This window comes from Dipodomys merriami, unplaced genomic scaffold, assembly GCF_024711535.1.
Source record: "Dipodomys merriami isolate MVZ:Mamm:240054 unplaced genomic scaffold, mDipMer1.0.p SCAF_5, whole genome shotgun sequence".
Lineage (NCBI taxonomy): Eukaryota > Metazoa > Chordata > Mammalia > Rodentia > Heteromyidae > Dipodomys > Dipodomys merriami.
In genome coordinates this window covers 12,468,158-12,540,246 of record NW_027206068.1, presented here as the reverse complement: position 1 = coordinate 12,540,246, position 72,089 = coordinate 12,468,158, and the positions used below count along the sequence as shown (strand labels likewise).

General features: G+C 37.9%; 2 protein-coding genes across 4 annotated transcripts in view; both read left to right on the top strand.

The window, feature by feature from the left end:
* Positions 1-9,441, top strand: part of Fam221a (family with sequence similarity 221 member A) — a 24,227-nt gene extending 14,786 nt beyond the window's left edge. For all 3 annotated transcript variants that reach the window (XM_069996085.1, XM_069996087.1, XM_069996086.1), the window contains exons 6-7: positions 1,377-1,456; positions 9,285-9,441. In XM_069996085.1, coding sequence (XP_069852186.1) covers positions 1,377-1,456; positions 9,285-9,353 — 149 coding nt within the window. In that variant the 3' untranslated portion in view covers positions 9,354-9,441. The remainder of the gene's footprint in view (positions 1-1,376; positions 1,457-9,284) is intronic.
* Positions 9,442-19,329: 9,888 nt separating this feature from the next.
* Stk31 (serine/threonine kinase 31) lies at positions 19,330-68,049 on the top strand. Its single transcript, XM_069996084.1, has 24 exons — positions 19,330-19,432; positions 23,457-23,503; positions 23,592-23,644; positions 25,738-25,836; positions 28,690-28,764; positions 30,654-30,812; positions 33,159-33,517; positions 33,685-33,859; positions 35,259-35,374; positions 40,485-40,638; positions 43,910-44,032; positions 45,476-45,655; positions 46,103-46,219; positions 48,371-48,490; positions 49,477-49,608; positions 50,888-50,989; positions 51,701-51,781; positions 53,298-53,423; positions 55,076-55,201; positions 55,630-55,716; positions 56,567-56,716; positions 58,715-58,837; positions 62,893-62,961; positions 67,625-68,049. Exons 1-24 carry the CDS (start codon positions 19,374-19,376, stop codon positions 67,850-67,852), a joined length of 3,060 nt encoding a protein of 1,019 aa, XP_069852185.1. The 5' UTR covers positions 19,330-19,373; the 3' UTR covers positions 67,853-68,049.
* Positions 68,050-72,089: the final 4,040 nt, after the last annotated feature.

The window sequence follows — 72,089 nt, the reverse complement described above, 5'->3', positions numbered from 1 at the left end:
AGCTCAAGGCTAGCGCTCTACCACTTGAGCCACAGCGCCACTTCCGGCTTTTTTTTTTTTTGCTTATGTGGTGCTGAGGAATCGAACCCAGGGCCTCATGCATGCAAGGCAAGCGCTCTGCCACTAAGCCACCTTCCCAGCCCCTAAGCAATATTTCTTAACAAGATTTTTTTTTAAAAGACAGTTAACAGTATGTTGTACTTTGTGGGCTGAGGGTGAGTTTGAATTTTTTTTGAAATTTTGAAATTTAAAAATCTTACAACAGATATTCAGACTGCTGTCCTGCTTTGGAAATGAAAGAATCCAAGGAAGACATTCACCTGTACCAATGATACTTTCTTTTTTTTTTTTTTTTTTTTGTTTGTCATGGGGCTTGAACTCTGGGCTTGGGCGCTGTTCCTCAGCTCTTCAGCTCAAGGAGAGAACGCTCTACCGCTTGAGCTACAATGCCACTTCTGGTTTTCTAGTGGTTTATTGGAGATAAGAGTCTTATGGACTTTCCTGCCCGGGCTGGCTTTGAACCATGATCCTCAGATCTCAGCCTCCTGAGTAGCTAGGATTACAGGCATGAGCCACCGGTGCCCGCAATAATTTCTTTTAACCTATGTAGAAAACTAAATTTTCCTTATTAACGCGAATTTAAACTTCTGCTAGCACATAAACTAGTACTCAATTAATTTTATGAAATAAATACTATGAAAGCTAGCTAAAATTATTTTAGATGAAATTTCAAAGCAAATAGTATTACTACTCTGGTTAGCTATACAAAGCCATATGTAGTAAAGCCTCAGTAACATATACTGCTACGCATTATCTCTTAAAGTACAACATGGATTTCTAGTTAGAAAATGTAATAAGTACTAGGAAAAAATGAAATACACTCTTATCTGGAGGTGTGTGGTATAATTTAATACAAGCCAGTGTACTTGGAGAATATTTGCCACTGAATTTGCCCTTTCTTTCAAGCAAGATAGATATGATATAAGGCCATTTGGGCCATTTCTTTGTTGTTGCTGTTGTTGGTCATGTGGCTTGAATTCAGGGCCTGGGTGTTGTTCCTGAGCTTTTCTGCTGAAGCCTAGCACTCTACCACTTTAAGCCACAGTTTCACTTCTGGTTTTCTGGTGGTTTATTGGAGATAAGACTCTCCCAGATTTTTCTACTTGGGCTGGCTTTGAAACATTATCTTCACAGCTCAGCCTCCTGAGTAGCTAGGATTACAGGTAAGAGACACCAAGGTTGGCAATTTAGGCCATTTCTGGTTAGAATAAAACATTTTCACCTGGCAGGGGAATCTTTTCTTTGTGTGTGTTTAATTTGGGGTGAATATGTAATGCTATAAATGTATGAATTGGATTTTTTTTCCATGTTAATAGGTAGAAGTAGTCAGATTTCTTCTTTAAGGAGACCTGGGGAGGATGATATGGCTTTCTTTGAAAGACGATACCAGGAAAGGGTAAGTTTTTGAGAAATCTACTTTCATTAAGCATTTATTTGAATCATAGACACAGTGGCAAGATTAAATATATATATATATGTATATTTATTTATTTTTATTTTTTGTATGTCATGGGGCTTGAACTCTAGGCTTGGGCGCTGTCCTTGCGCTCTTCAGCTCAAGGTGAGCGTTCTATTGCTTGAACCACAGGGCCACTTCCCGTTTTTTTAGTGCTTTATTGGAGATAAGAGTCTCATGGAGTTTCCTGCCCAGGCTGGCTTTGAACCGTGATCCTCAGCTCTCAGCCTCCTGAGTAGCTAGGATTACAGGCATGAGCCACCAGTGCCCGACCTTGCAAGATTATATTTGAATGTAGAACATCACTAGAAATAATTTGTAAAGGTTTTATTTATGTTAGTGTTAGGACTTGAGGTGTACTTTGGATAATTTAGACAAATAACAGAAGTAACGAAAATATAATATATAACAATACTGGTCAACTTATTAAAATCATAAACATTGAATATACAAATTAATCAGTAAGGAGCATCACCTATAAACATATTGGTAGCACCTTTTTTATTTTAAAATATGTAACTGTCAGCTGGGAGAGGGGCTGGAGAGAAGCTGGTTAATGACTACAGGGGTAGGTTGGATAAGAGGAATAACTACTTACATAAAGGTAACTATGGCTGATAAAATTACATATTTTATGGGCTAGGAAAGTGGCTCAGTGGTAGAGCACTTGCCTTGCATGCCTGAGGCCCTGGATTCGATTCCTCAGCACCACATAAGCAAAAAGAAAAAAGCCGGAAGTGGTGCTGTGGCTCAAGTGGTAGAGCATAGCCTTGAGCTGAAGAGCTGAGGGACAGCGCCCAGGCCCAGAGTTCAGACCAGACCCCACGAGCAAAAATAAATAAATAAATAAAAAATTACATATTTCAAATCATGTAGTAGGATTTTCAGTGTTCCTAATACAAAGAAATGATAAATGTTTGAGAAGATGGACATGCCAAATGATTTTCCCTGATATGATCATTACATATTATATACATGTTTGAAATGTCACACTCTTTCCCATTGATATATATTATATACTGATATATTTTTATTTTTAATGGACATATATTTATATATGGATCTATATTTACATATATGATATATACCTATATCTATGTGCATATGTGTAATTATATAAATATAAATTACATGCCAGTTTTAAAAATATATCCTAAAATCCACAAAAGATTGTCAGCTGAAGGTAGAATGTATTTTGGATTAACAATTTCTAGGGTTTTTTTTTTTTAGAGCTTAGGAATTTCTAGGGCTCATTACCTAGTCTTGACCTGTTCATAGCATTCAGTAATGGACAGTTTACAAGTTCTGTATCAGAATGTAAACACTTGGGGAAAAGCATAGGGTTTTATTTCTCTTTGTGTTTCCCCCAACACCTAGTATAATGCCTTTGTTATTAAAAATTTTCAGTAAATATATAAATATTTTAACATTGAAAAAATGAACACATTTGATATTTGCTTTCATAGATGTCAATGCCTTACAGTTTTAAACTAAAACTTTTAATATGGTTTGTGTAATGTTTCATAGAAATGATCATATTTTTATTTTTGCTTTTTTTGGGGGGTGGGGGCCAGTCCTGGGGCTTGAACTCAGGGCCTGGGCACTGTACCTGAGCTTCTTTTGCTCAAGGCTAGCACTCTACCACTTAAGCCACAGCACCACTTCTAACCTTTTCTGTTTATGTGATATTGAGGAATTGAACCCAGGGCTTTATGAATGCTAGGTAGGCACACTACCACTAAGCCACATTCCTAGCCCTATTTTTGCTTTTTTTGGGCTTTCATTTTTGCTTTTTTGCTAGATGAAACAATATTGGCATACACAAGTAGAGGAATGGATATTTTAGTCATTTTGCTGAAAGTGCTTTCTTTAGAGTTATTTATTTATTTGTGCATTTATTTTTTGTCAATTATAGGGTTGGAACTCAGGTCCTGGGTGCTGTCCCTGAACTTTTTGCTCAAGGATAGTGCTATTCCACTTTGAGCTACGGCTCCATTTTTTTTTAAGATGGCTAATTGGAGATAAGCTTAGACTTTCCTGTCCTTGCTGGCTTTGAACTGCAATCTTCAGATCTCAGCCTCCTGAGTAGCTAGGATTACAGGCATGAGCCACCAAGCACCCTGCTTTAGGGTCATTTTATAGTTGTGGGTATTATTGTCTCACCCCAACTTAGTAACAAACTTGTTTTGTTGAATCTGCTATCACTTCTTAGACAAGAGTTCACCAAGATATGGAAAAAGACATTAAATAAATTTACCATTTAAGACCAGAGAAAGGGCTGAGAATGTGGCTTAGTGGTAGAGTGCTTGCCTAGCATGCATGAAACCCTGGGTTCAATTCCTCAGTACTATATAAACAGAAAAGTCTGGAAGTGGCGCTGTGGCTCAAGTGGTGGAACGGTAGCCTTGAGCAAAAAGAAGCTCAGGTACAGTGTCCAGGCCGTGAGTTCAAGCCCCAGGACTGGCAAAAAAAAAAAAAAAGCAAAGAAAAACAGTTGAAGAAGCTGGGTAGTGGTGGTTCATGCCTGTAATCCTAGCTTTTCAGAATGCTGAGATCTGATGATCGTAGTTCAAAGCCAGCTGGGGTAAGAAAATCTGTGAGCCTCTTATCTCTGTTTAACTACCAAAAAGCTGGAAGTGGAACTGGGCTTTAGACAAAAGCTCAGGGACAATGCTTAGGCCCAGAATTCAAGAGCTAGGACTGGCATGCACACGCGTGCGCATGCGCACACACACACACACACACACACACACACACACACACACACACACACACACAGAATAAACAGTAGCTTGGCTTCCCAGATGAATTTTGAGAAGAGGGACAGTCCTAAACTGAAGGCTGAAGTAGACAGTAGAAGGTTGTGCAATGATAGAAACTTCCTGTATCTTTACTGTTATTTACCATATGCGGCTCGGTAGTCTAAATTTAAATAACATTAACATTTAAACTTTATTCTTTTTAGATATGATTCAAGGGTTCCATAACCACAGGTGGCTAGTAGCTTCCTTTTGGGACAGATACAAACTTTTTCATCGTTGCAGACAGTTCTTTTGGAAAGTTCTGACCTAAAAGTATCTTAGTTTGTAGAAATACTATAATCTGGGTGTCTTTTAATTTTCCCTGGTGGCTTTTTAACAACAGAAATTATTTCTTACAGTTTTGGGGGCTAAGAGGTCTTAATCAAGGTACCTGCAGATTTGATATCTGGTGAGGGCTGCCTCTGGCCCATAGATGATGCCTTTTTGTGTTCTCCCATGGTGGAAGAGGCAGGGCAGTTCTCTGAGAGGACACTGCTCACATTCATGAGGGCTTATTCTACATAGCCCAGTCACCGCCCAAAGTCCCAACCTCCTACTGTCATCCCATGGAGATGAAGTTCAGCAAGTTAACTTGAGGATCTAGAAAAGAGAAAGACAGAGTAGGAGGACCTCTGAGAGGAAGGTGAAATGGTTAGATGAAAACTAACGGTAGTTTTAGATACTAGTTTTAGTGTTCCTGGGTTTTGGGACTTCTCTGTCCCTTTCTCCAGGCATCTGAGCAGTGTTGACTATTGAAAACATGCAGTGGTATTTGCTTGTGAGAAGATCATGAGCAGAGTTCTTTATGAATGGTTTCAAGGATATATCTGGCTTGTTTGGTTTGCTTATAAGTAAACCTGGAATTTATAGATTTATGGGATATCATTTATAACTCCATCCTGTGTGATTTATGGACTTATGAGACAGCTTATAAACTCTACAGTCTGTGGGCGTAATGAAGTATAAAACTTAGAAGCTACAATATAAACCATTTCATTCAAGCTGACATGTTCCATGAATTTTGTTAGTACTTGTCTTACTCCAAAATCATTGAGGGAAAAGGGATGATTTAGAGTGTGTCTGATGGCTCAGGGCTTTTTTCAAGAGCAAAGCTATGTGGTTATCTGTTTTTTGTTTCTATGTTTTTGGCTAATCCTTGGTAACTTGGTGTGGGGAAGAATCTGATGATTAGTGTAAGTTGGCTTTGACAAGGGAGGCCTTTGTGGTATGGTTTACAAGCTATTTTTAGATGTTTTTGGAAAGTTACTTTTTTGTTGTCTTTTGATACAGGTTGTGTGTGTGTGTGAGAGAGAGAGAGAAAGAGAGAGAGAGAGAGAGAGAGAGAGAGAGAGAGAGAGAGAGAGAGAGAGAGAGAGAGAGAGAGAGAGAGAGAGTGTGTATGTTCCAGTCCTGGGGCTTGAAACTCAGGGACTAGGCTTCTTTTGCTCACAGCCTTCACTCTACCACACAGCTCTACTTCCAGTTTTCTGGTAGTTAATTGGAGATAAGAGTCTCACACTGAAAGAATCCTTCACGACCGTTGCAGGGGACCAAGCAGAGGCAGGCAGGCACAGAAGAAAGATGAAAGATTATTATGAGGTTTATTAGAGGGGCAGTATCTCCCTGGCAAAGGGAGCATATGGCTTCTACCCCTATCCAAGTGGCAAGGCAGGCCTGGGAGAGGAAGTGAGGACAGAAGTGAGGTAAGTGTGTGCAAGGTAGATCTGGGCTGAGAGAAGGATTGGCTCGCTGTGTGGTGGGAACTCTAGGTCACGGAGAAGCTCAGGTCTGGGTGGAGCTGAGGACCAGAGGTGGAGATTATACAAACACACACTTTCCTGCCCTGGCTGGCTTCTCCTGCCTGGGCTGGCTTTGGACCACAATCCTCAGATCTCAACCTTCTGAGTAGCTAGGATTACAAGCCTGAGTCACCAGTGCCTGGCTCAAAGTTACTTCTTTTTATCAGGTCAAATTATTTTCTTCTGCTATGAGGATGCTTGGTCTCTTTTCTCCAAGAAAGGAGAATTTTATTAAAGTGAGTATCAAAAGACTATTAGAGGCAAGGTATTTTGTTCATGCCAGGAAGTTAAAAAAAAAAAAAAAAAGGTAGGGGAGGGGAGAAAAAGGAAGAGAAGGGAACACTTTTGTCCTTAGAACTCTAGATGGTGGCTCACGCCTGTAATCCTACCTACTCAGGAGGCTGAGATCTGAGAATCATGGTTCAAAGCCAGTCTGGGCAGGAAAGTCCATGAGACTCTTATCTCCAATTAACTATCAGAAAACCAGAAGTGGCTCTGTGGCTGAAGTGGTAGAGCACTCGCCTTGAGTTGAGGAGCTCAGGGACAGCACCCAAGCCCAGAGTTCTAGCCCCACGACTGGAAAAAAAAAAAGTCTAGATGGATACATGGATGTATTTACTAGTTTCTGTCAACCATCTATGTATGTATGCATGCATGTAACTATCATCTACCTACCTACCATCTATTTTTGGAAACAAGATCTTACTATGTAATCCAGGCTGTGTTTGAACTCATAAGACTTCCTGCCTCATCTTCCCTAGTTCTGGGACTGCAGTGTTTAACACTGCCCAGCTTATGAAATACTACTTAACAAATGAGCAAATGCTGCTTTTGCTTATGTTTATTGTTTAGTAGGTTTGCAGTTACTCTAAATCTAATACTTGTCCTTAAATGAGAGAGAAAAAGGGACCAGCAGTTGTTGATCCTAGGCCCTTAGTAAGTGCTTAGATCTTTATACGGATTATTTATACCTTCAGAACAATCCTGAGAGGTAGCTATTGCTGTGGGGTTTTTTTGTTTTGTTTTGTTTTTGTTTTTTTTTGGGTCTGGTCGTGGGGCCTGAACTCTGGGCCTGGGCACTGTCCTTCGGCTCTTCAGCTCAAGGCTAGCGCTCTATCACTTGAGTCACAGCGCCACTTCCGGGTTTTTTCTTTTTGCTTATGTGGTGCTGAGGAATCAACCCAGGACTTCAGGCATGCAAGGCAAGCGCTCTACCACTGAGCCACCTTCCCAGCCCTTTTTTTTTTTTTTTTTTTTAAATAAATGAGAATGTTAAAAATGCTTGATAAGGGGCTGGGAAGGTGGCTCAGTGGTAGAGTGCTTGCCTTGAATGCCTGAGGCCCTGGGTTCGATTCCCCAGCACCACATAAGCAAAAAGAAAAAAGCCGGAAGTGGCGCTATGGCTCAAGTGGTAGAGCGCTAGTCTTGAGCTGAAGAGCTGAGGGACAGTGCCCAGGTCCAGAGTTCAGGCCCCATGACTGGACCCTCCCCCCCAAAAAATGCTTGATAAATGGAAGGGTATCATACTTTTTTTTTTTTTCTTTCTGTTTTTGGTTGGTTTATGGGGCTTGAAGTAGGGGCCTGGGTACTGTCCCTGAGTTCTTTTGCTCAAGGCTAGTGCTGTACCACTTTGAGCCACAGCACCAATTTTATGGTGGCTAATCAGAGATAAGAGTTTCACAGGCTTTCCTACCTAGGCTGGCTTTGAATTGTGGTCCTCATATCTCAGTCTCTTGAGTGGCTAGGATTACAGGCATGAGCCACCAGTGCCTGGCTTCAAATACTTTACTATTTGACTCTCAAACCTATCTTTGACTTAGAATTGGTTTTTCCATGGAAGTCCTTCAGATGACATGTGGACTGATACAGTGTTTCAGAGATGTGAGTGCATGGTTTGAATGAAGTTGCCAACCAAGTCTTAATATGAGAGGGCAAGAGACAGAGGTTTAGCTTAGTCTGATTTTATTACTGCAAATTTATCTCTGGCAATTTGATAAAAATGCTAAAAAATGATTGTACCAGGTCCCTTCTTGTTCTCTCCCCTCCTCTCCTTTCTTTTCCACTCTCCTCTCCTCTCTTCTTCCCTCTCCCCTCCTGTCCTTTCCTCTCCTGTCATCCCTCTCACCTCTTCTCTTTCCTCTCTTCTCCCCTCTCCCCCTTGCCCTCTCCCTCCTTCTCCCCCCTTTCCTTCTCCTCCTCCTTCTTAAAAAACAAACAAACAAAAAGCAAAACAACCAAACAACAACAAAAAAAACCCAAGCCAGGTGCTGGTGACTCCTGCCTGTAATACTAGTTACTCTGGAGTCTGAGATCTGAGAATCCCAGTTCAAAGCCAGCCCAGGCAGGAAAGTTGTGAGACTCTTATCTCCAGCAAACCACCAGAAAATCGGAAGTGGTGCTGTGGCTCAAGTGGTAGAGCTCTTGCCTTGAGCTGAAGAGCTCAGGGAAAGTGCCCAGGCCCAGAGTTCAAGCCCCACAACTGACAAAAAAAAAAAAAGTTTTTCTGCTTAGAGGCAGGTGTTGTACCACCTGACCCTCTACCTCCAAAAAGAAGAGGCCCTGTTGTCAGTTAGCATGACCTTCATTTTCTGTCTCCCAGTCTTGTGAGGCCAAGGCAGTGGTGTTGCCACAGGTACTCACACATGCAGGTACGTGTGAGTGGTGGAGCATAAGAAGCAGGTAGGCTTTGAGTCCCTTGGGAAAGGTTTATTTGCATCTACAAAGTTAGAAGACTGAAGTTAGGGTATGTACACTTCTTGTTTGTCTTAATTATAGTTGAGAACAAGATCTTTACAAAGAAAACTGTGAGAATATGGAAACCAGGATTAGAGTAAGACATCTTTAAAGCAGTCTATATTCCGGAGACAATCCATTTGCACTGAGTATGTTCTGTAGCTGTGTAGGGAACATGCATTAGCTGAACGAATGCCTAGTCTTTGAAGCATTTATAATTGTTTTTTAGTGAGAATTCTGTAGAGTTAAAATCAAGCCATTAAAATGCACCCGTGTCCCTTTAATGACCAGGTTTTTGACTTTAGCACTCAGCAGCTTAATAACTGTGACTTGGTTATGCTAAATAAGGGCATGAATGCAAACAAGGTATGTGGAAGCTTTTTTCTTTAGAATGCTGTACAAGTTATTATGTCAATAAATGTTTTAAATTTACAGATAAAAATGGAAAAGGCTGCTAAGAAGAAAGGAAAAGCTCCATTGCCATCAATTAAAAAACTTTCATGAAGCCTATTGGAAAAATGTAAACCATCATCCAGATATATCTTTTTCATGTTTATTCAAATGGAATAATAAAATTTATTTTCTCTCATTATTTAGCTTGTCTTACTGTGTGGAAATATATCTTGTTGAATGTTTTCTTCATTTATTGAAATAATATAAATTATCTTATTTTATCAAATTCATGGTTTACTACTTTACATGTACTTTTTTGGTTTTTTTTGGTGTTAGTCCTGAACTCAGGACCTAGTGCTCTTCCTGATCTTTTCTTTTCTTTCTTTCTTCTTCCTTCCTTCCTTCCTTTTTCTTTCTCTTTCTTTCTTTCTTTTCTTTCTTTCTTTCTTCCTTGTTCTTTTTCTTTCTTTCTTGTTCTCTTTCTTTTCTTTCTTTCCTTTCTTTCTTTCTTTCTTTCTTTCTTTCTTTCCTTTCTTTCTTTCTTTCTTTCTTTCTTTCTTTCTTTCTTCTTTCTTTCTTTCTTTCTTTCTTTCTTTCTTTGTCTTTCCTTTTCTTTTCTTAAGGCTAGAACTCTATCATTTGAATCATAGCTCCACTTCTGGCTTCTTGGGTGGTTAATTACGGATAAGAGTCATGTGGACTTTCCTGCGAAAGGCTGGTTTTGAACTGTAATCATCAGATCTCAGCCTCCTAAGTAGCTAAGATTACAGGCATAAGCCATAGGTGCCCAACCTTTACAGGTACTTAAAAAAATTTTTTTTGAGACAGTCATGCTTTATAGTCCTGGCTTTGAACAGAATATCCTTCCTTCCTCAGCTTTCTGAGTTTTTTTTTGTTTGTTTTTGTTTTTTTTTATACATTTTATTGTAAAAATACTGTACAGAGGGGTTATAGTTACATGAGCAAGGCAATGAGTACATTTCCTATGGAGCATTGTTGTCTCCTCTTTTGTTTTTCCCCTACCATCCCTTCCCTCCCACCTCCACAACTACTCCCTTCTCTCTCTCTCCCCACCCCCCAGTATTTTTTTTCATTCTTAAAAAATGAGATCTTCTCTCTCTTAGCAAGTAAGATTGTTTTTTATTAGTCAAACCCTGAAAGCACAACAAGTATTGTTAATCTATCATCATTTCACTTTTTAGGCTTTAAAAAAAATTAAAGATAAGCTGTGCATGTAAGTTGGGCTCCCGTGGCTAATGCCTGTAATCCTGGCTACTCAGGAGGCTGAGATTTGGGGATCACAGTTGGAAGCCAACCTGGGCAGAAAAGTCCCTGTGAAACTCCAGTTAACTACTCAAAAATTGGAAATGGTGCTGTGACTCAAGTAGTACAGCTCAGAGACAGCACCCAGGCCCTGAGTTCAAGCCCCACAACTGACATACATACATACATACATACATACATACATACATACATACATACATACATACATACATAAACATTATAAAGGTCTCTAAACAAATATATAAGGGCCACTTTTTCATTCAAAATAGTATGCTAAAATGATTAAGTTTTTACTTCCCAAGCTTTGGAATGTTGATTTATATAAATAAAAACCATTCTTTAAAATTATATATATATATATATATATTCTCTAACAGTATCTGGATTTTTTTTACCTTGTGTCATAAACTATCTATTGCTTATAATTGCCTTGGACACCTCTTGTGAGGCCCATAAATCCTCTGGGCCCCACTTTGCATTCCAGTACTGCTGTAAAACACTTCCAAGCAGGCTTCTGACAACTTCACATGGAAGCTCTTTGTCTTGGGGTTATGCCATGGCCTTTTCTCACAGATATTCTCTGACACTGTGGTTTGGGAGGCCCACTTTAATCCCTCTGCCTCATACATTGGCAGTCCAAAGATAAGGGGGCACTAATGATCCACCTTTGAGTAATTGGAGGAGGAAGTCAATTATAAATACTCCCTCTCCTGTTTAGGCAGTTCTGAGATGCATCTCATAAGCTTCCTCAGGAAATCCTGTGGGAATGAGCACCAGTCCCCAGACAAATGCTCCCCATTCCATCTCCTGTTTAGGCAGTTCTGAGATGCATCCCTAAGCCTCCTCAGGAAATCCTGTGGGAATGAGCACCATACATTTCCAACCCAATAATACATTCTTACCTTAGCATTCTTTCTTTCCTTTTCCATTCCTCCATCCCCCGTTTACATCTGGTCACCCCAGGTTCCTTTCCAAATAAATTATTTGCACGAGAATATTTGTCTTCGATTTTAATTTTGGGTGGAGGAATGTTTGGTGCTAGAAATGATTTTAGGAAGCAGACACTAAGGATAGCATTCTGAGTCAGTTATATGGCAGTGGGTATGGATGAAGTGTAAGTAAAAGCTGAAGTGTTTGGCCAGGCAACATCTGTGTCACTACAGTAGAATGAGACCAGTGAGAATCATGAAGACTGAAATGTTGGTTATCTAGTGTTAACTGCATTGGAAGGAAATGACAATAGATTTAGATTAACTACTTAACCCAAGGCATGCTGTGAGAGCCATAGTTGTTCCATAACCCTTTAAGGAAAATATCACCTTCTGCAGCTGCAGGGTTGACTGTGCTGATGATCAAGCTCAAATTGAGAGGATGACAAGGCTTCAAAGGAAGCTGAATACAAGTCAGCTTGCTGACAGGAAAAGAACAGAACTCCCCATCAGGGGCTTGGGAAAGCCTAACAATCTTGAATCCTCAGGTTTCTTTGAATCTCTGAGCTGGCAGAAGTACCCCTCAATTTGACAGAGGAGAGCAGCCTGCCCTTGCCTATCCTGCAAAGGCTTTATCTGTGGAAGCAGCATCAGCATGACACGTGTCTTCCGAAAGACCCACCCTTGCTAACACTCATTGACTCCAAATAAGTAGCTTTCAGCATATCTTATAGGGGAAATATAGTCCTGCTTCTGAATAGGTTGTACTCTGAATGAAATGCCCAGGAGTGGAGTTGGGGAAGAATCAAAGCTTCATAGGAGCTGGGTGCTGGTGGCTCATGCCTGTAATCCTAGCTACTCAGGAGGGCTGAGATCTGAGGATCACAGTTCAAAGCCAGCCCAGGCAGGAAAGTGAGATTCAGCTCCAATTAACCACCAGAAAATCAGAAGTGGTACTGTGGCTCCAATGGTAGAGTGCTTGCCTTGAGCTGAATAGCTCAGGGACAGTACCCAGGCCCAGAGCTCAAGCCCCATGACCAACACCACCACCACCACCAACAACAACAACAAAAGCTTCACAGGAGAATGCTAGGGGATTTCATGCATGATATAATGCTTGAACTGGGATATCTCGAGATGGTCTTAACAGATCACAAAGATGGCATAACACACAGGGGATAATGCTAGAAGTTATGTGGCATAAGAGTCAGAAAAACTTGGGATGTGAAAATATTAGTGTTAGGTTTTAAAAAGAGGCCGAGTAAGAACAGCACCACGCATGTGGTATTCAGGTAAGGGGTAGGTTTATTCAGTAAACCTGCTGGGACCAGGCCAGGTTGGCACTCCACATAGCCGGCAAAGAAGGTGTCTGGCCCTGGGCTAGGTCTTATTTAGGGTAGGGGCGGGGAAAGGTATGGCCAGGTGGGAGAAAGGTGTGGCCACATCAGATCCAGATGTGACCTCAGCGGATGCAGGGGTGACCTCTTCCAGGTGTCCCAGTTGCCTAGGTGACACAGGTACTGGGTGGGGTCTGCTCTCCATCCAGGAGTAGACCTTACATTCCAGCCTTTTAATAATCATGAAATGGGGCGCAGATTCTCTCTGGCTACTTCCTGCTGACAAGGGGGTGTCAACATTAAGGGTTAAAGGCCAGAATGTAGTCCCCTCCCAGGGAAGGCAGAGAGCAGCAGTTATCCCTTGGTAGGTGTGAATCCTTAGATGACGTCTGCAGAAAGCCAGTCTTTTGGAGGAAGCCTGGAGGAAGTCTTGTCAGGCAGGGGGCTAGACAAAGATGATAAGGAAAAATATTACTGAAAAGATTGGATGTACACGGCTTGGAGGTGACCTAAGGGATGAGGTAGTGAGGCATGTGGAGAGCAGAGCAGTTAGCTCAGTGTTACTCACCGGGATCTTCAGGGATTAAAGACAGCCTTACCTTGGTAGGCCCAAGGGGGCAACAGGTGTACCTCAAAGTCAGTGTTGGTCTAGACGGGGCAGGAGCAGGAGCTCTTTTTATTATTTCTTTTTTTTTTTTTTTTTTTGGTCAGTCGAGGGGCCTGAACTCTGGGCCTGGGCGCTGTCCCTCAGCTCTTCAGCTCAAGGCTAGCACTCTACCACTTGAGCCACAGAGCCACTTCTGCTTTTTCTGCTTATGTGGTGCTGAGGAATCGAACCCAGGGCCTCATACATGCAAGGCAAGCACTCTTACCAGAGCCACCTTCCTAGCCCCCCTTTTATTCTTGACAGATGAATCCACTGTGGCTGTCCCTTGAGCTTGACTGCTGTGGGGGTGGTCAGCAGAACCTATTAAATCCAAATTGTATGTAAAAATATGCCCATAGGGGCTCTGGTGGCTCACCACTGTAATTCTAGCTACTTCCAGGAGGCTGAGATCTGAGGATTGTGGTTTGAAGATAGCCTGGGTTTCACAACCAAATGGGCAAGGTTGGTTTAACTTGTAGAAGTTACTCAATGTAGCTCATGAACAAACTATTTTTAAAAATCCATACAATCATATCAATGAATATAAAATAAGTATTTGGAAAGATTCAATGCAAATGTATAATAAAAATCTTACAGCAAACTAGAATAGGTGGTTCCTTCAATTTGTTAAAAGGTTATTTCTGAAAACCTCACAGCTAATATATATAAAACAATGAAAGGAAAATGCTTTCTTCCTAAGTTAGGAACACAGCAAGTGTATCTGCTGTAAGCTCTTTGGGAAATGGAAGTTCTAGCTATGATACTAAGGCAAGATTTTTTTTTTTAAATTTTGTTTTATTTGAGAACATACTGTACAGAGGGGTTACAATTGTCTTATTCATTTTTTTTTGGGTCTAGGATTTTTTGAGATTTATTACATTTTTTTTATTGTAAAGATACTATACAGAGGGTTACAGTTACATGAGTGAGGTAATGAGTACACTTCCACTTCCTCTTGAACATTGTTACCCCCTCCATTGTTTTCCCCCTACCATCCCCTCCCTCCCTCCCTTCCCCAAGGTTCTTTTTTTTTTTTTTTTTTTGATCGTGATTAAGTGATTACTTAATTTCCGGAAATTCATAGTATTGTGGAATAATGATGCTCATTTAAAGTCACAAGTTCATTCTAACTTTCCTGGAGCAAATTGTCTATCACAGTCTGTAATATATAACGGTGCTCATATGTTATATACCATATATGTGATCAGCAGCATGGGGATATTTAGTAGTGGTTCAACCAGATGAGTGGGAGTTCTTTGTTTCTTAAGTCCTGTTAGTTTTGTCATATCACCTAACATTTTGGATTCATCATCCACTTATCAGGGAGACCATGTACTGTTTGTCTCTTCGTTCTTGGCTTACCTCGCTCAACATGATTCCTTCTAGCTCCATCCATTTCCCTGCAAATGCCATTATTTTGTCATTTCTAATGGCTGCATAGTATTCCATTGTGTATAGATACCACAATTTTTGGATCCATTCATCTGTGGTGGGGCATCTAGGTTGTTTCCATATCCTAGCTATTGCGAACAGTGCTGCAATAAACATGGAGGTGCACGTGTCCTTGTATATTGGTTCCTGTTGTTCAGGGTAGATGCCTAGAAGTGGTATGACTGGGTCGTAAGGGAGGTCAATCTTTAGCTTTCTAAGGACCCTCCAGACTGCTTTCCAAAGTGGTTGTATGAGTGTACATTCCCACCAGCAGTGTAATAGCGTTCCTCGTTCTCCACATCCCCTCCAGCATTTGTCGTTGGCTGATTTGTGGATGTGGGACATTCTGACTGGGGTAAGGTGGTATCTCAGGGTTGTCTTTATTTGCATTTCCTTCACCACCAGGGATGATGAACATTTCCTCATGTGTTTCTTTGCCATTTTTATTTCTTCATTTGAGAAGTCCCTCTTTAGTTCCCTTGCCCATTTAGTAATTGGTTTGTTGGGTTTGGGAGGGATTAGTTTCTTGAGTTCCCTGTATATACAGGATGTTAACCCCTTGTCTGATATATTGCTGGTAAATATTTTTTCCCAATTAGTTGGTTGTCTTTCTAGCTTGGTTGCGATAGCTTTATCTGTGCAGAAGCTTTTTATTTTAAGGTAGTCCCATTTGTCGAGTCTCTCTCCAATTTGTTGTGACCCTGGGACTCTGTTCAGGAAGTTCCTTCCTGTGCCTATTAGTTCAAGTGTCTCTCCTACTCTGTCCTGCAGTAGTTTCAGAGATTCAGGTTTAATGTTAAGGTCTTTAATCCATTTTGAGTTGATGTTGGTGCATGGTGATAGGCTGGGGTCCACTTTTAGTTTTCTGCATGTGGCTGCCCAGTTTTCCCAGCACCAGCGGTTGAAGAGGCTGTGTTTCTTCCATTGTATGTCTTTGGCTCCTTTGTCGAATATCAGCTGGCTGTAGGCCTGTGGGTTTATTTCTGGATCTTCTATTCTGTTCCATTGGTCTTCGGGTCTGTTTTTGTGCCAGTACCATGCTGTCTTTGTTATTATAGCTCTGTAGTAGAGTTTGAAGTTCGGCATGGATAGCCCTCCCATATTGTCTTTATCCCCTAGAATTGTTTTGGCTATTCTAGGTCTTTTGTTGTTCCATATGAATTTTTGGACTGTTTTCTGTATTTCAGTGATGTACGTCATTGGGATTTTAATAGGAATTGCGTTGAATTTGTATATTAGTTTTGGAAGTATTACCATCTTTACTATATTAAGTCGGCCTATCCAGGAGCATGGGAGGTCTTTCCATTTTTCTAGTGTCTTCTGCAATTTCTTTCTTTAACTTTTTATAGTTCTCATTAAATAGTTCTTTTACATCTTTGGTTAGGTTAATTCCTAAATATTTTATTTTTTGGGAGGTTATTGTGAATGGGGTTGCTCCCTTTATTTCCCTCTCTTCCTGTACATTATCAGTGTATAGGAAGGCAACTGATTTTTGTGGGTTTATTTTGTATCCTGCTATTTTGCCGAAGTGATTTATGATTTCTAAGAGTTTGGGGATGGAGTTTTTGGGATCGTGGAGGTATAGTATCATGTCATCTGCAAAAAGGGATAGTTTAACTTCTTCTTTCCCTATGCAGATCCCTTTAATGTCTTTTTCTTGCCTTATTGCCCTGGCTAAGGGTTCTAGGACTATATTGAAGAGGAGTGGAGACAGTGGGCATCCTTGCCTTGTTCCTGATTTTAGGAGAATTGGTTGCAGCTTTTCCCCATTAAGTATAATATTGGCTATTGGTCTGTCATAAATGGCTTTTATTGTTTTTAGAAATGTTCCTTCTATTCCTATTTTCTCCAGAGCTTTTAGCATGAATGAATGTTGAATTTTGTCAAAGGCCTTTTCTGCATCTGTAGCGATAATCATGTGATTCTTGACCTTGGCTCTGTTGATATGTTGGATTACATTTATTGACTTACGTATGTTAAACCATCCCTGTGTCTCTGGGATGAAGCCTACCTGGTCATAATGAATTATTTTTTTTATGTGTTTCTGGATTCTGTTAGCTAGAATCTTGTTAAGGATCTTTGCATCTGTGTTCATCAAGGAGATTGGCCTGTAATTCTCCTTTTTGGTTGGGTCTTTGCCTGGTTTGGGGATGAGTGTGATATTGGCTTCGTAGAATGAGTTTGGGATAGCTCCTTCCTTCTCTGTTTCTCTGAAGAGCTTGAGGAGTATGGGTATTAGTTCTTGTTTAAAGGTCTTATAGAATTCTGCTGTGAATCCATCTGGTCCTGGGCTTTTTTTTGTTGGAAGACTTTTGATAGCTTCCTGTATCTCATTATAGGATATTGGCTTATTTAATTGGTTAACTTCTTCTTTGCTCAGTTTGGGCAACTTGTATTTCTCTAAAAATGCATCCATTTCTGTAAGGCAAGATTTTTTTTAAAGGCACCTAAATTGGACAAGAGAAAGCAAAGTAATCATTATTTGCATATAATGTAATCATGTAGGCAAAGTTAAAGTCCCATAAAACATTCTATCACTAGAAATAATGAGTTTTACAAGGATGTAATAAGCATGATAAGCCTGCAATTGTAGAGCACATGGGCAGCAAAGATGGTGCTGAGAGGGAGTTGAGTGGGCAGAGCCCGATTTGCTTTATGTTCAGTGTGTAACCAGCCCGTGGAAGCTTAGGTGCATGATAGGGTGTGACCTTTACAGTGATTGGTTCCTCTTCCTCCCCTCCCATGCCACCTGCTCTTTTTTGCTTTAAAAAGGGCTTGCTCTGTGTTAATATACCAGTTTTCCTGTTTGACTTGACTCCCCCTGCCTCTGATTGTCTCCTGGGCTAAGGGAGGCTGGGGAACGGGCAAGCAGCTGCACTTACCTTTCCTTGCACTTACCTTTCCTCGACCCCGTCCATCTTTCGACAGACGAAGACCCGACATGCAATAATTGTCTTTGTAGTGCAGGAGGCATGGCTCAAGTGGTGGTAGAATGCTTGCCTAGCAAGCACAAGGCCCTGAGTTCAAGGTCTAATACCTCCAAAAATTGTATTTCTATATATTAGCAACAAATAGCCAGAAATTGAAATGAATAAGATTCCACTTACGGTAACATAAAAATGGAAAATCTCATGGATAAATCTGATAAATGACGTCTTTTTTTTTTATTACAGAAAGTATAAAACTGATTAGAATATAAGAAAAACAACAAACGGAGCTACAGATTGTGTTCATGTATTAGAAGATCAAATAGAGTCAAGGTGTGAATTCTGAAATGGATGTGAACATTCAGTATAATCCTCAGCAAAATCTCAACAGGATGTGTGTGTGTGTGTGTGTGTGTGTGTGTGTGTGTGTGTAAACACTGACAAATGATGGTAATTTGCCTGGAAATGTACAGCTAAAAATATTTGAAAAAGTTGTTTACAATACCTTTCTTCATGACTTAGAAACCCAGAGTAATCAGAACCATGTAAAGAAAGCGAAGAGATCAACTTAAAAGAACAGAAATAGACATACACATATATGGTCCATTGATCTTCCACAATATTGCAAAGACAATGTAGTAGAGAAGTGAAAGGGTTTTCAACAAATATGCATAGGCATGTAAGGTTACTGATCTGAAAAAAAAAGTGCGTTTTCATTTGTGAAAGCAAATTTCTTCTTTCCATCTGTATAAAAATTCTTTTTTCTTTTTTTTAATTGATCATGGGGCCTGAACTCTGGGCCTGGGCGCTGTCCCTCAGCTCTTCAGCTCAAGGCTAGCGCTCTACCGCTTGAGCCACAGCGCCACTTCTGGTTTTCTGGTGGTTAATAGGAGATAAAGAGTTTCACGGACTTTGCTGCCTGGGCTGGCTTTGAACCGCGATCCTCAGATCTCAGCCTCCTTAGTAGCTAGGATTTCACGCGTGAGCCACCTGCACCCTGCTAGATTATTCTTTAATGATTCTATGCCAGCCATGGGGCTTGAACTCTGGGCTAACGCTCTACCACTAGGGCCCAAACTCCACTTCCTGCTGAGTCTCACGGACTCCCATGCCCGGGCTGGCTTCTTGGCTTCGAACTGCGATCCTCCATCTCAGCCTGCCGAGTAGCGAGGTTTACAGTCGTGAGCCACAGACGCCTGGCTTCCTCCCATCTTTTGCAAAGAATATTGGGATCCATCCAGTTTGGGCATTGGGGTTTAAATCTGTGCGAATGACTTAGAAGAACTCATGTAATTCCACTGTCAAGACCAGGCGGGAAGCAAGCCGGCCCTTCGTGCGCAGTATGAGGTGCACCTACTGCGAAGATTGCCCGCCCGCAGCCACACTGTGCGTGCGACGTCCAGCGTGCAGTGGGCCCCGCAGCGAGTCAGACCTCGCGCGATAGCCATGTGACTAGCTTGCTGCTCTCGCGTGTTGCGAGAAGCGTCTTGTGCGCACGCGCAGTGCTGGACACGGAAGTCCGCGTGCCGGGCGGTGGGTGGAAGCCCGTCTCGGGGGTGAAGGCGGCCGGATCCAGCATGTGGGGCCAGGGGAAGTTTGCTGCTTCGAGTGCAGCTGCGGCAGAGGAGAGTGAGAGGTTGGTAAGGCTCCCGGGGGAGGGGTCGGGCGGCTGTCTCAGGAACCGCCTTTCCCTCGCCGTCTTGGGTGAGGGCTCCAACCGAGGACGAGGCCTGTTTCCGGGCCTCCGCGGCGCTCGTGGGCGGCTACCGCTGCGGTCCACCGACGCCGGGACTGCCGCAGGTGGCGCCCCTGGGGGTTCTGGGCTCCTCTCCCCGCACAGTCGGCGCCCCACGGTTTAAACTGTCCTTTAGAAAGCAGCTTCTGTACAGCTACTGGCGGCTGTACCGAAGTCAACACTGCTTTTTTTTTTTTTTTTTAATTCTCCCCCCCCCCCCCATGATCAGGGTTCAAAATGATCGACTTTCTCTTAACAGATTACAACTAGGTTTTCTATCTTCTCAGTCCCCTAAAAATGAACACTTTAAAAAAAAAAATCCTGGTTAATAGTAATCCTTGTTTACTACCACTTAGTGTGGTTGGAGAACACATCTCTGTTTGGGCCTGGGGCTCTTGAGCACTGACCCTGAGCTTCTGTTGCTCAAGGAAAGCACTCTACGGCTTGAGCCACAGCACCACTTCTGGCTTTTTTTTTTTTTTTTTTTTTTTTTTGAGTAGTTTATTGGAGATAAGAGTCTCATGAATTTTCCTGCCTGGGCTGGCTACAAATGGCCATCCTCAGATCTCAGTCTTCTTGAGTAGCTACGATTACAGGTGTGAGCCACGGGCACCTGGCTGGGAAAAAAAAAATCTTTTAAGATGAGCCAAAATTAGAATAAACTTTTTTTAAATTTTAATGGGTCAGTTGTGGGTTTTGAACTCACAGGGCTGAGGTTCAGTCCCTCAGTATTTCTCCCCAAGGCTAGCTCTCTACCATATGAGCCACATTTATACTTCTGGTTTTTTGGTAGTTAATTAGAGATGAAGAGTCTCTCTGATTTTTCCGCCTGAGCAGGCTTTGAACTTGCCATCCTCAGATCTCAGCTTCTTGAGCGTTACAGGATTATAGGCATGAACCATTTGCTCACAAATAAGAGTTTTGATCCCCCCCCCCTTTTTTTTCTTTTTGTCAGTGAGGTTTCCCAGTAGCTTCTGGCATACCTTCCTGTGTTCCCAGATTACTTGCTTCCTCTGCTGATGTTTGACTGCTTGGCCATGCCTTCAGCCAGGGTTTGGGCTGGTTAATGGGATGTTCTGCCCAGGCTGGCTTCCAGTTGAGGTCCCCAGATCTTAGCCTTCAAGTAGTTAGGATTATAGATGGGAGCCATTGGAGACAAGTTTTAATTAAATTTTTTTTTTTGGTTGGTCATGGGGCCTGAACTCTGGCCTGGGTGCTTAGCTCTTCAGCTCAAGGCTAGCGCTCTACCACTTGAGCTACAGTGCCACTTCTGGCTTTTTCTGCTTATGTGGTACTGAGCAATCGAACCCAGGGTCTCATGCATGCAAGGCAAGCACTCTACCACAGAGCCACCTTACTGGCCCAAGCTTTAATTTTTTTTTTTTTTTTGGGTCCAGTCGTGGGGCCTGAACTCTGGGCCTGGGCGCTGTCCCTCAGTTCTTCAGCTCAAGGCTAGCGCTGTACCACTTGAGCCACAGCAGCACTTCCAGCTTTTTTCTTTTTGCTTATGTGGTGCTGAGGAATCGAGCCCAGGGCCTCAGGCATGCAAGGCAAGTGCTCTACCACTGAGCCACCTTCCCAGCCCCTTGAATTTTTTAAATAATCACTTTTCGGTGAGAATTGATAACTTTTTCCTTTTCATAGTTGAGAGCATTTTAAACTTTGATATAGTGATGGTGTCAGATAACTTTTAAAACTCTTAAAAAATATGGCATGTATCAGGATGTCTTCCTTGAAGGTTGTTCTATAAAGACCTATTGTTCTTAATCCTTCATCCCAATTTTTCTCCTATCCTGTGCAGAGTATAGAATATTTGTTTTAAGATTCAAGGTCACAAAAACAGTATTGGAGATGAGGGAGAAAAAGTCATTCTAGCTAATCATATTCTCTGCTTGTCAGATTGTGGCTTATGCCTTTTGTAAATAAATTTTTTTTGAGAAGGAAGTAAAGATTAGTAGGGACTGAGCCGTGAAAATTTTTTTATTTTCCTTCAAGATTTTGAAAGGAAAGTAATATTCCATTACTTTGGAATACAATTATAAAACAAATTCTTTAAAAAGATTTTGTAGTTGGTAAACTGTAATATATAATAACATTTTTAAAGGAAAGAGCAAAATTCAGTGTGTTTTACCATCTTTAGTCTTTGTGCCTTTTAATTATTTTATTTGAAATTTGTTTGGTTGCTTGCTCAGTTGGCATGCTACCACTTGAGCCTTACCTCTGGTCTGGATCTGTGTGTGTGTGTGTTTTCTCTCAGGGCTTGGGTGCTATCCTTTAGCTTTTATGCACTTACTTTTTTAGCACTGTACCACTTGAGCCATAGTTCCACTTCTGGCATTTTGGTAGTTAATTGGGGATGAGTCAAGATTTTCCTTCTTGGGCTAGCTTCGAACCATATCCTTAAATCTCAGCCTCCCTGAATAGCTAATATTACAGGCATGAGCCATCAGCACCTGGCTTAGCTTAGCTTTTTGCCTGTTAATTAGAAATGGGTCTTGACCTTTTTCCCAGGCTACCTTTGAAGGGAATCTTCCAAGTCTCATCCTCCTGAGTATAAAAGATTACAAGCTTGAGCCACTGGCACCTAGCCCACTGTGCCTTTTAAATAAATTGGTTAACAGTCTCAAGCTATTGTAGTATTTCTTTGTTTACATTTACATTGGTTTGAGAGGACATTAATTAAAAAAAAAAAAAAAAGAATGTGCAGGACTCGGAATGTGGCTTAGTGGTAGAGTGCTTACCTAGTATGCATGAAGCCCTGGGTTCGATTCCTCTGTACCACATAAACAGAAAAAAGCTGGAAGTGGGTCTGTGGCTCAAGTGGTAGAGTACTAGCCTTGAGCAAAAGAAGCCCAGGGACAGTGCCCAGACCCTGAGTTCAAGCCCTAGGACTGGCCAAAACAAAACAAGAAAAAAAGAAAGTGCAGATTATTGCAAAGTATAGATTTATTAGTGATAGAAATATGAATGTTTTCTTCTTTGTAGATCTGTCAAAGTTTGGTAAAAGAATTTTCATAATAAAATTATGAAACAATACATTCAGTGTCTTAAAATTTTTTCTTTTGTCAGCCCTGAGCTTTTTTTCTTTTCTTTTTTTTGGTTGGTTGCAGGGCCTGAACTCTGGGCCTGGGCCTGGGTGCTGTCCCTCAGCTCTTCAGGTCAAGGCTAGCGCTCTACCACTTGAGCTACAGTGCCACTTCTAGCTTTTTCTGCTTATGTGGTACTGAGGAATCGAATCCAGGGCCTCATGCATGCAAGGCAAGCGCTCTATCACTGAGCTGCCTTCCCAGCTCCCCACCCTGGTTTTGAACTCAGGGCCTGGGCTCTGTCCCTGAGCCTTTCTCTGCTCATGGCTAGTGCTCTACCACTTGAGCCACGGCACCACTTTCAGCTTTTCTGAGTAGTTTGTTGGAGATGAGTGTCTCATGGACTTTCTTGCCTGGGCTGGCTTCCAACTATGAGCCTCCTGTCTCAGTCTCCTGAGTAGCTAGGGTTATAGGTGTGAGCCACTGGCACCTGGCTTCAGTATCTTTTTAATATAATTGGAATCTTGGTATCTTCATTAGGACAAAACACATTTTTTTTTTTTTTTGTCATTGGTCCTGGGGCTTGAATTTAGGGCCTAGGTGCTGTCTTTGAACTTGTTTTTCTGCTCAATGCTGGTATTCTACCACTTTGAGCCATGGTGCCACTTTTGGTTCTCTGGTGGTTAACTGGAGATGAGTCTCATGGACTTTCTGACTGGGCTGGGTTAGAACCATGATCCTTACATCTCTGCCTCCTGAGTAGCTAGGATTACAGACATGAGCCACTGACAACTGTCTAAAACACAATTTTAATAACTTAAATATTCAGTGGTTTAGTCTTTATTTGTTGTTAATAGATGGACTATTATAACCTAACCTAAAGTATTGAATTGTTTTAGTCTTTCAGGGATTGTCCAAGTGGATGAAGATACACATTGCAATAAAGGTAGTGACACTAAAAATTATTTGGGGGGTGTAAGAACTCAGTGATACTGAATAATTTTAAATTTTCTTTGCATTTTATTTGATTTTAGTTGAAGATGTGGTTGGAAGTCATGTAGAAGATGCAGTGACATTTTGGGCCCAGGTAAATAATAGCTTGATTGGCCTCTCCCTCCTTCCTTTTCCTTCCCAAACTGAAGTCTTCTTCAACAAAACAAAAACAAAAAAACCTAGGAAAATATGTATCATTTTTAACACCTGATTTTTGATTATGCTTTATAAAATATAATTAAAGATTTATGTTTAATTTGGCTACAATTGAAAACTACCTAGTAGCTTATAATACATCTGAGTTAAAAAAGAAAATAAGCAAAATTGACTTTACAATGAGCTTTTGAACTTATAGCTCCATCTAGGGGTCTTTTATAAGATTGTTTCTTAAAAATGTTAATCTCATTTTTTTTCTACTCAGTAAACCCTTTAGTTTTTTTTAATCTTTTTTTTTTCTACTCAGTAAAACCCTTTAGTTTTTAAAAATTGTTTTCTGACTCTGCTTTAGCCTTGAGTATGTTCACAATGATTTTCTATTCTGCTTGTAAGGAAGCCACTTTCATCTTGTCAGGGACATGTTAGTATACATAGACAATCTCCTAAGGGTTTTAGGTTTTTCAGCAGGAACCATTTGAAGTCTGCCTAGGCACATGCTACATGGAAAATTTTGGTGTTTGTCCAGCCCTCTTGATGTAAGGGTAAACAATTATATTCGCATGTGGTTGGGAAATTTCTTCTAAAGTTTCATTAGAACTATACTGGAGGAAAGCCCATGATGGCATGTCAACACTGGACCATTCTGAGTGCTCTTGTACTAGAGTTCACAGAACTGTCTTGAAAACTTCAGCTACTCAAATGTGGCCAGTTGTGAAGAGATTAAAGACAGAGGAAAAAACTACAATATCTGTAGATACTGTCCCAGGAAGAGCAAAAAGGAAATTCAGACTCTTTTTTTTAATATTTAATTTGAGATACAGTATTTTTCTTAGTGCAAAATTTAAACCACTAATAAAACAATATTCTTTGGTAGGCTGAAATTCAGATAAGTGCACTCAATTTTAAATACAAAGTTAAGCACCAAAAGTGCTGACTGACTTCTTATATAATGATTAACAAAATGGTCAAAGCTAGGAAATTAACCTTTGTATAATACTATTAACTAAATTATAGTCTTTATTCAAATCTTACTAGGTTTTTTTTCTGTTCTCATCTCTAAGATTCTAAGCTATACTTATTTGTATATCTTAGTTAATACTTTATTAAATTTTCCTTGTATTTTATGACTTTTGGCACTTTTGATGATTACTAGTAATTTTATAAAGTATTTCTTCATTTGAGTTTGATGATTTCTCATAAACTTACTAGTAAGAATACACAGAAGTAATGTTTGTCTTGAGTGCATCATATTGGGGATTTATGATATCACTATATTTTTGTCATTGAGTACTGTAGCCATGATCTACTTGGTTAAAATGATAGCTTCTGTTTTTTTTCTAACTATGATTAAATATTTTTGTTTTGTCACTAGCAATTTTTTGTCACTAGTAATAGATGTTTTGAGGACAGCTACCATAAGGACTGTATAATCTTGTTTCTGTTGAACTGTTAACCTACAAATTTTAGTATTTATTGCTATAGCACTTGACCGATAATTTTCAGTTCTTATTTCTGCTGCATTTACTGTTTTTCTGTAAGGAAGAGTTGCCTCTGTTTTGCCACTTGTATATTTGATCATTTATGTTAATATAGATTCAGATGCTTACTCCATTAGTTATAATATAATGCTACCATTATTTTTGTTTAAATTATTCACCTCTGGCTATTAAGACAAAAATTGGCCAAAGAACACAGATTGGCTACTTGTCATTTAAATATGTCTTTTTTTGAGCACTTTGCTTTCTGCTTTGATAAATTTTTAGCACAGAAATTTTCAAGGAACCTGCTTAATATGATTTAATAATGTTGGTATCTTGGTTGAATTCTAAGTATTTGAACTCATTGGGAAGTAAACTTTTTATAGTCTTATTTGATTTCTTACAAGAACTCATTTAAATTATGAAAAATACTGATAGAGTTAAATTTTTAATGTTCCAAAAATTTTAATACTCTAGTGAAATTCTTAATTATAGAACATTATAAAATGGTGTTTTGCTGAATCATATGCTTTTTCTTTTTCTTTATTCCTAGAATATCAATAGAAATAAGGATATTATAAAGATTGGTTCTTTACTGTCAGAAGTTTGTCCTCATGCCAATTCAGTTTTTGGGAATCTTGATTCAAAAAAGGTGAGCCATATTCTTTGACAAAGTCATTTCAACCCACTTGCTAGTTTTCCTACATCTTGATTTTTGCAGTTTTTGGAATTTGAATCCTATTTGAAAGGAAGAAACAGATACTTCATTTTTTTTTTTTTTTTTGGGTGCCAGTCCTGGTGCTTGAACTCAGGATCTGGGTTCTCTCCCTGAGCTTTTTTTTTTTTTTTGTCAGAACTCACCCTCCTGAATACTTAGGATTACAGGTATGAGCTATTGAAACCTGGATATACTTAGAATTTGTATTAGCAACACCACAGTGAATATAATAATTTAAAAGTATAGATAGATAGCTTAAGATGTGGCTCAAGTTGTAGAGTGCCTAACAAACACAAAGTTCTGAGTTCAGTACAGAAAAAAAAAGAATATCCTGATATTATTTGCCTTAAAAAGGAAGAAATTCTGACATAAATTATAACATTGAGGACATCATGCTAAGTAAAGTAAGATACAAAATTGTATGATTCCACTTACATGAGTATCATACTCACTGATTAATTCTCCTTACAGAGTAGTTAAAATCAGAGACAAAATAATTACCTGGGAGTGGAGGGAGAAAGTTGTAATGGAAAGGAGCTGTTTAATGAAGGCAGAATTTCAGTTGTACAGATTAAAAGTGAGGGAGGTAGATGGTGGTTATAGATACAATATATTACAAAATAGTCCTGAACAATATATTTAAAGGTGTACATATTTCATCTAACCACCTCACAAAACCTGTGGAAGATTTGCTAGGTACCAGATACTGTATTCGGCATTAAATGACATGAAATGATGAATAAACGGTTAGAATCCTTGTAGTTGAAATTCACAGGAAATCTGTAAGAAACCTGTGGAGAACAGTCTATTTTTCTCTCGTTCTTCTTTTTGTCAGTATATAACTCTTGGTAAAACGTTCATCTACTAAGATACTAAGTATATAGTTTGGTTGATTAAATTTTACATAGCTATGTATCCACATAACTAACCCCTCACATCAGTAGGGGCAATTATCTTAGAAATTTTGCCCAGGACACTTTTGCAGACAATTCTTAGCCAGATGTCTTCATAACAGTGGTAATCATTCTGGCTTTGTCATAAATTTATTTGCCAGTTAAAAAAAATTTTTTTGGTCGGTCATGGGGCTTGAACTCTGGGCTTGGGCACTGTCCCTCAGCTCTTCAGCTCAAGGTGAGGGCTCTACCGCTTGAGCCACAACACCACTTCCGGTTTTCTAGTGGCTCATTGGAGATAAGAGTCTCACAGACTTTCTTGCCCGGGCTGGCTTTGAACCGTGATCCTCAGATCTCAGCCTGCTGAGTAGCTAGGATTACAGGAGTGAGCCACCAGTGCCCGGCTGCCAGTTTAAAATTTTTGTAGTATGCACTTCATGGTATAAGACTAGTTTCGTTTGCCCAGTATAATTTCTGAGTTTCATTTATATTGTTGTGTATTGGTCATGCAGTATTTCAGTGTACAAATACACAAAATTTAGTTTTTCTTTTTTTTGGGTCCGGTCATGGGGCCTGAACTCTGGGGGCCCTGTCCCTCAGCTCTTCAGCTCAAGGCTAGTGCTCTACCACTTGGCCACAGTGCCACTTCCGGCTTTTTTCTTTTTGCTTATGTGGTGCTGAGGAATCGAACCCAGGGCCTCAGGCATGCAAGGCAAGCACTCTACCACTGAGCCACCTTCCCAGCCCCTACACAATTTAATTTTTTGTTCTCCTTGATCAGTTAGGTTATTTGCTGTGTATGATGAAGATTAAGACTAAAAAATGGTTTGAAATCCTTAAATCTACTGGACATGTTGACTCATTTGTTTTGTTTATATCTGTAAAAATAGAATGATAAAGTCATTGGCTATGCATGTTTTAGTTTAGTAACTTCTGTTTTGTAAGTGTTGAACAAGTTTATATCTTTACCATACATTGCATCTCATAGCAATATATAAGAATTCTAGTTCCCTCATGTCCTGACATGAGTATGGAGACTAAGTATGTTTTAATATTCTTATTAGACATATCCTCTTTATGACCTACCTATTCAATACTTAGTTTAAGGTATTTTATTATAGCAGCTCAGACAGACTCAGCCTCTGCACCGGAAAAGTAGTCCAGGCTCAGTGCTAGTGAGAGTCTGGTGCCAGCTTGTACTTCCATATAGCTCCAGATGGCAGAAGGGGCACATAAGCTGCTGGATCCCCTTTCATTTGGGACCTCATATAAGGATACGAATCTTCATTTATAAAGGTTCTACTTGGAGGTAACTGTAAAAAGCTTTTGATCCATGCCTCTAGTCCTTGTTACTTTTATTTTTTCATATAGGGATTTATGTTTTTTGCCTGGTCTGGCCTGGGCATAGATCCTTCTACTTAGGCCTCCTGGGTAGCTGGGGTGACAGGTGTGAATTGCCACCTTCAGCTTTCTTTGTTGACTTGAGATTTACTAACTTTTTTGCCTGAGCTGGCCTAGATGTACAGTCTTTCAAATTTCCATCTACTGAGTAGCTTGGGTTGCAGTGAGCTACTGCACTGACCTGTACTGGTTTTTGTACCTTACGTTTTTTTTTTTTTTTAAAGAGGCAGAGGGGCATAATAGATTTTGAAGTTAGAAGTTTGAATTTTGGTGTGGTTGTATATTAGTTTATAACTTTTAAGTATGTAGGTGTGTAGTGGTGAAAACCAAGTACAAAGTTACCTGCCCTTTTAGCTGTTAGAATTAAGTAAGTTATTATATTGAAAGCATTCATTTATACATATTAAGTGCTTAATATGTATTGATTTCTGTTGTGATCTCTTTAGTATGTTTTTTCATTCTGAAGTTAAATAATTTTTTCTTTTCCTCATAGATTTATGGAGGATTGTTTTCTGAAGATAAGTGTTGGTACAGATGCAAAGTACTGAAAGTCATCAACGATGAAAAGGCAGGAAATATATGTCTTTTATTTTCTCAAAGTAGTAATAGGGCTGGTTTAATGAATGTATAAGTTGATTAATACATTTTTAAAATTCATAACATGAAAAGTCAGTTGCTTGAAAACAGATTCAGGAATATTCTAAGTTTAAGTTGTTATATAATCACAGATCATCTAACAGTAGATGACATAATTTGTGGATTATTTTTGGATACCTAGTTCTTTGTTCCTCAGTTCTTACTCATTATGTTTGGTTTTCTATAATGAGAAACTTTAAAGTTTCATTTTATTAAGATTGATGAATAGGCTAAGTACATTTTATCCTGAACATAATGTACCCTTTACCTTAGTCATGGATATTGTCAATCATAAAAGACTGATTTGAGCTGGGCACTGTTGGCTCATGCCCATAATCCTAGCTACTCAGGAGGCTGAGATCTGATGATTGCTGTTCAGAGCCAGCCTAGGCAGAAAAGTCCCTGTGAGACTCTTACCTCCAGTTAACCACTCAAAAACTGGAAGTGGAGCTGTGGCTTAAAGTGGTAGAGTGCTAGCCTTGAGCAAAAGAGCTTAGGGCCAGGCCCTGAGTTCAAACCCTAAAAAAAGAGAGAGATTGATTTTCAGCTTTTGTTAATGTCTCAATTAAATGTGATAAATTTTCTCTCTCTGTGTGTGTGTGTGTGTGTGTGTGTGTGTGTGTGTGTGTGTGTGTGTGTGTGTGTGTGTGTGTGTGTGTGTGTGTGTGTGTGTGTGTGTGTGTGTGTGTGTGTGTGTGTGTGTGTGTGTGTGTGTGTGTGTGTGTGTTTTCCTCTTGGAACTGGGGTTTGAATGCAGAACATTTCACTTGATCTGCTTCCCTGGTATTCTATACTTGAGCTAAGCCTTCAGCGGGTTATTTTGGAGATGGAGTTTCCCAGACTTTTCTTTCCTAGCTGGCTTTGAACCTTGATCCTCTGGATCTCAGCCTCCTAAGTAGGTGTGAACCATGGTGCCTGTGTGTATTTTATTTTTTTACATGGAGAGCTTGTGGAAGATTTTAAGGGGATTTTGGGGGAATGAGATTCTGAGTAGCTGTCTGGTGGCAATTGAACATTGTAAGTTGTGTGAAAACATCTCTGTAGATTTTCCTTGAGTAGTTTTTCTGTTATCTGCTTTCTGCACTTAAAAATATAAATTTTATAATGTATGTGTTTTATGAATATATTTTCTTGATGTAATAAAGTGATAAGATGAAACACTTTAATGTTCTAATTAGTTTGTTTTAAACAATCTTGTTATTTAGTATTATCACACATAATGGTTTATTTTGATTTCATCCACCTACTACCACTTTTTCCTATAATTTGACAATGGGAGAATATATTTCACATTTGATTTTGGATTGGCTTTAAGTTTTTAAATTAGGGATAAGATGATATTTGGCTTAATAATAAACTTTTCTTAAAAATTTTAAAACAGATGAGTTGGGGTAAAGGTGAATTTGGTAATAAGTTCAAAGTCTATCTAGCAAGATGGTTTTAATTTTATTAGAGGAAGTTATCAAATTTCATTTGTGGATCTTATTTTTATTTATTTTTTATTTTCCTGACGATTATCTTACTTTACTATATATTTTATTGTTATTGTAAAGTTGAGGTACAGAGGGTTACAGTTACATAAGGCAGGTAATGGGTACTTGTCTTTTGAACAATGTCACTCCTTCCCTTGCTCTTTCCCCATTTTTCCCTTCTGTCCTCACCCACAAGTTGTAAGATTTTATTGTTTCTAACTTGAACTTCCAAATGTTGATTGATTTTTACACTAGGAGAAATAACAGTGTCAAAAGTGTAATAGACTTTTGTTTGTGCTTTTCTTGTAGATGTTTAATCTGGGCTCAGTATTTGTCTCCTTTTTTCTAGTGTCTGGTGAGGTACATTGACTATGGAAATACTGAAATTCTGAACAGATCTGATATTGTAGAAATTTCTTCAGAACTACAGTTTTCTAGTGTTGCCAAAAAGTATAGACTGTGGGGACTACAGATTCCTTCTGGCCAAGAAGTTACCCAGTTTGATCAGGTAAGTCACATATTTTTGACACTTTTGTTAATGAAAGTAAATCTATATGCCTAAAAATTTTAAATTTCATTAAATATGTTTAATATAAAAGCTTATCTAGGGTTGGGACTTTAGATCAGTAGAGGAGGCCCACCGTTTGGACATTAGTTCTGATTTTTTTTTGAGGCGGGGTCTTACAATGTTGTGATCATCTTGTATAAATCTCCAGTGTGCTGAGAATACAAGCATGTGCCACTAATTCTTGATTGTGTTTCTAAATTGTTTTTGTTTGTACCTAGGGCTTGAATTCAGAGCTTGGGCACTGTCTCTTAAGTTTTTTTGCTCAAGGCTGGCACTTTACCATTTGAGCCACAGCTCTACTTCTGGCTTTTTGCTGGTTAATTGGAGATGAGAGTCTCAGACTTTTCTGTATTGGCTGGCTTTGAACCATGATCACAGCCTTCTGAGTAGCTAGGATTACAGATATTAGCCACTACAGCACTCAGCTAATGTACTTCTAAATTTTATGCTTTGAAAATTTTACTACATCTATATTTTTGTTAACTTAGATATTTTGTTGTTTTGTGGGTTAGAACACCCCCCTTCTTATTTAATATAGTGATGATTGGTTGGTGATTCTTGAGTATGTACAGTTTGGAGTCTCCCTGCCTCTCTGGTTGTATTCTTTCAGGCCCAAGGGCTCTTTGGGTATTGTTAGAACTGAGATCATTTCTTTGTATAATGCGATGTATTTACTACATTGAAAAACATTCCAAGAGAGTACAGATATTTCACCAAATTGATGAGAGCCCATATCACAAAAATAGTTAAGGACTCCTACCTACATAGATCTAATTCCTACTGTCTATACTATTATACATTTAAAAAAGTAAATATATTTAGTCCTTACTATTACTTGACTTTACTGAAACTTGAACTCAGGGCTTTGTACTCTTACTTATCTTTATTTGCTCTCTACTACTTGAGCTCTGCTTCCATTCTAGCACCAATATTATTTACTTTCTTGGATCTTGGAATGCTTTTCTATTTCTTTCTTTTTTTTTTTTTGGTCTGGTCGTGGGGCCTGAACTCTGGGCCTGGGCCCTGCCCCTCAGCTCTTCAGCTCAAGGCTAGTGCTCTACCACTTGAGCCACAGCGCCACTTCTGGCTTTTTTCTTTTTGCTTATGTGGTGCTGAGGAATCGAACCCAGGGCCTCAGGCATGCAAGGCAAGCGCTCTACCACTGAGCCACCTTCCCAGCCCTCTGTTTATTTCTTGTGCTAGTGTTAAGGCTTAAACTTAGGGCCTGGGCCCTGACCGTGAGCTTTTGTGATTAAGGCGAGTACTCCACCACTTGAGCCACAGTTCTCCATTTGGATTTTTGCTGGTTAATTGGAGAGAAGAGTTTAACAGACATGCATGAATGGTATGACTCTGAACTGTGATCCTCAGAGTTCAGCCTCATGAGTAGCTAGGATTACAAGTGTAAGCCACTGGTGCCAGTTCATATTTATTTATTTTTAAATAAGTTATTTTCTTCAAGTGGTTGGACAATGTATTCATGTTCATTTTATTTTTGTGCTTTGAGTTTCTTATTCATTGCTTCCACTCTTGTCTTCACTAAAATGTGTACCTACTTGTATTGTTAAAACTAAAAGTTTTGTTGAAACCTTTCATCCTAGAAATTCATTTTTATTAACTAGTAAGTCCTCAGATCATCATTTTATTTAATTGACACAATCTCCAAGGTTATCAAAATTATTTTAGGATGTGAGGAGGAAATTGTAGGATGGCTGGCCTTGGCCATATAAAGACTTGTAAGACTCTTATCTCCTCTACCTCAGCCAATAGCTTGGTATGATTGTGTGCCCCTATTAGCTGAAACTATTGAGGAGACATGATGGAGAGGTACAGTGTGTATACCTGTCATCCTTGTGGCATAGGGAAACAAATAGGATCACAGTCCTGGTCAGCCTAGGTATAAAAGAAGAACCTACTTTAAAAATAAACATTGTGAAAGGGGTTGGAGGAGTGGCTCAATCAAGGTAGAGCACCTAGCTTGCAAATACAAAGTCCTAAATTCAGATTTCAGTACTGTTAGAAAAATTATTGTAGGATATTAATTAATATACATTAAAATACATGAATATGGCAGCGTATTCAGGTGTTAGCTAGAAAGGAAGATTTTAGCAACGTGCAATTGAAATACATTCATACATATGCAGAAGTGTATTTGCATATAGCCAACAAAATAAGATCATTTGTATAGAGATTTTAGAATGAAGAAATACAATGCTTTTTAAAAATGTGTAGAAACAAAATAAGAAATGTTGACATTGCTGGTTTATATCTTCTTTACTCTTTCAGGGCAGAACCTTTTTGGGGAGTTTGATTTTTGAAAAGCAAATAAAAATGAAAATTAAAGCAACCTATCAAGATGGAACAGTCATTGCTCAGGCTGAATATGGTGGTGTGGATATTGGAGAAGAAGTGGCTAAAAAAGGATTTGCAGAAAAATGCAAACTTACTTCCAGCTCCCAAGTCTGTGAAGAAAAGAAATCGGACCCTAGTCATCTTACCCTCAGGAATCTCAAGAATACAATTCCCTTGTGGGGGCACCGATCCAACCAATCAAATTTCAGCAGGCCAAAAGGGCGTTTAAATGGGAGGCTTCCTCTTGACTTGCAGGATGAGAGTAGGTCAAGAAGTCAAGTGACATTTCCAAAGTAAGTATGCTGGGGTTTTTAGTTTTATTTAATTTCAAATTTATCTTAAGTACCCTTTTAGAAATTCTTAAGGTTTTTTTTCTTCGAGTGCTCATTTCTACTTTTAGCAGGAATATTTTCATTAAATCCATCATATATTTTTCAAAAAGTGAATTTGTTTTTAACAGGGAAAGTTTGGCTGTTGGTAACTTTAATTTAGGATCTAATGTTAGTCTGGAAAAAATTAAGCAAGACCAGAAACTGATGGAAGAGAATGAAAAACTTAAAAATGAGAAAGAAGTTCTACTTGAAAGTTACAAGGCATTAGAATTGAAAATAGAACAGACTTCCCAGGAGCTACAGGTATGTTTAATGGCTTAAGGTAAAATGTACAGCTGGGAAATGTGTGAACTCATCTGCTCTCCTCTTCCCTCCCCTTTTCTCTCCAGTATTTTGTTCTTATACTTGAGCTATGTTTGGATTTCACTGGTTATTTGAAGTTTAATAATTTCTCATTTAATTTCTTAAATTATTTTGTAAAGCTTTTATTATGGAACTTTTTAGATATTCTAGAAAGAAAAAAATTGAATAAGTATGATGCTTAACACCAGTTTTGGCAATGTTGCTTAACACCAGTTTTGACAGTCTTGGGTTGGCCAGCCTTTTTAAAAAATCTATGGATCCTATTCATATTACTTCATATTCTTTAGTGTGTATCTATTGCTAATAGAAAAGAAATTTAAAGAAATAGTAACCAGGAACTGGCATTGGAGATCAGTTGTTGAGTGCAGGCTTACCATGTGTAAGGCCCTGGGCTTTATTTCAAGCTCCAGTTACAAGTTTCCAAATAACAAAACCCATAGGCCAGCACTATTTACACAAAACCAGAAATTCCATAATATTAATTAATATTATAATAATAGTTTTCAGGTTTCTTATATAGCCTCAGCCCCATGAAAGCCTTTTATTTATTTATTTTTTTGGTGCTAACCATGGGGCTTGAACTCAAGGGCCTGGGTGCTCTCCCTGAGCTTTTTTGCTCAAACTAGTACTCTGGCACTTGAGCCATAGCTCCACTTCTGACTTTTTAGTGGTTAAGTGAACATAAGGGTCTCATTGTCCATCTTCTCATGCTGGCTTCAAACTGTGATCCTCAGATCTCAGCCTCCCCAGTAGCTAGGATTGTAAGTGTGAGCCACTGACACTTGGCTTGGTTGATGTTTTTAATTGTATAGTTTGTAACTTGTTTTTTTTAAATCATCATGTATATCCTTTTATGGTTGGTAAATCTCAGTGTTTGCTTAGGTTCAAGTTCAATTGTTTTCCCCCTAAACAGGGTATAGACTAATAAAAAATACTGTATGGTTTACAAAAGTGTATTTTTTGACACAAAATACGTTTTCAAGCTTTATTTCTCTAATTCTCTTGACACCAGCTGGGATATCCCAACAATTTAATTCTGTTTGGATGTTAATTTGTCAGTCTTGGGACTTGAACTCAGAGCCTGGGTACTGTCCCTGAGCCTTTTCATTCAAGGGTTCCAATTAGAGCCACAGTGCTACTTCTGGTTTTCTGGTGGTTAATTGGAGATAAGAATCTCACAAACTTTCCTGCCTGGGCTGGCTTTACTTCAGAGCTCAGCCTGAGGATTATAGGTGTGAACCTTTACAAGTTTTTTAAGTATACCTAAAATCCTTTAAATAATAATAGGAATATACATTCCCATTTGGTATTTATTCGAATGTTTGTTCTTTTATTTCAGCAAGAGAAAGCAACTACTATGGATTTGACTAAACATTTAGAAAGTACTCGGAAGACTCGTGTGGGTACTAGAATGAAAAATCTGGCAGCTAAAGTGGAAATATTGAAAGAAATTAGGTACATTATAACATATGTGTAATGTGTGTGTCACATTATTCTGCCACTCCATATTCATAGGAAATCTTTCCATTTCTGTTGTCTTCTTCAAGGTTTTGTAAATTTCATCATTGAAGTCCTTTAACTTCTTGGTTAGGATTATTTCTAATTACTGTTATTTTATGCAGCTATTGTCAGTGGAGTTATTCTTTTAATTTCCTTCTTTTTGTTGTTAGTGTACAGAAAAACTACTGATTTTTGTGTGTTGATTTTTGTATCCTGCAATGTTACTGAAGGTCTTTGTTAGCTCTAGGAGTTTGTTTTGGTATGGAGTTTTAAGTGTCCTACAGGTATAGGATCATATCATCTGCAAATAGGGATAGTTTGACTTCTTTCGCTGTTTGTAACCCTTTAATTTCTTTCTCTCATCTTAATGCTCTGTATAGAAATTTTATTACTCTATCTATATATTTTATACACACACACACACACACACACACATATATATATATATACATATATATTTTAGAATGAGTGCAATAATGGATTCATAGAATGAGTTCATAGAATGGCTTCATAGAATGACCCAGGCATTTGTTTATATTTATTTATTTATTTATTTTTGTCGGTTGTGGGGCTTGAACTCTGGGTCTGGGTGCTGTCACACCTCAACTCTTCAGCTCAAGGCCAGTGCTCTACCACTTGAGCCACAGTGCCACTTCCGGCCTTTTCTGCTTATGTGGTGCTGAGGAATCGAACCCAGGGCCTCATGCACGCAAGACAAGCACTCTACCACTGAGCCACCTTCCCAGCCCCTATATTTATTTTCTTGATGATAGCCATTCTAACTGGAGTGAAGTAGAATCTCAATGTAATTTTGGTTTGTATTTCCCTGAAGGCTCAGGATGTTGAACATATTTTCATGTATTTTCTGGCCATTGTACATATGTGTTTATGAATTGTTTGTTTAGTTCACTGGCCAATTTGTTGATTAAATTGTTTACTGTTTAATTTTTGTTCTTTATATATTCTGGATATTAATCCCCTTGTCAGATGAATATCTTGCAAACATTGTCTCCTGTTCTGTAGGCCATCTCTTCACTCTCTTTATTATATCGCTATGTAGAACCTTATATATTTTTTGGCAGTAGTGGAGTCTCAGGACCTTGGACTTGATAGACAAGCAATCAGAATTCGTTACAAATTTTGCTCTTATTTTCTGAGTAGTGGAGTCTTATTTAGAAAGACCTTAAAGTATTTCTTTTGTATTTTCCTCTAAGTGGTTTCAAAGTTTCTGGTCTTAAAGTAAGATCTTTGATTCATTTTGAGTTGATGTTTGTATAGAGTGAGAGATTGGGATATAGTTTTAGTTTTCCACATGCGGACATTCAGTTCTAACACTTGTTAAAGAGACTGTCTGGTTGCTTTTGGTCTCTATTTGGTTGAAATATCTTTTTGCATATTTTCACTTTAAAGCTGTGTTACCAGTAAGGTACATTTCTTATAGTCAGTAAAAAGCTGGGCTTTGTCTTTTTTTTGGCCGGGGGGGGGGGGGGGGGATCCGGTCGTGGGGCCTGAACTCTGGGCCTGGGCGCTGTCCCTCAGCTCTTCAGCTCAAGGCTAGCGCTCTACCACTTGAGCCACAGCGCCACTTCCGGCTTTTTTCTTTTTGCTTATGTGGTGCTGAGGAATGGAACCCGGGCCTCATGCATGCAAGGCAAGCGCTCTACCACTGAGCCACCTTCCCAGCCCTGGGCTTTGTCTTTAGTCCAAATTGCCAGTTCTGTGTCTTTTCATTGGAGAATTGAGACCATTAACATATGAAGTTATTACTGAAATATTTTATTCTTTTCCTAATTACAATTTGCTTATCTACTTTTAAGTGAGATTTATTTTTAAGTGAGATTTATTCTTTTCTATACTCTTATGATTATATTTAGCTTCTTCCATTTTTAGTATTCCTTTAATTTAAGTATCTTCTGCAGTGCTGTTTAATGGTTATGAATTTCTTCCATTTTTGCTTATAATGGAAAATGTTTATTTCTCCAAGTATGAAGGATAGCTTTACTGGATACAGTAATCAAACTTGACACTTTTTTTAAAGCTTGAGTTACATTTGCCCATACTTTTCCTGAATTTTAGAGTTTCTATTGATGAATCTACTGGTTTTCTGATTGAGTTGCCTTAATATATGACTTATATTACTCTCTTGGAATTTTCAATATTCTTTGCTTGTTTCTTTCTTTTTTTTTTTTTTTGGTCGGCCGTGGGGCTTGAACTCTGGGTCTGGGCGCTGTCCTTCAGCTCTTCAGCTCAAGACAAGTGCTCTACCACTTGAGCTACAGCGCCACTTCCGGTTTTCTGGTGGTTTATTGGAGATAGGAGTCTCACGGTCTCTCCTGCCCAGGCTGGCTTTGAACCGTGATCCTCAGATCTCAGCCTCCTGAGTAGCTAGGATTACAGGCGTGAGCCACCAGCGCCCAGCTGCTTGTTTCTTATACTTACTATTTTAATCACAATATGATAAGTAAAAGTTTCTGGTCTTGTTTGCTGTTCTAAAAGCTGGCTATACCCATAAATGCCCTAAGATTAAAAAAAAAATTCCATGACTAACATGTTTTCTGTGCCTTTAGCATGTGACTCTTTTTCCTTCTTCTTTATTTTAACTTCTTTTATTGTAAAGATATTGTACAGAGGGGTTACAGTTACATGAGCAAGGTAATGAGTACATTACCTGTTGAACATTGTTGCCCGCTCCTTTGTTTTCCCCTTACCATCCCTTCCCTCCCACCTCCACAATTACCCCCCTCAAGTACCTCTTTTTCTATGCTAATATTTTATAAGTTTGATCTTTCAATAGTTCCCAAAGATCTTGTCTTTTTTTTCTTTTCTTTTTTTTTGTCGTGGGGCTTGAACTCTGGACCTGGGTGCTGTACTTGAGCCTTCAGCTCAAGGCTAGTGTTCTACCACTAGAGCCACAGAGCCACTTCCAGTTTTCTGGTGGTTAATTGAAAATAAGAGTCTCATGGACTTTCCTGTCAGGGCTGGCTTTGAACCCCAATCCTCAGATCTCAGCCTCCTGAGTAGCTAGGATTACAGGCGTGAGCCACTGGTGCCCAGCTGATCTTGTCTGTTTTGTTTATACTTTTGTTATTGTCTGAATATTCTAATTTTTCTTTCTGTCTTCCTTCAGCAATGAGTCCCGTTTCCTACTTGATCCATATTGTTGAGAGCTTTCTTTCAGCTACATTTTTTGATTTTATGAACATTTTATTTCCAGAATCCTATTTTTTTCCAGGACTCTTTATCTTCATGGAATTTCTCTTGCATATCCTCCATTATTTTCTTTGTCATTCAGATGATTATTTGTATTTTCTTTGAATTCATCGAGGTGTTTGTTGCTGTCCTGTTTAATTTATTCAATGATTCTTACTATAGTTTTAAATAAGATATAATTGTGCAGTTATATAATTATACAAGTGGATATAATTATATGCATTACATAATATAATGTCCAATATTATGTTATATAGTATGTAATATATAAATATATAACAGACTAATATATAATAGGTATTATATACTATATATTATACTGCATAATACATACTATATAGTATATACTATGTATACTATATATAGTATAGTATATAGTAGTATAATATGTAGTATATATACAGTTGTTGATCAGAAGTTTTAACCATATGGAATCTTTCTCAGTGTTCATACAGACCTGGGTGGTGGCAGGGTTGGTATGCTCTTGCTTACCACTGGTCTGGGAGTGTAGTTCAATAGTCAGACATTCCACCTGTGTGTTTGAGAGTACCAGACACCATCGATCGTCACTAAATGGAATCTCTTGTAGTTCTGTATAAATTGAGGCTGAGAATGGGATCAGTTCCACTTCAGTTGTCCATTTCAGGATGACATTTATTTTAGAAGCTTCCCTCTTTTATTCTGGCCACAGGGAGTTCTGTAGCCTGCTGGTTGGGCAGGTTCCCATTTGCTCATGGTCCTCCCAAGTCTATATTCTTTGGGCAGTAAGCACCCAAACTTTGGGTGTCTCCCCTGAATGTGATCAAGCATGGAAGAAGCAAGCAAATAGTATTGAGTTTTGTACTTGAAGGGGATGAATTCAGAGAACCCAGCACTTTAGCTTCTAGTTTCAGTGCCATTCAGGCCCTTCCTAACAATTGAAAATCCCATGAAAGGAGGTGGCCAGGAAAATTGAGTAATCTGTGCATCCTGGGTGCCCTGCCTGGCAGCAAACTACATGCAATAGTGAGACAGCAGTGAAAGCCAAGAAATCCTCTAGCCATCAGCATGGAGTCCTGTTTGTGTTGTAATCCTCAGGTGATGTGACTTATTACTCCACCATAGGAGGTGGAGCCACCGACCTTCACATGCTTCATTGCTTCAGCTTCCTGCTGCTCCGTCTTCAAAATACATCCATGACTCTGCTTTCTCTATGGCCACCTCACATAGAAGTCTCCTACCTACACACTATGACAAGGCATCCCAGGCTCCCTGAGCTGCAGTTATTTGTTGTTCTCAGATTTCTAGAGTATTTTAATCTCAAACAATAGATACCTCTTTCAAGATGGTGCCTGGCTTTAGCTCTGTGAGGTATGGGGAATGAGAATGGATTTCTAGTGGCAGACTTCTATATAAGGATTCACTATCAGAACAAGTGCCCTCCTGTATTTAAGGCTTTCAAGAGATTCAGCTTATTGGGCATCTAGCTCTATCAGTCTGTTGTTACTAAGTTTGCCTGGCTTACCTTGTGGTTGTGGTTTCAGTTTCTCCTTTTCTTCTATAAGTTAGGGTTGGAACTATGACCAGTTACTTTTCTCTGCATTATCTTTCTGCGTTCCCATGCTTTTCAGCTGTCTCTTACCATGATTCCTCATGCTCTTACTCTTTCGGGAAAAAAATCTATCTTGAATAAAGTCAAACAGAGGGAGAGATTCTAATCTACCATCTTGTCCTTGATTTCATATGAAGCTTAAAAAATACTTCTTCATAGCCACTGCTGTAAATGGTGTCTTTTAGATCATTACTATATAAATGAGTTTTTCTCATACAATTTTCCTCATATTTTTTGTCTCTTTTTGCTGTTTTCCTTAAATAGACGTGTGAACATCAGTTTTGGAAATGACCTTTCAGATGCTATTCAAGTGTTGAATGAAGGGTACATTACTACTCCAACTTCTTTAACTGAATTAGAAAAAGTTTGGGCAGAATACAATCTGGCTCAGAAGAATATTCAAAGTTGTTATAATGAGGTGGGTCAAGAAATTTTCTGCATTATGGTTTTTATCTACTAAACATGAAGAAATAATTACATTTATTTTTTCTTTTGTGTCCTGGGGCTTGAACCAGACTGGGCACTGTACTAAGCTTTTTTGCTCAAGGCTAGTACTCTACCACTTTGGCTGCACCTCCACTTCTGGCTTCTTCAGTGGTTAATTAATTGGTTATAAGACTCTTATGGACTTTCTTTCCCTATCTGCCTTCAGACTATAAACCTCAGATATTATTAGCCTGCTGAGTAGGGTTATGAGTGTGAGCCACTGGTACCTGGCAGTAATTACTTTTTGAGAGATCAGAGGGACTGCAGATACTGTGATGCTATTTTATTTAAATAAAATGAATGCTTTATTTTGACTTGTAGACACTATTTGCATAGTCAAATTGTTCATATATTAAAAATGTAGTACCTTATAAGAAATTAGGTGGTGATTATGGTTATAAGTGGTTAACAAAAAGTAGTTATAGTTACCAAAATCTTTAACATTTCTCTTTTATATGAGTGTTTGATATTTGATGAATTCTCTTTATATTCCCTTGGAAATAAGATAAACTATTTCAGCCATCTTACTGAGCAGAATTGTTGAATGCGATGTTGAATGTAATTTCTGAATAGTAAATTGTGTCTGGACTGGGAAGAAATAATAAACTAGAACTATTTAATGGAGATTCTTGCAACTGATTGCAAGATTACAATACTTGGTATCCTAGTAATATATATATATATATATATATATATATATATATATATGTGACTTTTTAAAATAAACATTTGTTTCTATTACTGCTAACGTTTTAGGACTTATTTTTATTTATTTATTTAATCAGTTGGGGGTCTTGAACTCTGGGCTTGAGTGCTGTTCTTCAGCTCTTCAGCTCAAGGCAAGTGCTCTACTTGCCACAGTGCCACTTTCGGTTTTCTGGTTGTTAATTGGAGATGAGAGACTCACAGACATTCCTGCCCCGGCTGGCTTTGAACTGTGATCCTCAGATCTCAGCCTCCTGAGTAGCTAGGATTACAGGAGTGAGCCACCAATACCCAGCAGGACTTATTTTTGAAATACTTTTTTTTTTTTTAATCACTGCTAATGTTCCAGGACTTAAGGTTTATTTGATAGATTGAAAAGATTATTGGAGAAAAGCACAAATGAAGTAGCTATGTTATTTATCTCACTGAATTTAATGCAAATCTTAGAATTGTTATTTTTATGTATTTTGTGTGATATTGTAACTTGTTTGCCATTTTTTTTGCTGGTAGGGACTTCAGGGTTGCTGAGGGTTGCTCATGGTTAGCACATGCACTACCACTTAAGCCACCTCCAGGCCTACTTTTTGTTGGCTGGTTGGTAATTGATTTGAGTATTATGACTGCATATATCCAGTATTTCCTTCTCCATTCATCTACTCCCTCCCACTAGTTCTCCCTTTCCATTCAAAGCATTTTAGCTTCCTGATAGTTTGTTAAACTATCTGTTAATTGTTCAAAGAGTTTACACCATTTAGTTTCACTTTGGCATACACTGGTTATTTTAGTCACTGCTGGTTATTTTGGAAATGGAGCCTCACCAACTTTCAGCCCTAGCTGGTTTCAAACCTTGATTCTCTGGATCTCAGCCTCCGTGGCTAGGATTACAGGCATGAGCCACTGACTCCCTGCTGCCATGCACTTTTTTGATGAAAGGAATGAGCTTTATTTGGGTTTTTGTCTTTATATTTATATTTATACAATAGTCGGATTGAGTTTATGAAAGAAATATCTATAAGTTTTTAAGTACATTTGTCATATTATTACAGGTAATGGAGGCACAAATTTTTTTTAAAATTTATTTTTTTTTTTGTAAAATATTGTAGAGAGGGGTTACAGTTACATGAGTAAGGTAATGACTACATTTCCTATTGAGCATTTTTACCCCCTCCTTTGTTTTTCCCCTACTATCCCTTCCCTCCCCCTGAAATCCTCCCTCTTCTCCCCACCAAGTTATAAAGTTCATTTTCAACATAGTGTTTTGTATGTCTCATTGTTACAATGGGTCATCCTGTATCCTTGTATCAGCATTTTGTTGTTTCCCTTCCCCTCTCCAAATTAGAGAAATGTATATACAAGATTCAGGGCACTGGAATCAAATACAGTGACAACAGGGGTTATACCATGAGGGAAGAACATAGAAAAGAAACAAAACAATAGTACATTAAAAACAACAGCAACAGAGAAAAAAATCCTCTTGTGTTCCTGTCTTGGGGTTCATTTTGCTTGGCGTCATCTTATATGGTCATATGTATGTAGCTTTTGACCTTTTCTGATTGTCTGGTAAGATTATCCTAGATGTATACTAGTTATTGCAAATAAGGGAAACCATGGGACCTATGTTTCTTTGAGTATGGCTTACTTTACTTAATGTAATTTTTTTCCAAGTCCTTCCATTTCCTAGCAAATGTTGTAGTGTCGTTCTTTCTGATGGAGGCATAGAATTCCATTTTATCTATATCTATATCTAAATACATATATATCTCTCACATTTTTGCCCCTCAGATGAATGGATCAAGAAAATGTGATATATATATATATATAAATATATAAAGTTTGTATCTTCATTGTATATATGTACATATGTATATGTATGTGTGTATATATGTGTATATATGTATATATATGAATATATATATATATATATATATATATATATATATATATATATATACACAAACAAAATGGAGACACAGACTTTTTGAGAGATAGTATCCTTTCTATCTTTCTTAGGTTTTGGCTGGTTATATTAATAGTTTCAATATACTATGGTAAGTACTGTAATAGAAATAATGCATTGAGTTCTTGGATATATTTTATATAAACATTCCTAAATAACCTCCTGGGTGAACTGGAGGCTTTATCCAAGTGGAGTTTAAACAAATCTTGAAAGATGAGTAGATGGTGTGGATAATGGGATGGGGATAGGAGGAAAGCAGTATGTAATTAATATGAATGGGTATAACTTTCTTAGAGAAGTTTATTACAAAAATAAAAGGAAAAATACATTCATAGAGCATAGTTATTGAACTTAAAATTTTATTTCTAAGGAAAAGAAAATTCTTTTGTCATACTGGTGATCTAAGGAAGATAATATTTGTTGTAAATGCTTGTTTGGAGGCTGTAATGTTCACTTTTAGAAATCACCCTTTTACATGTAGAGAAATATATGAAAGAAATCTGATATATTAGTGGTGATTATTCTGTTTTCCTTTCTCTAGGATGAAGGGAATATTTTGATTGCTGAAAGAAATGAAGTGCAACAGAAGCTATACATGACAGTAGATGTTTTTATTCTGGAAGTAGACGACTTACCACTTAATAAACGCCTGAAAACACTTAAGGTTTGGATAAAAAATATATGAAATATATGCTAAATTATAAGTTCATCTTTTAAACATTTTCTTAAATGGAATTGTACAAATAACCTGTTTTTTTGAGTCATGAATTAATTCTTTTGTATAAAAGAGCAGTAGTACAGTAAGAATTGACTTTTCTATAATGCAACCAACCCTGAAGGTTACATTATAACAGTTCTCACTGTTAGTAAACATGACTGGAGAGTCTGCAATAAAGAACTTTTTTTGGTGCTAGTACTGAGACTTGAACACAGAGCCTAAAGCTCTTACTTGGCTTTATTATGACTAGTGATTAGAACTCTTGTTACTTGAGCCACACTTCCAGTTCTAGCATTTTGCTGGCTAATTGGAGTTAAGAGTCTCATTGATTTGTCTTCCGAGATTGGCTTTGCACCTCTAGCCTCAGGTTTCAGCTTTCTGAGTAGCTAGGATTATAGGACTATGAACTTTAGTTTTGTGTTGTATAGATTGTAGTATGTGGTAGAGGGGTCTGGGGAAGAAGAAAAGCCTTTAACACACTTTTGAAGACTTCAGATTGGTTTAAGGATTAAATTTTTTTTTTTTAAGGTAGAGAAGTTGTGTTACTGCATCAAATGCTCAGCTATTCCATATTTGCTTTTTACTCCTGTGTGAAAATTATCTCAGCCACTGCTCTTTTCCAGGGCTACTATATTGGATGTAAATGCTGACATGTATTCCAGGGCAAAGGGAATGAAAGAGAATACTCCTGCACTGTCAACGCTTTTATCCTAGTTATAATATATTTACAATTATATATTATATTATTAACATTAACATTAATATATTATTAATATATATAATATATATCCTATATATCTGTGTTCTTGTGTGGTCTGTATATAACTCATTACATACTTTCTTGCCTAGCAAAATGGAGAGAATAAGAAAATGAAGAAAGTGAAGGTTCTGATCACAGTTTTTGCTCTGTCTTTCCATGGATTTCTTAGTTTTGGGATAAAAACTTCTAGAACCCATTGAGTTTTCCTCTTATCTGAGTAGCATTTTAAGGTTTGATTACTGGAAAAAGCAGCAGACTTTGCTGGTTGTGTTGTCTCTTTCAGTTCTTAAAAATGCTTTCAGCACATTATATTATGTTTAATGTCTTAATTGAAAGTATATATTTTAGTGTGTAGTTTATTTTTACTTAGCAATAATACTAGAAGCTTCCATATCATTGTAATGGTTTTTATTTAAAGTCATTAAAAAAGAGGACAGTGTCGAGTTAAAAACCCAAGAATATGAAACTTCTTATTTGTGACTTAGGTACTTAATATACCTTGGCCATTATAGTCCAAATAAATCATCTTCTAGACAGTTTTGTGTTTTTATCTTTGCATCTTTATTTATGATTCTGACAGTGTTGGAATCACTAATCAATAGTAAACTAATAAATATGAATATTTCTAGGATTTATCTACCTCTTTAGAAGCAGTGTATGGACAAGCTAAAGAAGGAACAAACTCTGAAGAAATACTTACAAAATTTTATGATTGGAAGTGTGATAAAGGAAAGGAGTTCACGAGTGTTAGGAATGAAACAGAGGCTTCTTTGCAGCATCTTATAGCATGGTTCCAGAGCATCCTAAAGGTAAAGAAAATTTTGCTCACTGGTGTTTGTGACAGAAAACAAAGGATATTTATATTTTAATTGTATCCTTTCTTAATTTAAGAAATGACATAGTCTACTGTTTTAAATTGATACCTCGGTGGTCAAGTTTCTTTATAGCTTTTATTCACATTGCTCTGTATATTATTGACAAAAACAATAATCTTGGTTTTGTTCTTATTTTTTTTTTACCACTAATTTTCTTTTGGTATACTGTGTGTGTGTGTATGTGTATGTGTGTGTGTGTGTGTGTGTGTGTGTGTGTGTGTGGCTTTTTCTTGTACATAAAGTTTTATGGGAGTTGGTTTTTTTATTTTGTAATCTTAAGAGTCCTAAATTGCCAATGAATAGCCCAATGCTCTGCTTGAAGTTTAAAGCACAAAGAATGCTAGTTGAATTAATTGAGATGCTTTTATTTTTGTCAAAAAGGTTTTTGATCTTTCTTTGGAAAAATCACTGACTTCTCAAATCAAAATTGATGATATTGATGACATCCTAGAAAAGACTGAATCGTGTGTTTGCAAAGAGCTGGAGTTAGCTCTAACTGTGAGTTTTGGTACTTTTTATTATTGTTTCATTGGAAGCATTGATTTCTCTTGCAAATTGGGAGGCATAAATCAGTACTATAGTTTTTCTTGCTCAAGTATTGAGACTGGTCTTCCTTTCTTTATGTAGGCTTTTTTTTGAAAGAGTTCCATTGTTCTAAATATAATGTAAAGTCTTATTCTTCTACAGGGTGATGATCCCTCCCCTTCCCTCCCCTCCCCTCCCCTCCCTTCCCCTCCCCTCCCCTTCCCTCCTTCTCATGGCTTTCCTATGTCTGGGCTGGCTTCCAACTGAAATTTTCAGATCTCAGCCTCCTGAGAAGCTAGGATAACAGGTGTGAACCACCAGCACCCCGCTTGTACCTGCGATTTTTAGCTCAAACTTAGCACTTTACTAATTGAGCCACAGTTCCACTTCCTGCCTTTTTGTGTGCTTAGAGATAAGTCTTATGTCTTTCCTGCCTGGGCTGGCTTGGGCTGGCTTTGATCTCAGATCTCAGCTCTTTTAGTTGCTAAGGCTTGAGCCACTGGTGTCCAGCTTGATGCTTTCATTTTTATTGATTTATTTATTTTTGTCCGTTGTGAGGCCTGAACTCTGGGCCTGGGCACTGTCCCTCAGCTCTTCAGCTAGTGCTCTACCACTTGAGCCACAGCACCACTTCCGGCTTTTTTCGTCCCTGTGTATGTGGTGCTGAGGAATCGATCCCAGGGCCTCATGCATGCAAGACAAGCACTCTACTGCTGAGCCACCTTCCCAGCCCAATGCATTCTTTATTTTCTTTTTTTTTTTTTTTTTTGGTTGGTCATGGGGCTTGAACTCTGGGCTTGGGCGCTGTCCCTCAGCTCTTCAGCTCAAGGCGAGCACTCTACCACTTGAGCCACAGTGCCACTTCCAGTTTTCTTGTGGTTTATTGGAGATAAGAGTCTCACAGACTTTCCTGCCCTTGCTGGCTTTGAACCAAGATCCTCAGATGTCAGCCTCCTGAGTAGCTAGGATTACAGGCGTGAGCCACCGGTGCCCGGCTTGCTTTCATTTTTAATAAGACATTTTACAACAAGAAAATCTAGTATTTAATTCTGGGAAACCCCTTTTAAGTAGATTAGCCTTCTATATCATTTGACTCTTGAGTTTATTTTCATGGCTCTAAGAAAGGACTTCTTTAGATCTTTGAAAACTTGAAATAAAGTACAAAGAGCTCTGGAAGTAGAAACACAAGATTGATTAATAGCTCTTTTTATTACATTTTTTTTTGTATTGTTGTATCAAGTTAGTAATTTGCATAGATCTTCAAAAGAATATTTTGTAATCCTTTCTTTGGTTATACTGGGGTGGTGATAGGCTTTCCCCCTGTACTAGTATTTTTTTAAATAAGTTTTTTTATTGTGAAAATACCGTACAGAGGGGTTATAATTACATGAGCAAGGTAATAAGTACATTTCTTATCAAACATTGTTGCCCCCTCCTTTTGTTTTTCCCCTACCATCCTTGCCTTCCTATCTCCACGACTACACTCCCCCCCCCCCCAGTATTTTTTATAAGTTCAACATTGCTTATTAGGACTCTTTCCCAGTTATTGTCTACTTTCCAGTCTCAGTGGTAATGCTTTTCATTTTCTTCCTTTTTTACTTTTTGCAGCTTTATTTATATTGCATTTCTCTATTAAGTAAGTTAAATTGATGTTTTAACCTTCTCAACACACTAAAACTTAGTGTGTGTTGAAGTTCTGTATATTGTTTGGTTCTTATACTCAAGAGTATTAATAGCCTTGATTTTCTTTAACATTTCGCTTCTGAAAGATTTAAGAATAATACTGTAGCATAATAGAGATAACATTTTTATATGAACATGTTTGATACCAGTATTTTCTTCTGTCTAGAAGAAAATTGAGAAATAATTTCAAATGCATTTAACAGTATTTCAAAAATATTTTACAGTTCATTCTGTTAAAATTTTAAGGGCTAGGGATATAGCTCAGTGGTAGGTAGAATACCTGCTTAGTGTATATATCATGTAGAGAGGGTTCAAGCCCAGAACTGTAGCTTAGTGATAGAATGCTTGCCTAGTTTACACAAGGCAATGGAATCAACTTTCAGCCCTTGTAAAAAAGTTTAACTGTTTTGTCTGTTCTTTTGTGTATAATTTTTTATTTAGGAACAACATGATGCAGACAAGGAGATCATTTTAAATACATATAGTCAAGTATTACAGAAGATCTATTTAGAGGAAAGGCTCATTGTCACACTACAGTCCAAGTATAAGGACAGCGTTGAGGTTGGATTTTGCTTTCTCTTACTGGTTTTTTCCATCAATATTTAAAAATTTTAATGCTTACATTTTTGTTAATTTATAATACTGAATTTAATACCACTGAGTTTAATACTCAGTATGTTAGTAAATTGTTTATTGCTAGCTGGCATATAATTGAATTTTTAGTAAGACTGGTGATTTTTGTTCATATATTTTAGGTAAAAATCTTTGTTTTACTTTTGTATTTGGAAACATCTTTTTTTCATCATTTTTTTCTATCTGAACAAATTTACTGAAGGATTTACTCCATGTAAAATTAAAAAAAACCTAGTTTCAGAGACAGTTTCACAGTATTTCCTTTTTGAGTGGATATACACAGCCACACATAAATAATGTGCATTATATTTGCTATATAAGTTATTTTGAAAACATCTCCTTCCTTAATTGTACATGATGAATATTTTCCCATGTGATGAACAGTTCTTCTGTATTATCATTTTGAATAAATAAGTGATCGTTCCTGTGCAGCTCTTTAACATTAACCATGCACATATATGGAACATTGAAGTTACTTCTAATTTTTTTCTATCATGAATAACACTCTACACCATCTTTGTAGGTGTGTAACTTCTGTGATCCCTAAAATTGTTATGTTCAAGGTAAAAAGAATGAATATTATTTAAGCTTTATAATACTATCATACCATTTTTGGAAAGGATTATGTCAATTTATATCATGATTAGAAATTCCAGTTTGCATTCATATTAGCAGTGTGTATCTCACTGTATATCTCTTTCTGCATATGTAAATAAAATTGAGATTCTGTCAATACTGTAAATGTTTCCCTGTGTATGTACCATTACCTTTTTGAAAATTGAAGTTTTTATTTATTTTATTTTATTTTTTAGCATTTCAGTTTAAATTCAGGTAGTCAAGTATTAGTGGAGAAATAAAGTAGTAAATGTTGTTGTCTAATATGTTTGAAAATTTTGTAACTTTCTTTCACTTAGTTTAAAAGTCAGATTATTGAATGTTTAAATAAGAAACCCAGTGTGGATCACTTGCTGTCCATTAAGAAAATGCTGAAAAGCTTGAAAGCTCAACTGAGATGGAAACTGGTGGAAAAGAATAATTTGGAAGAAGTAAGGAAGCAAGTAACTTCTTACTGAAGTCTATTCGTAGCTCACACTACTTGAGCGTGAAAGTCATATGTAATATGAGTATAAAATAAGAGTTATTACAGTCACATTGTGCTTTTTGTATTTTACCTTTTTTGCACATTGAAGTAAGATTCAGACTACATTAGTAGTGTAAACATTTTAAATTGATGTTGTGATTTTTAGTAATATTAATATTTTGGTATAATTTTGTAAGCTTTTAAAATTGTTATTGTAAAGGTGATATACAGGGAGTTACAGTTACATGTCAGACAATGAGTAAATTTCTTTTTGAACAGTGTCACCCCGATCCCTTGCTTTCTCCCAGTTTTTCCCTCCTGTTCCCCCTCCCCCCCGCCAAGTTGTATAGTTCATTTTCAGCATAGTGTCTGGTGAGTAGTACTGCTGTATTTGTTCACCCTTTATCCCATCATTTCTGTGCTCCCCCTTACACTTCCCTAACAAATAAACTTACAAACAAGACAAAAGGTACAAAAAACAGAAACAGTAACAAAAAAGACAAAACCCTTCTTGTTTCCATTTCTTTAGTTTTTAAAAAAGTTTATTGTAAAGATGCTGTACAGAGGGGTTACATTTATATGAGAAAGGTAATGAGTACATATTGTTTCCATTTCTTGAGTTCATTTTGATAACTATTTTATATGGTAATGTGCACATAGCTATTATGACTTTGTGATAGTCTCTTAAGACTATTATACTTTGGTCTTACTGTGTGAATGCCTAGAGTCCTGTATAATTTATTGTGCCCAAGTATAATTTTTGTCTTTCACCAATCAGTGTGTTGATGTATAGATTTATAGGTACATTCTAGTTATGACAAATGAGGGAAACTGTGCAACCTGTTTCTTTGGGTCTGAATTACTTTGTAAGCTTTTGGTTTGAACTGTTAGAATGTCTGTAAAACAAAGCTACTGTTCTGTTATAAAGTCTTTTAAGAGTTTGTTGTTGTTCTGGTTCAAGACCAGGATTCAAAATCTTGGTCTGATGCTCTTACTCACTGACTGACATGTTATCCCCAAAGCCACAAGTCCAACCCCTTTACATTTTTTCCTTTGAAATTGGCAGTACTGGGAAATTCAAGAAGTGCTAGAGTACCTTGCAGTTCTTACATGCTAGATATTGAAGTATACACAGAAATTACCCAGAATGAGTTATTGTAGAAATTGCTTTAATTGTTAAAGGAAAACTTGTTTTTAGTTTGCCTTAATAAGCTTGTAAATAGTACTTTTTCTTTCTTATAAAGTCTGATGACCATGATGGATCTGAAATTGAGAAAATAAAACAAGAAATTACTCAGTTACGTTATAGTGTCTTTCAGGAAATTTATCGTGAGAGGGAAGAGTATGTAAGTATTTGACTTTTTAAAAAATTTAAATTAGATTTTAGTCTAGAAATTGAATTTAAATAAAATGGACTATAATCATAGGCAATAGGTATTACCTTTGAATAGTAATATTTATGTGAATTTAGAAATTTCTTATGATGTAATAGTGATTATTGTATAAGTGTAGAATTCATAGTAAATTGTTAAGAAAAAATACATTACTTTTGAATCAGAATCCTCAGAACTCAGTCTCCTGAGTATTATAGCATTATAGTATTATAGCATGACGCACTGGAATTGTTAGTGGCTAACATAGATTCAAGGTGAGTCTTGGTTTTTGAGTAATATTTTTTGAAGTAGAAGTTAAAATCAATAGTTCATCTTTTTACATCATAACAAGGTAGATCCTGCTAATATATTCAACATGTCACAACTGAATATATACAGTTTTTTTTTCTGGGGTCCGGTCGTGGGGCCTGAACTCTGGGCCTGGGCGCTGTCCCTCAGCTCTTCAGCTCAAGGCTAGCACTCTACCACTTGAGCCATAGCACCACTTCCGGCTTTTTTTTCTTTTTGCTTATGTGATGCTGAGGAATCGAACCCAGGGCCTCAGGCATGCAAGGCAAGCGCTCTACCACTGAGCCACCTTCCCAGCCCCTGAATATATACAGTTTTAAAAATTACATTTTAAAACTGCATGTCTACAATAAAAAATTACATTTTTAATTTTAGGAGATGCTGAGTAACTTGGCACAGAAATGGCTCCCTGAGCTTCCTCTACTTCACCCTGAAATAGAATTACTAAAATACATGGTAAGCTTTGTTTTCCATGTGGATTAGATTATGCAGAGAATGTAGAAAAGTAATGATGAATGATGTTCAGATTGCATGTCAGTGTGAAATTTATAGTATCATTTTCAGAAAAAATTTCCGGGTGAAATTTTCAAAAGTATTATCAGAGTCTTTACTCGAAGTTGTCTTAAAATAATTTCATGTTAAAAAATTCTCTTGTCATCATGCACAATATTGATGATATTTATTTGAATTAATGATTTTTTCTTTTGAGATGATTAACCAAAATTTAATTGTTCCAAGAGTTACTATAAAGAGAGGATACCTATAGCCATGAAGAATCTAAACACAATGTGTCTTTAAAGTAGACTGGGAAAATATTTGACAGGAGTAGTCTATTGTGGAAAGGTTGAGGTTGGTATTTTCTAGGCAGGCAGGATTCAAAATCCTGTCATTCAGTTAGCATATTATTGAGGATCCGTCTGGAGCAGTACTGGTAAACTCTGGCTCTCAGGGAAGAATCTGTTACCTCTGCATTTTATTTTGCTGGTAGAGATAAGGAACTAGATAAGAGAGAACTGTCCCTCTGGTATCTATGAAGCATTGGTTCTAGGTGGTTCCTTACCCATTATGTACCAAAATCCAAGATGCTTAAGTTTCTTATTTAAAATAGCTTAATATTTGCAAAAAAAACCTGTGTATATCTTCCTGTATACTTTCAGCTCACTTCTAGATTGAATATAATATCTAGTATATAAATGTTATGTAAATAGTTGCTACATAGTATTATTTGGCAAATAGTGGCAAAGATCTACATAACAGTTATAGATGGAAGTTTTTGAATATTTTCAGTTCCTATTTGGTTGAATCCATGGGTACAAAATTCACAGTCATCTTTATTTGTTAGGATTTTCATTAAGTTAATGATAATATCTTAAATATAATACAGGAAAGAATGCTGTGTAAACAAACTTAAAAAATTAACATAGATGCTATTAGATGGTATGGACATCATCAACTGGTTTTAGTAAACGTGAGATTTTTCATTTAAACATTAGGATTCCCTAGAAGCATGTCTGATTAATCTGTTATCTCTGATCACTTTTGGAATTATAACAATCATTAACTCTATGAAAGTTACATTGTGGGTGAGGGGAGTTCAAGAGTTTGAAACTAGAAAAATAGACTTACTTAATTAATATATTGCCAATCCTGGGGCTTGAAGTCAGGGCCTAGGGACTGTTCTTGAGCTTTTTTTTGTTCAAGGTTACCACTTGAGCCACAGCTTCACTTTGGCTTTTTTGGTAGTCATTAATGGAGATAAGAGTCTCACGGATATTCCTGCCAAGGCTGGCTTCAAACTGTGATCCTTAGCTCTCAGCCTCCTGAGTAGCTAGGAATATCTGGCACATGGCAACATTTTTATTTTACTTTTTCAATAGATTGATGATGTCCATACCACCTAATAGCATTTATGTTGATGTTTTAAAATTAGTAGGATTAAAAACCTGAAACTGTAATAAAAATATGTACCTAGGACTCTGGTGGTCTTCTTACTACAAGCTTGGAACGAGATCTTCTTGATGGTGAGCCCATGAAGGTACTTAGTAGCAAGCGTCCTGTGGTATGCTCTGAAGTTAATGGGAAGCCAGTTCTTTTAAAGGTAACTATACATTATGACTTGGGGGAGAGTTACTTTTTATGAAAGAATATATTGTTTGTTTTATAAAGTAGATTGTTGATTAGAATGATGACTGTAGTAGAAGAAAATTTGACTTTCAAATTTCTACCATTTCCCTAAGTAGTACTTATCTTAAATAGGATTTACCTGCCCCCCCTTTTTTTGTGAACTAAATATATCCAATAGCCTTTTTTTTTTTAATTTTTTTTATTGTAGAGATACTGTACAGAGGGTTACAGTTACATGAGTGAGGTAATGAGTACACTTCCACTTCCTCTTGAACATTGTTACCCCCTCCATTGTTTTCCCCCTACCATCCCCTCCCTCCCTCCCTTCCCCAAGGTTCTTTTTTTTTTTTTTTTTTGATCGTGATTAAGTGATTACTTAATTTCCGGAAATTCACAGTATTGTGGAATAATGATGCTCATTTAAAGTCACAAGTTCATTCTAACTTTCCTGGAGCAAATTGTCTATCACAGTCTGTAATATATAACGGTGCTCATATGTTATATACCATATATGTGATCAGCAGCATGGGGATATTTAGTAGTGGTTCAACCAGATGAGTGGGAGTTCTTTGTTTCTTAAGTCCTGTTAGTTTTGTCATATCACCTAACATTTTGGATTCATCATCCACTTATCAGGGAGACCATGTACTGTTTGTCTCTTCGTTCTTGGCTTACCTCGCTCAACATGATTCCTTCTAGCTCCATCCATTTCCCTGCAAATGCCATTATTTTGTCATTTCTAATGGCTGCATAATATTCCATTGTGTATAGATACCACAATTTTTGGATCCATTCATCTGTGGTGGGGCATCTAGGTTGTTTCCATATCCTAGCTATTGCGAACAGTGCTGCAATAAACATGGAGGTGCACGTGTCCTTGTATATTGGTTCCTGTTGTTCAGGGTAGATGCCTAGAAGTGGTATGACTGGGTCGTAAGGGAGGTCAATCTTTAGCTTTCTAAGGACCCTCCAGACTGCTTTCCAAAGTGGTTGTATGAGTGTACATTCCCACCAGCAGTGTAATAGCGTTCCTCGTTCTCCACATCCCCTTCAGCATTTGTCGTTGGCTGATTTGTGGATGTGGGACATTCTGACTGGGGTAAGGTGGTATCTCAGGGTTGTCTTTATTTGCATTTCCTTCACCACCAGGGATGATGAACATTTCCTCATGTGTTTCTTTGCCATTTTTATTTCTTCATTTGAGAAGTCCCTCTTTAGTTCCCTTGCCCATTTAGTAATTGGTTTGTTGGGTTTGGGAGGGATTAGTTTCTAATAGCCTTTTAAAGTTCTTGCTATTTTTAGAAAAATAAAATTCTTGGAAGTATTTGCTGTGTTGACAGAATAGTCTTCTGTTTATTTCTTCCATGATTTGAGATGGTGTTAGTTATCATAATAGGATATTGAAATTGTACTTGCCCTGTACTCTAAAATGTATATGAGATACAGGTAAAATTGTTTCTTTTCTAACTTAACAATGTTCAAAGCAAATAAAAAGATCTAAAATTGAATGAAATGTAACATATAAAAATTACTTCTTGTGCTTAAGCTGGATTAATGTATAATTCAAGTAGAAATTTTAATTTTGCAGTTACCAGTGCTTTTTTTTTTTTTTTTTTTTGATACAAGGGCTTTTCTGTGGATGTTGATACAGAAGTTAAGGTGATTCAGAGAGCAGCCAGTTACTACAAAGCTTGTAAAGAAACTAGAGAGGAGTCTGGGTTACTGCCATTGATATTCCTGTTTTTGTGTAAGGTAAAATTCTTTTTTTTAATAAGTTATTTTTTTATTTGTGAAAATACCATAACAGAGGGGTTACAATTACATGAGCAAGGTAATGAGTACATTTCTTATCAAGCATTGTTGCCCCCTCCTTTGTTTTTCCCCTACCATCCCTGCTCTCCTATCTCCACAATTGCGCTCCTCCCCCAAAGTTGTAAAGTTCGTTTTTCGACATAGCATCTTGTACATCTCATTGTTGCAATGGGTCCACGTGTATCCCTGTTTAAACAATTTGTTTATTCTCTTGCAGAAGAAAATTTATTTAAAATGAGTTTGGGCTCCAGGATTTAGAATAGTAGTTCACTCCTTTTAATAAGAATCCAAAGTTACTTTATAGAATGAGTGCATACCACAAATAGGTTCAATTTTACATTTTCATCACATTCTGTTTTGCTTCTTAGTCTGATCCAATGGCTTATCTGATGGTTCCATATTATCCTAAGGCAAACCTGAGTGCAGTTCAAGCCAGTAGGCCTTTAACTTCAGAAGTAAGTAGAAACATTATTTTCATAGATATATTAGGTGAGACAATATCACATAATATTTATTTAGGTCATACTAGATGCTATTTTGTATAGTTTTGTCTTGGGTTATTTTTGTCATGAAGCTCTGTGATGTGAGTTATCCTATTAAGCAAATGAGAAAAATAAGGCTTAGAGAGATTGAGTGTCTTATAGGGTCTTTCAAAAAGAGGTAGAATTGGGACTAGAAATCACTTTTTTCTGGTTCCAAAGTCCAAGCTAATCACCATTACAGATTTTTAAGTAGCAGCCTTAATTTTTATCACTGCAAGTTTAGAATTTGTAACAATAATAAAGGAGGCCTGGCTTCTTCCAACCTAGTACCACTATTCAGTCTCTTCTTGGCTGTTGCTTCCATGATTATTATGTATAATTTGTGTGTGTGTATGTATGTACCAGCCATGTTTACCAGTTATACAATGAAAGCTTCAGCTACTGTGAGTTCTGTTGCTTTTTGTTTTGTTTCTTTGGTAGTACCAGGGTTTGAACTCAAGGATTCATGCTTGCTGGGCTTATATGCTTTACTGATAGTCTTTTGCTAGAGCCACTCCAGCCCAGTTTTTTGCTAGTTATTTTTGAGTCAGGCTCTCATATGATTTTTTGGCCAGGCTAACTTCAATTCAAACTTTTAGATCTCAGCATTGTGTGTAGGTAGAATAATAGGTATTAGCTACAAGCTCCTGGACTTATGCAATACTTTTAGTAAAGATTCATTTGAAAGAAACTTACTCAGTTATGGAACAGTCTTTTAAATGAGAATAGATTTATGTATTAAAAGAATCTGCCTATTTTGTATCCTATTTTGTTTCTACTAAAGGAAGCTTTAAAAGTCATGAAAGGTGTTGCCCAGGGCCTGCATACATTACACAAGGCTGGCATAATTCATGGATCACTTCATCAGAACAATGTATTTGCTTTAAATCGTGAACAAGGAATTGTTGGAGATTTTGACTTCACCAAATCTGTGGTAAAATATCATGGGTTTACAAATACGATATAGATGTTAATTCTAGATATGATGTAATTATTTATCATAGGATCTGTGCTTTTCAGTTGAGATGTGTCATATGCAATAATCTGCTATCAGGTTATAGAACAAGAGTTAAGTTTCTGCATTGTGTATTTTAACCATAGGAGAAATGACACTCAGTGGCTTTGACAAACAATCATTAGGAAATATGTGAATACCTCTCTGATAGTGTCCCTTCTCTTTCATTAAGTTTAAATATATATACTTTGATACTTTTTTTTATTAGTAATGTGAATTTTTAGAAATGGGGGTACCATAGATGTCACAATTTGTAGATAAAGCAAAAACCATATAAAATCAGATTCAAAAAGTACAAGATTATGAGGATCAGTTTCCTCTTCATTTTAATTAATAAAGATATATATATATATTATGTTCAACATGTTGTTTTGAAATACTTAATTTTTATGTGTAAAAATGACTAAACAATTCTCATTTTAAAAATAGCTGTATTGACTGAGTGCTGGTTGGTCATGCCTGTAATTCTAGCTACTTAGGGGCTGAGATAGGGAGAGTGAGGTCCTAAGCCAACGGAGGCCAAAAAGTTTGTGAGGCTCCATCTTCAAAATAACCAAGAAAAAGCTGGGCTGGAGTAGTGGCTCAAGTGGTTAAATGCCAGCCTAGCCTTGAGTTCAAACCCCAGTACCACAGAAAGCTTTATTGAAGTATAATTCATGTAGCAGAAATTATACAATTCAGTAGTAGTTTTTAGTTGATTCATAAAGTTCTCTAATGGTCACCACTGTCTAATTCTAGGATATGTTTCATCATTCCCCAAAAGTCATTCTCCATTTCTTCCTTCATGCAGCCCTAGAGATCACTAATAAATTTTTTTTTTTTTTGGTCCAGTTGTGGGGCCTGAACTCTGGGCCTGGGCGCTGTCCCTCAGCTCTTCAGCTCAAGGCTAGCATTCTACCACTTGAGCCACAGCGCCACTTCCGGCTTTTTTCTTTTTGCTTATGTGGTGCTGAGGAATCGAACCCAGGGCCTCATGCATGCAAGGCAAGCGCTCTACCACTGAGCCACCTTCCCAGCCCTCACTAATAAATTTACCTATTCTGGATATCTCATATAAATGAAATCATGAAATCCATGTTAGCTGGGTGCTGGTGGCTCATGCCTATAATTCTAACTACTTAGGAGGCTGAGATCTGAGGATAGTGATTCAGAGCCAGCCCGGGCAGAAAAGTCCTTCAGATTCTTTATTTCCAATAAACTACTCAGAAGAAGCTCTTGAGATGTGGTTTAAGAGGTAGAGTGATAGCAAAAGAAGCTGAAGATAGTGCCCCAGCCCTGAGTTCAAGCCCAAGGACTGGAAAAAAAGAAAAGAAGAAAAAGGTTTTCCATGCTGTAGAACATATTGTCAACATTTCTTTTTAAGACCAAATACATTATTTCATCATCTATGCCATAGTTTGTTGATACATTAATCAGTTGATTGACACTTGGGTTTATAGGTTTTGGTTATGAGTAATGTTGACATGACCATTGGTTCTTGGGTAGACATGTTTTAATTTCATTTTTTTCTTTCAGTGGTACTGGTCTTTGAACTAAGGACCTCAAGCTTGATAGGAAAACATTCCCACTATCTTAGCTTTGTTTTGTTTTTATTTTTTAATTTAAAAAATTTTTTTTTATGAGTAGGGTCCACATTTTTACCTGGAGCTAGTCTTGAACTGTGGTTCTCCTGTTTATGTTTCTCATGTAGCTGGGACTGTAATCATGCACCATCATCTCTTTATTGATTGATATGGTGTTACCCTAACTTTTTTGACCAAGGTTATTTCAATTTAATGTAATAAAAGTCTTCTGTTAATTTTGAGTTTTAGGAACAATTTAGTAGAGCAAAATACAATTAAAAATTTAATTTTTGAAAAGTTTATTACAATCAGAATACTTCCTGTTACCTCCAAATTATTTATATTTTTTTTATAGTGTCAGAGAGCCTCAGTGAACATGATGGTTGGTGGATTGAGTTTGATGTCACCTGAATTGAAGATGGGAAAGGCTCCTTCCCCAAGTTCAGACTTATATGCTTATGGCTGCCTTTTATTATGGGTATGTTACCTTTTGAAATATATATTTCGAAAAATCGATTTCATTATGCAAAGTGATGATTATATAGTGATTCTTCTTAACATTATTTTGGATAAAGTGCAATAATTTACTGTATTTTCAGTATTTTAGTATATTATTATAGCTATTGATACCTTTCCTTATACCTTCTGTTACTTAATACCTGAGTATTGTGTTATCTTAGTTTTTTTAAAAGTTGAGATTTATAGTGAAGATGATTTTGTTCTATAATTTAGAAAATTTTCATACATTTATGGAAAATAATCTGGTTTCTAGTGTAGATCAATTAGTTATTTGTTACCTGTGATTTATGAGGGATTAAATAACAAGGGAAGTATATGTGTTCTTCTAGTCGACATAGCAGTGAAGATTCTAGTCTAGGGATCAGCAGACATTTTATATAAAGGGCCAGCTGGTAAATGTTTCAGGCTTTCTGGGCAATAAGTTCTGTGTTGTGGGAATCCTGCTGTTTTAGCACAAAAGCAGCCATAATATATTTATCAAATGTCATTTTCAAATATTTTCCCTGTATTGAAGCATTTTTTTCATTTTCTGCACATGCGTTTTGCCATGCAGAAGGTTTTATTTATTTATTTTTATTTTTTGGCCGGTCATGGGGCTTGAACTCTGTGGCTTGGGTGCTGTCCTTGCGTTCTTCATCTCAAGGCGAGCACTCTACCGCTTGAGCCACAGCACCACTTCCAGTTTTCTAGTGGTTTATTGGAGATAAGAGTCTCACGGCCTTTCCTGCCTGGGCTGGCTTTGAACTGTGGTCCTCAGATGTCAGCCTCCTGAGTAGCTAGGATTACAGGCTTCAGCCACCAGTACCTGGCTAAGCAGAAGGTTTTAATTTGATTATGTTAAGTATTTTTCAAGATTTCAACTGTTTATTTCACGATTTTTCTTCCTTAATTTCTTCACCTGTTTATTTGAATTCTCTTTGAGTTTATTTAACTATTTGTATCTTCTTTGAATTCATTCAGGTGTTTATCCATGTCTTTAATTTCATTGATGAGTTACTGTTGATCTTTTTTAAAATAATTTTTATTGAGATTAAATGATTATGTAAATTTCATAGTATTGTGTGATAGTGGTACTTAGAGTCACATACACAATTTAAACTTTACAGGGCAAATTGTCATTATCATGGTCTATAATATTTGTGAATTCTATAAGCTTTGATAATACAACTATTTCTTCTACATCAGGTGATAAGGACATTTCTTATCTTTTGCTTAGTGTAAGCTATTTCCTTTTACCCTCTCACTACTTCCGTCCCATTGCTGCCATTGAGTTGCTTAATTCAGTTTCATCAATGTCCAGTATAGCTATTGGACCCCTTCATAGTATTTTCCCCCATTTCCCTCTGATTCTGTGTCCTTCTCCTAGCTTCACTCAGATGGATGTGGGTGTCCCTGCATGCGCGCGCACACACACACACAAACATACACACACACCATATACGAGGTCAAGAACATGAAATCATTTAGAAATTGTACCACAAATTAAGTAGATGTCCTTTGTTTCTTGAGTCCTGTTTACTTTGTCATATCTCCTTGTATTTTGGATTTAACATCCATATATCAGGGAAACCATGTGTCATTTGTCTCTCTGCTCTTGGCTTAGCTCGCTCAAAATGATTTGTTCTAGTTCCATCTATTTCACTGCGAATGCCATTATTTTGTCCTTTCTAATGGCTGCATAATATTCCATTGTATATAGGGACTACAATTTTTAGATCCATTCATCTGTAGTGAGGCATCTGGGTTGTTTCCATATCTTGGCTATTGTGATCAGTGCAGCAATGAACATGTAGGTGCATGATTATTGTTTGTAATTTATCTGCTTCACTGTTCTTCATGTTATTATGGAATTATTGACTTTTGGAGGAGACATGTTGTCTTGTTTTCTTATATTACTTAAGTTCCTATTTTGGGATTTATGCATTTAAATAATGTCATAGGTTCCAATTTCTGCATTTTCCCCCCAATAAATAGTCTTCAGCATTTAGGCATTAGTGGCTGGGTTCAGGTTCTATTTCTCACCACTAGACTGAGTATTTGGCTTAGTAGCCAAGCAATTGCCCACTACTCAGGGAATTGGGTTTGATCCCAAGCACTGTCTAAATCAAGGTCATCCAACTGGAGTCACTTAAAGAGAGTCAGTTTTCTGATTGTGGGGTGCTTTCATTTTAGAAGCTTCCTTTCTTTGTATATGGTGGGTTCTCTTGTGTGCAATCTTTATAATTTGTGGGCAGTTACAGATCTCTATTGTCTCCATATCCTCACTGATTTGTGTCCCCAGTGGCAAGAAGTATCTAAGCCTTGGAGTGATGCCCAGGTGCCTCAGAGAATATAGGAAGCAAACAGAACAGAGTTCTGTACTGACTGGGTTTTTAAATGGAGGACCCTATTTGTTCTGCCTGCTGGTTTTAATGTTCTTAGACTTTGTTTAGCAGTCTACCTCCCTTTGCAGAGAAGGAGACTGGAAGTTTTTGATTCAAGGGTATCTTGGATTGGGCCCACAATTCTAAATGTCAGGAAATAACCACTTGGATGCAAATTCCCAGGGACAGGTCTGGGTGTTCTTAGGCTTTGCTTTGAGTGTGGGGAGGAGGCCATATGGATTTTTTGAATCCCTTGATTCATAGGGTTTGGGTTCATGGTCCTACTCACCCAACAGCCAGTGTATGAAGCTAGGACACAGTCCTGGAGGTACAGGCACAGTGTTTTGTTCCTGTCCTAACATCAGGCAGTGGGACTTGTTGGCTATGGAGGATGATCACCACAGCTCCCTAACTTGGTAGTGCAGTTCTTCACAGGTTGAAATTCTCAGCAGACTATGCCAGAAACTCCCTTTTTCCTTGACCATCTGTGTTGGCCATCTACCCAGACTCTGTGGCAGGGTGTCCCAATATACCCAGAGCTATTAGTATTCATTGTTTTCAGGCTCCTTTAGTATTTCAGTCTCAAATCAAGAGGTCCTTTCTCAAGATGGTACCTTGCCTTTTCTCTCTGAGATAAGGGGAACAACAGAATGTCTTATTTCACCAAAGCTAGACTTGTACACTGGAGTAGTCAGTTTTCACAAATCCTGCTATGGGCTTGTATCTAGTATTAGCAGTCTATCACTAAGGTCATTTGCTTTACCCTGTGATAGCCTCTTCCTTCCTTTCTCTCCTGGAAAGTTGGTGATGGGCTTGGAACTGTTTGACATTTTTCTCTGTGCTTTTCTGCCATTCTCCTACCTCTTGTGATTCTTGATCTATGTAGTTTATATTTCTTGAACACAAATATTGGAATGGGAATTACCTTATTTCCTTACTAATTTCTGAATATTGTTAAAGTCAACATACTATAAACTACAACCACTTTTTCTTATAAAGCAAGGAAGTAATAAAGTATTTGAATTGTCTACATAGGGTTTTTTTTTTTTTGCTAGTCCTGGGACTTGAACTCAAGGCCTGGGCATAGTCCCTGAGCTTCCTTTGCTCAAGGCTAGCACTCTACCACTTGAGGCACAGCACCACTTCCAGCCTTTTCTGTTTATATGACACCGAGGACTAGAAACCAGAGCTTCATGCATGCTAGGCAAGCACTCTGCCACTAAGCCACAGCCATCCCTGCACTTGTTTTTTTTTTTTTTTTGGATTTGGTTGTGGGGTCTGAACTCTGGGCCTAGGCCTGGGCGCTGTCCCTCAGCTCTTCAGCTCAAAGGTAGCGCTCTACCACTTGAGCCACAGCGCCACTTCCGGCTTTTTTTTTTCTTATGTGATGCTGAGGAATCGAACCCAGGGCCTCATGCATGCAAGGCAAGCGCTCTACCACTGAGCCACCTTCCTAGCCCCTGTACTTGGTTTTGATTGACTCTTTAGGGACAACTCATTGGTTGTTCTTGAGTAAGCATTTTTACCTTGCAAGAATTAATGTGTTTTCTGAAATGAGCTCTTCTCTATTCACTACAAGTTACATATTTTTGTATAGGATGAGTAAAAAATTGATACCCTAATCTCTACTCATTCTTATGTTCTTTTACAGCTTTCTGTTCAGAATCAGGAATTTGAGACAAATGAAGATGGAATCCCCAAAGTGGATCAGTTTCATTTGGTATGTGACTTTCTTTTTGTAATTTTTATTTATTTATTTATTTCTGTCGGTTGTGGGGCTTGATCTCTGGGCCTGGGCACTGTCCCTCCATTCTTCAGCTCAAGTCTAGTACTGTACCACTTGAGCCACAGCACCACTTCTGGCTTTTTCTGCTTATGTGGTGCTGAGGAATCAAACCTTGCGCCTCATGCATGTTAAGCAGGCACTCTACCACTGAGGCACCTTCCCAGGTCCGGTATGTGATTTTTTATTTGTTAGTTTGAAGTATGTTGAACTATTAAGCATTAAACTAGAAATGTCCTCTAATTTTGGTAAGAATCTACAATATAATTTAAAGAAGTTTTGGAGAAATTTCAAATTTTTTACTTACAATACTGCCTAATAATTAATCTAAATTATTGGGTTGTATGTTTGTTACAGATTTATATTAATTGGGCTGGGAAGGTGGCTCAGTGGTAGAGTGCTTGCCTTGCATGCATGAGGCCTGGGTTTGATTCCCCAGAATCACATAAACAAACAAACAAAAAAAGCCAGAAGTGGCGCTGTGGCTCAAGTGGTAGAGTACTAGCCTTGAGCTGAAGAGCTGAGGAACAGCACCCAGGCCCAGAGTTCAGGCCCCATGACCGGACCCAAAAAATTTTTTTTATATTAATTATCTAATAATTGAGAAAATAAATTCTTTGTAGTGTGTCTCATGATCTTATTATACTGAAATTTTAATTTTTTTATATAAGTACCTCTTTATATCTTTTCTTTGTAATTCATCTATATCAGATTGCTTTCTGATTCATATATGTATTCAAGCAACGTATTGAGAACCTATTGAACTAGGTTCTAGAAATACAGGATTATAGCACTGAAATAATAATAAATCTAAATAATAATTTAGATATGTGAACAAGTAAAACAAAAGGAGCATGAAAAGCCACTTTCAAGGAAGTGAATTTTTAGATCTTTGTAGAAAATGGGTATCCATTATGATTAGATACTAAAAAATTAAGTGATAACATAATTATCTAGCTCTAGAATTTCCTATGATATTTTGATAGTTTGGATTACAGTGAAAGAATGCAAGATTTTGTTTAAGATAATAGTCTCTTAGTTTACCTGTTTTTTTTTTCCTATAACTACTAAAATCCCATGAATTTTTTTTTTTTTTGTCAGTATTGGGGCTTGAACTCTGGGCCTGGGCGCTGTCCCTCAGCTCTTCAGCTCAAGGCTAGTGCTGTAGCACTTGAGCCACAGTGCCACTCCCGATTTTCTGGTGGTTAATTGGAGATAAGTGTCTCTTCTACTTTCCTGCCTGGGCTGGCTTTGAACCATGATCCTCAGATCTCAGCCTCCTGAGTAGAGCCCGGCTCATCAATTCTTTTTTTTTTAATTCTTTTTTTTTTTTTTTGTGAAAATACTGTACAGAGGGGTTACAATTACATGGGCAAGATAATGAGTACATTTCTTATCAAGCATTGTAGCCTCCTCCTTTGTTTCCCCTTCCCATTCCATTCTCCCCTCACCCCCCCATCCAACCTTCCTCCCCCCCCACCAAAGTTGTAAAATTCGTTTTCAACATAATGTTCAATTAGTTATTGTTTTTGTTTTTAAATTACCTTAGGAAATGTTATAAGTTTTGCCACACTTTTTAGGAAGTTGTAATCACTTGGAGATTATGAAACAGTATTCATTTCCTGGCTTACTATACAAAATGAGATAACAGGGAAGGTTAATGTTAGTTTACAGTGTTAAAAACCTATTATTCAAATTTCTTGTTCCTAGCTGGCATTACCTCAGAGGTGTTACAGTTTTTCCCAAAATGTAGAATCTTTATTCTTTCAGTTTTGATAGGAAAAATTGCTTTCTATAATGTCATCCTGAAATGTGGTGACTTAAAACACCTGTATTATCTTACTCTTTGGTGAGTCAGTAAACTTGGCACAACTTATTTGCATCATCATCTTCAGGGTCTTTTCTAGGGTGCTAGAAAAGTGAGCGTGCTGACCATGCTTTACTGGGACTAGATATGCTTTCAAGCTCACATATTTGTCCATAGATTTCATTTCTTTAAGTTTGGACAGAGAGTGGTCTGTTATATTCTAGTTGTTGGCCAGAAGTTGCCATCTTTTTTGCCACGTTTCCACCATAGCAACTTATTTAGAATGTAATAATGTTCACTAGTTACATTTTTAAAATAATGATGCCACAGAATTGATATTCCATCATTTTGCTATGTTATCTTTGTTAGCACAATACTTTATGTCCAGCATATTCTCTGTGGGGGTGGGGATTCATGAAGATAGCAGTACCATGAGGCTAGGGTCATTTGGAGTAGTCTTAGATGGTTGCCTCCCATAAAGCATGTGTCACCTTTATGCTGGCCACTCTGCTATGTATGTGTAAAATGAAGCTGAATAAGTACCCAGGCCCTGTTTATAGTCCTTGCTTAATGTGAATAACTATGTCACATTATAAGAATACCTGGGTTCCTTTACCTATATTGTGTGATCACATACAGTTAAGCAAGCAAGCCATGATACTATTGTCTGGTCATTATAGTTGTCATACCACAAATGAAGAAGAATATGAATTTATGAAATCTGACAGTTTAAAGAATAAAGGATAATTCACCATTCTCATTCTTCAAAATATGTGCAACACATGTCCCGAGCCTCTGCCCAAATACTTTTAAGTTTAATAGAACACATTTCACTATTGTGTGAAATCAGTTCTTTGAAAGGGATAATATGTATATTTGAAAGTTACAAATTTTAATTTTCAGAAGGAAGCACTACTACAAACCTAATCTCCCACTAGTATGTACCACAGTTACCTAGTTTTGTTCTCTAGTAACACACTAGTTTCAGGCAAATCTTCCCAGAAAAGTCTACATAGATCTATCCTTTAAAAATGAATTATTTCTTTTTATTATGTTTTAAAGAAATTATGGCATTTTTGTGAAGATGGCTATTTTATTGATTGATTGATTGATTGATTGATTGATTGTTGTTCATGAGGCCTGGGTGCTTTCTCTGAGTTCTTTTTGCTTAAGGCTAGCATTCTTCTGCCACTTTGAGCCACAGCTCCATTTCCAGTTTTCTGTTGGTTAATTGGAAATGAGAGTCTCACAGGGACTTTTCTGCCTGGGCTGGCTTTGAACTGCAATTCTCAGATCTTAGCCTTCTGAGAAGCTAGGATTACAGGTGTGAGCCACTGGTACCCAGCCTTACTTATTTTTTTGTACAGAGTTTTCAGTTCCTCAAATCAGTTTATTAATACAGTGCATCTTGATCAATGCCACCCCTTTCATTATCCTTCCCCATCTTTTGCCATCCCTATCCTCAACGTAGATAGTCAAGTACTAAGCTGTTTTGGTTATTACAGCTCTGCAGTAAAGTTTGAGATCTGAATTTCATTTGAATGTATTGTTTTAAGTAAACCAATCATAAATCATTCCTGTGGCATTATATTATTCTTCAGTAGTAAATTTTGAAATTGGGAAATGTGAGTCCATCTAGTTTGTTCTTTTTCAGAATTGTCAGGATTGTTGGTCTATTCTAGTAGGCCTTGAAATTTAATGTGAATTCTATAATTAGCATTTTCTTTAAGATTGACAGTTATGTTCAATCTGTAAGCAATTTTGGGGAGTATTGCCAACTTATTGATGCTTAACCTTTTAACCCATTAACATGAAATGCTTTTCTGTTTAGGTATTTCCTTTAGTATTTTGTGGTTTTTCAGAATATATGCTTTGTTAAATTTTTTCTTAAAAATATATTAATTCTCTAGTAGATTTTTAGTGGATTTGTTAGTGGTTTATTTATGCCGTCTACAAATAGAGAAAACTTCCTTTTCAGTTTGGGGGCTTTTTATTTTTATCTGTCCAAGTGGTTAGAACTTACTGTATATAATTGAATAGTAGTGGCAAGACATACTTGTTTTGTCCTGACTTATTAGGACTAATTAATGAGGATAGCACAGGATACAAGATACCCTATTATGCTGTTAAACTTGCAATGAACAGCCTTAAAATGTAATTATGAAAAGTTACGTCCAAAGGAACATCAAGGGTGTCAGGATGGCCGAGTGACGTAAGGTGCCAGATTCAAGCTCAGCTTCCCAAAGTAACATCTGAAAAAATAGTGAAGGAATAGTTCCTTATTGCTTAAAAAAAAGCTTTTATGGCTATTTTTGCTTATAATTCTTATAAAAGATCAGTATACTTAACTGCTCTAGTTTCAAGAAAAAAAACTTGATTGCACTTTTATTGAAGTCATGTAGTAGTAGAAGGGTTTCTACTAGAAGGATTTTCACTAGAAGTCTACCTACATCAAATTCTCATAGTGTGAAACTCTTGACTAGTACCATGTAAGAAATGGGAAAGTCATAAAATGTCATTTGTTGGAATTTCACTTGTTTTTGAAATATTTCAACTGTGATTTCTCCTTTTTCTTTTATAATTTTTTCTGTGATTCAGTTCTGTTGTTTAATTATTGGAGGCGTCATTTTTCAAAGAAAAGTAAATTGAACTTGGTAGGATACTTAAAAAAATCGAAAGAAAAAATGACGTTTATCATAGTGACTAAAAGTTTCAAATTGTATCATCTTCGTTACAGATTTGTTCTTTTGTTCACTTACTTTAATTTTTTAATACATTTGTTTTTCATTACAGGATGATAATGTCAAGTCTCTCCTCTGTAGCTTGATAAACTTTAGAAGTTCAATGACTTCTGAACAAGTTTTGAATGCTGAATGTTTCTTGCTGCCAAAGGGGAAGTCAATTCCAAACCCAGAAAAAGAGGTGGAATATATTCAATATAAAAAGGAAGACGAATTAAAGATGGAGAACCTAGATAACTATAAAGAAAACAGAAGAGGTAGTGAAGCCAACATTGAGTGATAAATTGCGACTCTTTTGTAGGTAGTATTCCTTTAAAAGCTTGATGAATAGACAAAAAATATGGAAAATGTTCTTGAGCTAGTTGGACTGTGTGTTCAGGTTGCAAAAAATAAAAGTTGGGTCTGTCTAAAGATGGTTCACATGCTGTGAAAAATTTTTTTAATATATATATTTTACTATACAGATATTGTACAGAGGGTTAACCTCTCCAACCGGTCCTCCTCCCACCTAATGTCCCCATTTTAGATTTGCTGTTGTTTCAACCTAGATTATGCATATGAGAGAAAGCATGCAATACTTTTTTTTTTGGGGTCCGGTCGAGGGCCTGAACTCTGGGTCTGGGCGCTGTCCCTCAGCTCTTCAGCTCAAGGCTAGCACTCTACCACTTGAGCCACAGTGCCACTTCCAGCTTTTTTCTTCTGCTTATGTGGTGCTGAGAAATCAAACCCAGGGCCTCATGCATACAAGGCAAGCGCTCTACCACTGAGCCACCTTCCAAGCCCCACAAAGTTTTTTTTTATGACTCTGTCTTATTTTGCTTAACATGATGGTGTCCAGATCCAACCATTTTCCCACAAATGACATAATTCTTCTTTGCAGCTAACAATACTCTATTGTTTATACATCCCACATTGTCTGTATTCATTTGTCCATTGATGAGCACTTAAGCTGAATATTGCTAGAATAAAGATGATGTTCTGGTATCACTTTGGTTCCTTCAGATTTAAACCTAGAACTGGTCAGTAGGATTATATGGGAGTTCTACTTTCAATTATTTGAGGAACCCAAATGGATTTTTTGTTGCACTAACTTACTGTAATCCTAGCTACTCAGAAGCTTGAGATACAAGGATTAAAGCTAGCCTGGGCAGAGAAATCTGTGAGACACTTATCTATAATTAACCACCAAAAACCTGGAAGTAAAGCTGTGGCTCATGTGGTAGAGTGCCAACCTTGAGCAACAAAGCTCAGGGATAGTACCAAGGCCCTGACTTCAAGCCTCAGTGCTGATACATACACAAAGATGATGAACAGGTAATAATGTGAGGTAAAGGTGACCAAAATCATAGAATACAATAAAATAGAGAACAGTATTTTTAATACATTTTTTATTGTAAAGATACTGTACAGAGGGGTTACAGTTACATGAGTAAGGTAATAAGTCCATTTCCTATCAAGCAATTATGCTCTCCTTTGTTTTTCCCCTACCATCCCTTCCCTCCCACCTCTGAAACCCCTCCCTCGCCCTCCCCCAAAGTTGTAAAGTTCGTTTTTCTTGCACATCTCATGGTTACAATGGGTCAAACTGTATCCTTAATTTCAGCATTTTGTTATTGCCTTTCCCCTCCCTAAATTAGAAAAACGTATATACAAGATGCAGGGCCTGGGAATCAAATACAGTGGAAACGGCTTATACCATAGAAGAACATATAAAAGAAACAAAAAAAAATCACATAGTACATTATAGGTATATTAAAACAACAGCAACAAAGATAAACCCTCTTGTGTCCCTATCGTGGGGTTCATTTCGCTTAGCATCAAATATACATTGCTTTTGACCTTTTCTGCTTGTGCTAGACATATACTAGTTATTGAAAACAAGGGAAACCATGGAACCTATGTTTCTTTGGGCCTGGCCTAATTCACTTAATATAATTTTTCCAAACCTTTTCATTTCCTAACAAGTGGGGAGGTATCATTCTTTCTGATGGAGGCATAGAATTACACACACACATTTTCTTGATGCATTCATCTACAGAGGGGCATCTGGGTTGGCTCTTTTGGATGCACTTTTGGCAGGCAGCAGCAGAAGCACAGGCTCCTGAAAGCAACTCATAATGTTTTTCCTCCAGTGCCTCCAGCCTCTCAGTTACTCATTTATTGGGGATGTTGTGGGTTGAGCTGAAGGGACTGAGGTTTCGGAGGTTTCAGCAAGTACAGGACCTGGGGGGCAGCTCGCTGCTTTCCTCCTCTTTCTGTGGGCCCTTCCAGCTGGGATGAGATGCTTTTGGGCATGGGACAGCAGAGCTGATCTTCCTCTTCTTCTGACCCATACCCAAGTGTTGTATAATACAGGGGGAAGAGAGTTGGGCCTGCTGCCCACCTGCTCAGGGGCCGGGCTGATCATTTCACTAGGTTGGTCCATGGTGAGTGTAGTTGCTGCTGCTGCTATTGTTACTGCTGCTGGTGCCAGGGCAGCCTTGCTGCCCTCACTCTTCCCCTCTGTGTTGGTGATGCAGGATCTCCAGAGGAGGCAGGGGAGGCACACAGACCTCCTGCCTTTCCTGCCACCACCCTCCTGCTTCTGTTCAGCAGGCAAGCCTGCAGCCCAGTGGCGTACAGGAGCACTGGCTTGCTTCAGGTGCAGAGCTTGGCAGGTCCTGCGTGCAGGTGAGAGGCAAGGCGGAGGCCTAAGAAGTGCATGCCTCACCAGGCCAGTCAGGTGTTGGCCCTGGTCTTGCTGCTGCTTTAGAATTCTATAGGTGGCCATGCAGCCAGGCAGGGCTTGACTGACCTGGTCTGGATCAAAGCCCAAGTAAGAGGCCATGATGTGCAGTATGGAAGATCTGGCTGGGCCAGGACACTCTGGCTGGGGCATGGTGAAGGTACCCCAGAACCACAGGTGGCACATCACTTGCCATTCAGCTGGCCTCTGTTGAGGGTTGGCTGTCATCAGATAGGTTAAGATCCCTTGGAGAAGCTGGGCACCAGTGGCTCAGGCCTGTAATCCTAGCTACTCAGGAGGCTGAGATCTGAGGATCGAGGTTCAAAGCCAGTCCATGCAGGAAACTCCATGAAACTCTTATCTCCAATATTAATCACCAGAAAACTGGAAGTGGCGCTGTAGCTCAAGTGGTAGAGCACTAGCCTTGAGCTGAAGAGCTGAGGGACAGCGCCTAGGCCCAGAGTTCAAGCTACATGACCAACAAAAAAAAAAAATCTCTTGGAGTAAAGGGGAAAAGTTTCAGTATTGTAAACCTGCCTGCTAACACCTGGTTTTAAAATACAATCCATGAACTGTCTTCATAGGGCACGTTGTCCAACACCATATAATACAGCAACACCCCCAAGCTTCAGATTATCATTAATTTTCTCATCAAAAACAAGGGAAGCCAGAGAGATGTAGGTCAATCTATTCAGCCTTTAACATACTAATGATCAAACCCCAAATCTTGTCCACAGTAGCTGTTTCAGCATCTGGGTCCCTCAGAAGTGACACAAAGACTGCAGAATTTATCTATCTATCTATCTATCTATCTATCTATCTATCTATCTATCTATCTATCTATCTATTTTTTTAATTTATTTTGGATCCAGTCCTGGGGCCTGAACTCTGGACCTGGGCGCTGTCCCTCAGCTTTTCAGCTCAAGGCTAGGGCTCTACCATTTGAGCCACAGCGCCATTTCCGGCTTTTTCTGCTATGTGGTGCTGAGGAATTGAACCCAGGGCCTCATGCATGCAAGGCAAGCACTCTACCACTGAGCCACCTTCCCAGCCCATGCAGAATTTCTTTTTACCTACAGATCTGCCCTGAAAAAGTGGGTTTTTCATGGTGAAGTTCAACTTTCTTACAGGTATTTCTTAGAGGTATGAAGGAAGAACTCTAGGAAAGGATGTTTATGCAAAGTAGGCCTCTTCATTTTCTGCATAATAGAAGCAACTCATGCAACTCAAATCCCTAAACAGCACTTTAAGATACCAATTGCATTGCATGCAGTTGGCAGCTTATGGCTTTATTCAAAAGGATGAACCCCAGGGCCTTAAACGTGTGAGACAAACCTTGAACCAGCTCCTACACAGACCTACCCCTAAAATGCTTTTTCATCCTAGATTCCACATTCCCTGTGAGGAAGGCAGAGCAAGAAGCTGGCACTGACTTAAAGATGAGCACATTGAGTGCAAAGACACATGACTGCAGCCCTCTGTGGTTCTTCTCTGTCTATCCAAGTCACACATAGCCAAGGGATCTCAGAATGTCAGTTAACTGAAAAGAATCGTCTCTTGCTAATCATAGGAAGTCCAGCTTTGGCTATCTGAAAAGCGGCTTTCATGTTGAGATAATTTCCACTGTGACTATGTGTGGAGAGCTGCGGGAGCCCCGACCAAAGATGGCCACAAAAGCAACATTGTAGCTCCTTGGTTCAAGGCAAGGCCGCAAAGATGGCACGGGCTCCCGCCTTCTGTCTTCCTGGTGACGAGTGCTCTCTGTAAAAAACAACTCCTTATATGGCTATGA

What these genes read in the sequence shown, in the direction of transcription:
- Stk31 (XM_069996084.1), top strand. Translation starts at nt 19,374, where the DNA reads ATGTGGGGCCAGGGGAAGTTTGCTGCTTCGAGTGCAGCTGCGGCAGAG. An exon ending in AGTATAAGGACAGCGTTGAG is followed by an intron (nt 48,491 to 49,476) that starts GTTGGATTTTGC and finishes TCTTTCACTTAG; the next exon opens with TTTAAAAGTCAGATTATTGA. An exon ending in TATTCCTGTTTTTGTGTAAG is followed by an intron (nt 55,202 to 55,629) that starts GTAAAATTCTTT and finishes TTTGCTTCTTAG; the next exon opens with TCTGATCCAATGGCTTATCT.